The sequence below is a fragment of the Ranitomeya imitator genome, chromosome 1 (genome assembly GCF_032444005.1).
Source record: "Ranitomeya imitator isolate aRanImi1 chromosome 1, aRanImi1.pri, whole genome shotgun sequence".
Taxonomy (NCBI): Eukaryota; Metazoa; Chordata; class Amphibia; order Anura; family Dendrobatidae; genus Ranitomeya; species Ranitomeya imitator.
Window position 1 is genome coordinate 769,390,674 of NC_091282.1, and position 72,089 is coordinate 769,462,762.

The 72,089-nt window shown below is 46.6% G+C and overlaps 1 protein-coding gene across 1 annotated transcript; it reads left to right on the forward strand.

The window, feature by feature from the left end:
• Positions 1 to 1,920: 1,920 nt before the first annotated feature.
• LOC138658098 (zinc phosphodiesterase ELAC protein 2-like) lies at positions 1,921 to 59,203 on the forward strand. Its single transcript, XM_069745645.1, has 5 exons — positions 1,921 to 2,233; positions 2,509 to 3,199; positions 3,282 to 3,360; positions 56,304 to 56,337; positions 58,096 to 59,203. The coding sequence occupies exons 2-4, from the start codon at positions 3,028 to 3,030 to the stop codon at positions 56,311 to 56,313; spliced, it is 261 nt and encodes an 86-aa protein (XP_069601746.1). The 5' UTR covers positions 1,921 to 2,233; positions 2,509 to 3,027; the 3' UTR covers positions 56,314 to 56,337; positions 58,096 to 59,203.
• The last annotated feature ends 12,886 nt before the right edge of the window (positions 59,204 to 72,089 follow it).

The window sequence follows — 72,089 nt, forward strand, 5'->3', positions numbered from 1 at the left end:
TGACCCCCGCACCCGATCACCGCGGCGCTCAGCGCGAGACCGCTGTGATCGGTGCGCCGTACTAGTACTGCTGCTGGCACTAATGCAATGCCGGCAGCGCAGTACTAGTACGGCGCATGTCGCGAAGGGGTTAAGAAATGAAGGTGAGTCAGTCTGAAAAATTGGGAAAACTTTGAAAGTCTCCCCAAGTGCAGTGGCAAAAACCATCAAGTGCTACAAAGAAACTGGCTCACATGAGGACCGCCCCAGGAAAGGAAGACCAAGAGTCACCTCTGCTTCTGAGGATAAGTTTATCCGAGTAACCAGTCTCAGAAATCGCAGGTTAACAGCAGCTCAGATTAGAGACCAGGTCAATGCCACACAGCGTTCTAGCAGCAGACACATCTCTACAACAACTGTTAAGAGGAGACTTTGTGCAGCAGGCCTTCATGGTAAAATAGCTGCTAGGAAACCACTGCTAAAGACAGGTAACAAGCAAAAGAGACTTGTTTGGGCTAAAGAACACAAGGAATGGACATTAGACCAGTGGAAATCTGTGCTTTGGTCTGATGAGTCCAAATTTGAGATCTTTGGTTCCAACCACCATGTCTTTCTGCGATGCAGAACAGGTGAACGGATGGATTCTACATGCCTGGTTCCCACCGTGAAGCATGGAGGAGGAGGTGTGATGGTGTGGGGGTGCTTTGCTGGTGACACTGTTGGGGATTTATTCAAAATTGAAGGCATACTGAACCAGCATGGCTACCACAGCATCTTGTAGCGACATGCTATTCCATCCGGTTTGCGTTTATTTGGACCATCATTCATTTTTCAACAGGACAATGACCCCAAACACACTTCCAGGCTGTGTAAGGGCTATTTGACCTAGAAGGAGAGTGATGGGGTGGTACGCCAGATCAGATGACCTGGCCTCCACAGTCACCAGACCTGAACCCAATCGAGATGGTTTGGGGTGAGCTGGACCGCAGAGTGAAGGCAAAAGGGCCAACAAGTGCTAAGCATCTCTGGGAACTCCTTCAAGATTGTTGGAAGACCATTACCGGTGACTACCTCTTGAAGCTCATCAAGAGAATGCCAAGAGTGTGCAAAGCAGTCATCAAAGCAAAAGGTGGCTACTTTGAAGAACCTAAAATATAAGACATAATTTCAGTTGTTTCACACTTTTTTGTTAAGTATATAATTCCACATATGTTAATTCATAGTTTTGATGCCTTCAGTGTGAATGTACAATTTTCATAGTCATGAAAATACAGAAAAATCTTTTGTGTCCAAACTTTTGGTCTGTACTGTATGTTGTTGACTTGTTCTCCTCAACTCTTGAGTTGTTTGACCGACATACACCTTTGGGCAATCACAGATGATCGCATAGACCAAGTTCTTCTATCTACAATTGAAATAAAATTTAGGTTGCATAGGGAAAGATGATGAAGCAATAGGCATTCCATCCTGTGCGATCATAAATTGGCATACATGGCACCCCCCACAAGGATAGGTGCCAAAGATCTTATTGCCAGACTTAAAGGGAACCTGTCACCCCCACCCTGGCGTTTTTAACTAAAAGAGCAACCTTGTGCAGCACTAATGCTGCATTTTGTGAAGATGGCTCTTCTTTTTGGGGTCCCTTCCAACGCTGCAATAATACTTTAAAATTTGCGCGCCATACCTGTAGTCTGTCTGGGGGGCACATCTTTTCCCCCGGACACAACCGCCTCCCATCACTCAGCCCCTCCGTGCGCCGCCTCCTCTGCCTTCAGTAACGTATCGGGTACCTGCGCTGTGCTTTCCTTTTTCGGGCAAACGGCGCATGAAAAGACTTGAGCGATCCACCTCCTTGGCTTGTTGGAATGCCTTTGAAATGATCCTGCGTGGATATTGTCTTTTGATAAAGCGATTTGTTAAATCTTTGGCCAATACCTGGAATTCGTCTTGTGAACTGCAATTCCTACGTAATCTAAGGAACTGACCTTTCGCTATCCCGTTCTTCAGATGTGCTGGATGGAAGCTGGAATAGTGTAGCAAGCTGTTAGTCGCTGTAGATTTCCAGTAGAGGCAGGATGAAATACGATTCTCCTTGACAGACAGTTTGATGTCCAGAAATTCAATAGATGTCTCAGAGATGGTTGAAGTGAGCCTGATGTTAAGAGAGTTCTGACTGAGGCCTTCAATAAATCTTCTGCATTCTTCCAGAGAGCCTGTCCGAAGCAACAGGACGTCATCTATATAGTGTCGCCAGGTGAGTACTTTAGTTGGACACATATCATATTTATACATTTGCATTGCATTTGTATAACATGGTACTTTGACCCTTTCATGAGGTGGCAGGTAGCAGCCCGTGCCCGTGCCCCCTATGGGCGCAATGTTTTGTATTTGTGTGTTTTTAAATGCTTTTAATTTTTGTGTGGTTAACGGACATTAATAAAAATTGGTGGTTTTTGCATGTTGATCCCTGCTGTTATGCGTGTCTCTTTGCTCTCCCCTTTATTAGTATCGTTTTTTCACATGCTGCAGGTTGAACACATGAACTATTGAGTTGGATGGTGCCCGCCTTCCCCAGTTTTTTCAGTCACTGTACAAGGCTATCAGCCCGGAGCAGAGAACAACTGTGAGCGCAGCTCTGGGTGTAACCGGAGGATAAGAAGAACTGCGAGTGCAGCTCTGGGTGTGTCTGGAGGATAAGAAGAACTGCGAGTGCAGCTCTGGGTGTGAATGGAGGATAAGAAGAACTGCGAGTGCAGCTCTGAGTGTAACTGGAGGATAAGAAGAACTGGGAGTGCAGCTCTGGGTGTGACTGGAGGATAAGAATTGCGAGCGCAGCTCTGGGTGTGACTGGAGGTAAGAATGGTGAGCGCTGCTCTGGGTGTGACTGGAGGATAAGAATAACTGAGAGTGCAGCTCTGGGTGTGACTGGAGGCTAAGAACGGTGAGCGCAGCTGTTGATGTGACTGGAGGTAAGAATGGTGAGCGCTGCTCTGGGTGTGACTGGAGGATAAGAATAACTGGGAGTGCAGCTCTGGGTGTGACTGGAGGATGACTGGGTGTGACTGGAGGATGACACATGACCTCCTCTCGCCCGTCCACTTTCAGACCTGCTTTGTCTGTCACTGTAAGAACGCCTTCGGCTGCGCCATCGTCCACCAGTCCGGCTGGAAGTTGGTGTTTTCCGGGGACACCATGCTGTGCGATGCTCTGGTCAGGATGGGTAAGATGGTGGCAGCGCGGGCGGCCATGTGCGAGGCAGTCGCCTAAATAGCAATTCCATAATGTGACGCATATTTTATCAGGGAAGGACACCAGCCTGCTGATCCACGAGGCCATGCTGGATGACAAGCTGGAGCAGGACGCCATCGACAAGGTGCACAGGTACAGTGCTGGCACAGCAGGAGGACGCACACCCGGCTCTGCTGTAACCTGTGCTTCACGGGGACGCACGCCCGCCTCTTCTGTAACCGGTGCTCCAGGAGGGCTGCATGCCTGGCTCTGCTGTAAACCGTGCTTCAGCGAGGACGAACACCCAGCTCTGCTATAACCCTTGCTCCAGGGAGGACGCACACCCGGCTCTGCTGTAACCTGTGCTTCAGGGGCCCGCACGCCTGGCTCTGCTATAACCCCTGCTCCAGGAGGGCTGCATGCCTGGCTCTGCTATAACCCGTGCTCCAGGGGGGCCCCGGCTCTGCTATAACCCGTGCTCCAGGGGGGGCTGCATGCCCGGCTCTGCTATAACTCATGCTCCAGGGGAGCTGCACACTCGGCTCTGCAATAACCAGTGCTCCAGTGTGGCTGCATGCCCGCCTCTGCTGTAACTCGTGCTCCGCAGCTCGGCTCTGCCCCCAATATCTGTCCCTAAATGGCCACGCCTCGCCTCGCCCCCAATATCTGTCCCTTCAAGGCCACGTCTGGCCCCCGATATCTGTCCCTACAAGGCCACGCCTCGCCCCTAATATATTTCCCCTTACAAGGCCATTCCTAGCCCCACAATATCTGTCCCTACTAGGCCATGCCTAGCCCCCATGGAATCAGACCTTACAAGGCAACACCAAGCCCCCGATATCGGTCTCTACAAGGCCACGCATAGCTCCTGGTATCAGTCCCTACAAGGCCATGCCTCGCCCCCGGTATCAGTCCCTACAAGGCCATGTGTCGCCCCCGGTATCTGTCCCTACAAGGTCACAACTCGCCCCCAATATCTCCCTACAAGGCCACGCCTCACCCCCAATGTATTTCCCCTTACATGCCTAGCCCCCCCAATATCTGTCCCTACTAGGCCATGCCTAGCCCTCCTCGGAATCAGTCCCTACAAGGCAACACCTAGCACCCGATATCTGTCCCAACAAGGCCACGCCTGGCCCCCAGTATCTGTCCCTACAAGGCCACACATGGCCCCGGTATCTGTCCTGTTATGATCCGGTGACCTTGGAGCAGCATGAAAACTTTCACTGGAGTAGGTGGTAACTATACTGACCGCAAATCCTGATCTAAACACCGGAGGACTAAATACCCCTATAGATGGAAATAGGAATTCTACCTTGCCTCAGAGCAGAACCCCAAAGGATAGGCAGCCCCCCACAAATATTGGCTGTGAGTAGGAGAGGAAAGACACACACAGGCAGAAAACAGGATTTAGCACAAGAGGCCACTCTAGCTAAAATAGGAAAGGATAGGACAGAGTACTGTGCGGTCAGTATTAAAACCCTTCCAAAAATATCCACAGCAGATTATACAAAAATTCCTCCATCTAACTAAAGACGTGGAACGTATATCTGCAACTCCAGAGAATCCTACACTCAGAGCAGAAATACAATCAAAAAACAAGCACACAGGTTGTGTGCCATAGAAAAAGAAACAGACACTTATCTTTGCTGAATTGGCAGCTAAGCAGGAGAAGCCAGACAGAGGTCCAACACTTCCCAAGAAACATTGACAACTGGCAAGGACTAATGAGTCCTGCAAACTTAAATACCCCAGTCAGAATTGCAATCAGCAGATACACCTGTCCAGGACTGCAGCCCAGGGACAACTGCATTACCACCTACAACCACCGGAGGGAGCCCAAAAGCAGAATTCACAACAGTACCCCCCTTTCCTTGAGGAGGGGTCACCGAACCCTCACCAGAGCTCACAGGCCGATCAGGATGAGCCAGATGAAAGGCACGAACCAAATCAGCGGCATGGACATCAGAGGCAAAAACCCAAGAATTATCCTCCCGGCCATAACCCTTCCATTTGACAAGGTACTGAAGCTTCCGCCTCGAAAAATGGGAATCCAAAATCTTCTCAACAACATATTCCAACTCCCCATCAACCAACACAGGGGCCGGAGGATCAACAGAGGGAACAACGGGCTCCACATATTTCCGCAATAAAGATCTATGGAAGACATTATGGATCGCAAAAGAGGCCGGAAGCGCCAGTCGAAAAGACACCGGATTAATAATCTCAGAAATCCTATAAGGACCAATAAACCGAGGCTTAAACTTAGGAGAAGAAACCTTCATAGGAACATGACGGGAAGACAACCAGACCAGATCCCCAACCTAAAGCCGGGAACCAACACACCGACGACGGTTAGCAAAACGTTGAGCCTCCTGAGACAACACCAAATTGTCCACCACATGAGCCCAAATCTGCTGCAACCTGTCAACCACAGAATCCACACCAGGACAGTCAGAAGGCTCAACCTGCCCAGAAGAAAAACGAGGATGAAAACCAAAATTACAAAAGAAAGGCGAAACCAAAGTAGCCGAACTAGCCCGATTATTAAGGGCAAACTCGGCCAATGGCAAGAAAGCCACCCAATCATCCTGATCAGTAGACACAAAGCATCTCAAATAAGTCTCCAAAGTCTGATTAGTTCGCTTGGTCTGACCATTTGTCTGAGGATGAAACGCAGAAGAAAAAGACAAATCAATTCCCAGCCTAGCACAAAAGGCCCGCCAAAACCTAGAAACAAACTGGGAACCTCTGTCGGACACAATATTCTCCGGAATACCATGCAAACGGACCACATGCTGAAAAAACAACGGAACCAAATCCGAAGAGGAAGGCAATTTAGGCAAAGGCACCAAATGAACCATCTTAGAGAACCGGTCACAAACAACCCAGATAACCGACATCCTCTGGGAAACCGGAAGATCAGAAATAAAATCCATAGAAATATGCGTCCAGGGCCTCTCAGGGAACGGCAATGGCAAAAGCAACACACTAGCACGGGAACAACAAGGCTTGGCCCGCGCACAAATCCCACAGGACTGCACAAAAGAACGCACATCACGCGACAAAGAAGGCCACCAAAAGGACCTACCAACCAAGTCTCTGGTACCAAAAATGCCAGGATGACCAGCCAACATGGAACAGTGAACCTCAGAAATCACTCTACTAGTCCATCTGTCAGGAACAAACAGTTTCCCCACAGGACAGCGGTCAGGTTTGTCAGCCTGAAATTCCTGAAGAACCCGTCGTAAATCAGGGGAAATGGCAGAAAGGAGTACCCCTTCTTTCAGAATACCGACCAGTTCTAAGACCTCAGGAGAATCAGGCAAAAAACTCCTAGAGAGGGCATCAGCCTTAATGTTTTTAGAACCCGGAAGGTACGAGACCACGAAATCAAAACGGGAAAAAAACAAGGACCATCGAGCCTGTCTAGGATTCAGCCGTTTGGCAGACTCGAGGTAAATCAAATTCTTATGATCGGTCAAGACCACAATACGGTGCTTATCTCCCTCAAGCCAATGTCGCCACTCCTCAAACGCCCACTTCATAGCCAACAACTCCCGATTGCCGACATCATAATTGCGTTCAGCAGGCGAAAACTTACGGGAAAAGAAGGCACACGGTTTCATTAAGGAACCAACAGGATCCCCCTGAGACAAAACGGCCCCTGCCCCAATCTCAGAAGCATCAACCTCAACCTGAAACGGAAGAGAAACATCCGGTTGGCGCAACACCGGAGCAGAAGTAAATCGACGTTTAAGCTCCTGAAAGGCAGAGAGCTGCAGAGGACCAATTCGCCACATCAGCGCCTTTCTTCGTCAAATCGGTCAAGGGTTTAACCACGCTGGAAAAATTAGCAATGAAACGGCGATAAAAATTTGCAAAACCCAAAAAATTCTGAAGGCTCTTCACGGATGTGGGCTGAATCCAATCATGAATGGCCTGAACCTTAACCGGATCCATCTCTATAGACGAGGGAGAAAAAATAAAGCCCAAAAAAGAAACCTTCTGCACCCCAAAGAGACACTTAGACCCTTTCACAAACAGGGCATTGTCACGAAGGATCTGAAATACCATCCTGACCTGTTCCACATGAGACTCCCAATCATCGGAAAAAATCAAAATATCGTCCAAATATACAATCAAGAACTTATCAATATAAGTCCGGAAAATATCATGCATGAAAGACTGAAAAACAGATGGAGCATTAGTGAGCCCGAATGGCATCACAAGGTATTCAAAATGGCCTTCGGGCGTGTTAAATGCAGTTTTCCATTCATCACCCTGCTTAATACGAACAAGATTATATGCCCCCCGAAGGTCAATCTTCGTAAACCAACTAGCTCCCTTAATCCTAGCAAACAAATCGGTAAGCAAAGGTAAAGGGTATTGAAACTTGACCGTGATTTTATTCAAGAGGCGATAATCAATACAGGGTCTCAAGGAACCATCTTTTTTAGCAACAAAAAAGAACCCCGCTCCCAACGATGAAGAAGATGGCCGAATATGCCCTTTCTCCAAAGACTCCTTAATATAGCTCCGCATGGCGGTATGTTCAGGCACAGACAGGTTGAAAAGTCGACCCTTAGGAAACTTACAGCCTGGAATCAAGTCAATAGCACAATCGCAGTCCCTGTGCGGTGGGAGGAAGCTGGACTTGGGCTCATCGAATACATCCTGAAAATCAGACAAAAACTCTGGAATTTCAGAATAGGAAGAAGAGGAGATTGACATCAAAGGAACATCATTATGAACCCCCTGACAACCCCAACTAGTCACAGACATGGACTTCCAATCCAACACAGGATTATGTACCTGCAACCACGGAAAACCCAGCACGATAGCATCATGCAAATTATGCAACACCAGAAATCGACAATCTTCCTGATGGGCTGGCGCCATGCGCATGGTCACCTGTGTCCAAAACTGGGGCTTATTTTTAGCCAAGGGTGTAGCATCAATGCCCCTTAAAGGAATAGGGTTCTGCAAAGACTGCAAGGGAAAACCACAACGCCTGGCAAACTCAAAGTCCATTAAGTTCAAGACGGCGCCTGGATCCACAAACGCCATGACAGAAAATGATGACAATGAGCAGATCAAGGACACAGATAACAGAAATTTAGGTTGTACAGTACTGATGGTAAATGAATTAGCGATCCTCTTTGTCCGCTTAGGGCAGACTGGACTGAAATGACATGAGAAGCGTCGCCACAATAGCACAACCTATTCTGATGTCTGAATCCTTGTCGTTCCGTTCTAGACAGAATCCTATCACACTGCATTGACTCAGGAATCTGCTCTGAGGACAACGCCACAGCGCGCACAGTTCTGCGCTCCCGCAAGCGCCGGTCAATCTGAATGGCCAGAGACATAGAATCACTCAGACCGGAAGGCGTGGGAAACCCCACCATAACATCTTTAACGGATTCAGAAAGACCCTTTCTGAAAATTGCCGCCAAAGCATCATTATTCCATTTAGTCAACACAGACCATTTTCTGAATTTCTGACAATACAATTCTGCCGCCTCTTGACCCTGAGACAGGGCCAACAAGGTCTTCTCAGCTTGATCCACAGAATTAGGTTCATCATATAATAATCCTAAAGCCTGAAAAAAGGAGTCTACATTAAGCAAAGCCGGATTCCCAGATTCCAGGGAAAACGCCCAATCCTGCAGGTCGCCACGCTGCAGGGAGGTGACGATTTTAACCCGCTGAATGGAATCACCGGAGGATCGAGGTCTCAAAGCAAAAAACAGTTTACAGTTGTTTTTAAAACTCAAAAATTTGGACGTGTCACCAAAAAACAAATCAGGAGTAGGAATCTTTGGTTCTAAAACAGGAGTCTGAACAATATAATCAGAAATACCCTGTACCCTAGCAGCAAGCTGGTCTACACGAGAAGCTAATTCCTGAACATTCATGCTAGCACAAGGCTCCTCAGCCACCCAGAGATAAAGAGGGAAGAGAAGATAAAGCAGACTGAAGAAAAAAAATGGCTCAACACCTTTCTTCCCTTCTTTTGAGATGCATTTAACTCATTATGGGCCAGTTGTACTGTTATGATCCGGTGACCTTGGAGCAGCATGAAAACTTTCACTGGAGTAGGTGGTAACTATACTGACCGCAAATCCTGATCTTAACACGGCAACTAGAAGTAGCCGTGGGGTGTACCTAACAAACCCTAGACACCTCGTCACAGCCGGAGGACTAAATACCCCTATAGATGGAAATAGGAATTCTACCTTGCCTCAGAGCAGAACCCCAAAGGATAGGCAGCCCCCCACAAATATTGGCTGTGAGTAGGAGAGGAAAGACACACAGGCAGAAAACAGGATTTAGCACAAGAGGCCATTCTAGCTAAAATAGGAAAGGATAGGACAGAGTACTGTGCGGTCAGTATTAAAACCCTTCCAAAAATATCCACAGCAGATTATACAAAAATTCCTCCATCTAAAGACGTGGAACGTATATCTGCAACTCCAGAGAATCCTACACTCAGAGCAGAAATACAATCAAAAAACAAGCACACAGCTTGTGTGCCATAGAAAAAGAAACAGACACTTATCTTTGCTGAATTGCCAGCTAAGCAGGAGAAGCCAGACAGAGGTCCAACACTTCCCAAGAAACATTGACAACTGGCAAAGATTAATGAGTCCTGCAAACCTAAATACCCCAGTCAGAATTGCAATCAGTAGATACACCTGTCCAGGACTGCAGCCCAGGGACAACTGCATTACCACCTACAACCACCGGAGGGAGCCCAAAAGCAGAATTCACAACGCTGTCCCTACAAGGCCACGTCTCTCCCCTGATATGTCCTTACAAGGCAACATCTGGACCCCGATTTCTGTCCCTACAAGGCCACACCTCGCCCCCGGTATCAGTCCCTACAAGGCCACGCCTGGCCTCTGATATCTCCCTACAAGGCCACACGCCCAATATCTGTTCCTACACGGCCATGCCTCGTCCCCGGTATCATTCCCTCAAGTCCACGCCTGGTCCCCGATATCTGTCATAAGAAGGCCACATCTCCAATATCTGTCCCTGCAAGGTCACGCCTGGCCCCCCGCTATCTGTCCCTCCAAGGCCACACCTCCAATATCTGTCCCTACAAGGCCACGCCTAGCCTCGATATCTGTCCCTTCAAGGCCACAACTTGCCCCAATATCTATCCCTACAAGGCCACGCCTCACATTCAATGTATTTCCCCTTAGAAGGCCATGCCTAGCCCCCCGCAGTATCTGTCCCTACTAGGCCATGCCTAGCCCCCCCCGAATCAGTCCCTACAAGGCAACACCTAGCACCCAATATCTGTCCCAACAAGGCCACGCCTGACCCCGATATCTGTCCCAACAAGGCCATGCCTGGCCCCCCCGGTATCATTCCCTACAAGGCCACGCTTCGTCCCCCTGTATCAGTCCCTACGAGGCCATGTGTCAGTATAGTGAAACATGATGGTCACGCTTCGCCCCCAATATCTGTCCCTACAAGGCCACACCTTGCCACCAATATTTGTCCCTACAAGGCTACGCCTTGCCCCCGATTTCTGACCCTACAAGACCATAGCTAGCCCCCCCAATATCTGTCCCTACTAGGCCATGCCTATCCCCCCTGGAATCAGTCCCTACTAGGCAACACCTAGCCCCCAATATCTGTCCGAACAAGGTCATGCCTGACCCCCATATCTGTGCCAACAAGGCCACGCCTGGCCCCCTATATCTGTCCCTACAAGGCAATACCTGGCCCCGGTATAATTCCCTACAAGGCAACACCTCGCCCCCTGGTATCAGTCCCTAGAAGGCCATGCCTGGCCCCCGGTATCAGTCCTTACAAGACCATGACTCGCCCCATGGTATCAGTCCCTACAAGGCCATGTGTCGCCCCCCCCTCCAATATCTGTTCCTACAAGGCCACGCCTCGTCTTCGATAGTCCCTACAAGGCCATGCCTGGCCCCCGATATCTGTTGCAGGAAGGTCACACATCCAATATCTGTCCTTACAAGGCCAAGTCACACTCTCAGTATCAGTCCCTGCAAGGTCATGCCTGGCCCCCCGCTATCTGTCACTCCAAGGCCACACCTCCAATATCTGCCCTACAAGGCCACGCCTCACCCCGGTATCGGTCCCTACAAGGCCACGCCTGGCCCCCGATATCTGTCGCAGGAAGGCCACACATCCAATATCTGTCCCTACATGGCCACGTCACACCCTCAGTATCAGTCCCTACAAGGTCACGCCTGGTCCCCCACTATCTGTCCCTCCAAGGCCACACCTCCAATATCTGCCCTACAAGGCCACACCTCACCCCAATATCAGTCCCTACAAGGCCTCGCCTAGCCCCCAATCTAACCCTACAAGGACACGCCTCACCCCTGATATCTGTCCCTACAAAGCCATGTGTCGGCCCCGATATCTGTCTCCTTACAAGGTCATGCCTAGCCCCCAATATCTTTCCCCTTACAAGGCCACGCCTCGCCCCCGATATCTGTCACTACATGGCCATGCCTAGCCCACGATATCTCTCCCCTTACAAGGCCATGCCTTGCCCCCGATATCTTTCCCCTTACAAAGCCATGCCTCGCCCCGATATCTCTCCCCTTACAAAGCCATGCCTCGCCCCGATATCTCTCCCCTTACAAGGCCACTCCTAGCCCCGATATCTGTCCCCTTACAAGACTATGCCTTGCCCCGATATCTGTCCCCTTACAAGGCTACGCCTCGCCTCGTTATCTCTCCCCTTACAAGGCCATGCCTCGCCCCGATATCTGTCCCGTTACAAGGTCACGCCTTGCCCCCAATATCTGTCCCCTTACAAGGCCATGCCTTTCACAGCTGTGAAGTAACTGATGTGTGTAAGGGGGTAAATGATTGTGGCCACATCTGTGTATCCTCAGTGGCCACAGTCATTTCTCTCTTCGGGGCCACTCTGAGGCCATTCTGGGGCTGGTCCTATCGTTGTAGCTGTTTGTGTCTTCCTCCCTGCAGTGGATGTGGTCAGTGTGATGATGTCAGCACAGCTCAGGTTCTCTCACAGTCCTGCACAGTGGGGGCAGCCAGGATGATGCCGGATTACTGGGAAGAGCTCCACACCTCACCACAAGATGTGCACGGCGGGACACAGGAATCACGGGAGATGGCCCCGCCCAGCGAATTTCCCGGTAACGGGAACCGCTTCTTCTCGTCGGTGTTTACTATCACTGATTCCGGCGTTACCCGCACTTGACAACCCAAGCTTCACTCCGGAAGCGACAAACAGGGAACACCAGGAAATGTAGTCCCGTGACTCTGTCAGCACCACGTGACGGCAGGAGGCGGGGCCTCTGGGTGGCTGCTCAGTGGGGGGCAGCACACTGGCTGGTGGGAGCCAGAGCTGCCGACCGGCACAGTGCAGTCAGGACACGGCAGGGATCTGTGTCCTCATGGGAGAGCCTAGACTATTGCCGCTGCCTGCCCTGACTGCAGCCAAACATGTCTAATGGCGGCTTCTCTCCCTGCCTGTACTAAGTCAGAACACCCCCCAGTATGACCACCCCGGAAATGACGTCACACCTGGAAGGAGCCCACACAGTCTAGTATTTAGGTTGTGGCTAAATCCAAGTCGGCTAAAGGACCTGGTCCCTCTGCCAACTGGGATTTAGCTTTCTCACACAGAGTCGGCTATTTCCTAGTTGGCAGAGGGACCAGGTCCTTTAGCCGACTTGGATTTAGCCTGCTCTATATAAGAATGCTAAATCCCAGTACACAGAAGGACACTTATTGTATACTAGATTGTGGCTCGATTCTAATGCATCGGGTATTCTAGAATATGCATGTCCCCGTAGTATATGGACAATGATGATTCCAGAATTCGCGGCAGACTGTGCCCGTCGCTGATTGGTCGAGGCAACCTTTATGACATCATCGTCGCCATGGCAACCATTATGACATCTACGTCGATACTGTGCCCGTCGCTGAATCAGAAACGTGAGATGTCTACGTCCTTTATGACATCATCGTCGCTGTGCCCGTTGCTGATTGGTCGAGGCCTGGCGGCCTGGACCAAGCAGCATCGTCGCTGTGCCCATTGCTGATTGGTTGAGGCCTGGCGGCCTCGACCAATCAGAGACGCGGGATGTCTACGTCCTTTATGACATCATCGTCGCTGTGCCCGTTGCTGATTGGTCGAGGCCGCCAGGCCTCGACCAATCAGAGACGCGGGATTTCTACGTCGATGCTGTGCCGGTCTCTGATTGGTCGAGGCCTGGCGGCCTCGACCAATCAGAGACGCGGGATTTCCAGGACAGACAGACAGACAGAAAGACAGACAGACGGAAAAACCCTTAGACAATTATATATATAGACTAGATTGTGGCCCGATTCTAACGCATCGGGTATTCTAGAATATGCATGTCCCCGTAGTATATGGACAATGATGATTCCAGAATTCGCGGCAGACTGTGCCCGTCGCTGGTTGGTCGAGGCAACCTTTATGACATCATCGTCGCCATGGCAACCATTATGACATCATCGTCGCTGTGCCCGTCTCTGATTGGTCGAGGCCTGGCGGCCTCGACCAATCAGAGGCGCGGGATTTCTACGTCGATACTGTGCCCGTCGCTGATTGGTCGAGGCCGTCAGAGACGTGGGATTTCCAGGACAGACAGACAGAAAGACAGACAGACAGAAAGACAGACAGACGGAAAAAACCCTTAGACAATTATATATATAGATAGATATATATGAATCCTGTCATGTGATTTTTTGCAGTAATATTGAGCCGCAGACTAGATATGACATCTGATTACACATTTATTTATATGTGACATTTATACACAAGAATTTTCCCCTTAATCCCAGTGTGTACAATATTCTGCCCCAATCTCATCCGCGTCCCGTTTTATTTACTGGTGATCATTTTTGTAGATCACACAACCACAGATTTTTTTCGATGCATGCACCTAGGAGTGTTTTAGCCCTCGGGCGATTTTCCGGTTTTTTTTTTTTTTTTCATTTTTTTTCCTTCCCATAACTTTTTTATTTTTCCATCCACATCGCAGTTGGGATTTTTATTTTTATCTTGGCGGGACGTTCTTATTGATACCTTTTTGGCACGGATACCATGTTTTGATCACCTCTTATTTCATTTTATTGCAATGTTGCAGCGACCAAAAAAAAAAGTAATTATGGCATTTCGAGTTTTTTTCTCGTTATGCCGTTTACCGATCAGATTATTTTAGATTTTGATTGGTCAGACCTTTCTGAACACATCAATTCCAAATTTGTGTATTTTTTTTAATGGAGCAAAAGCGATTTTTTCATTTTATTGCAATGTTGCAGCGACCAAAAAAAAAGTAATTATGGCATTTCGAGTTTTTTCTCGTTATGCCGTTTACCGATCAGATTATTTTAGATTTTGATTGGTCAGACCTTTCTGAACACATCAATTCCAAATTTGTGTATTTTTTTTTAATGGAGCAAAAGCGTTTTTTTTTTTTCTTATATTTTTATGATATATGACGTAACTGCATCATGCGTTGTGAAGGGGTTACTATTGGCCAAATGGAGCAGGTCCTTCTTTCAAGTTGGATTTAGCCTGCTCTGTGTGAGAAAGCTAAATCCCAGTTGGCTAAAGGACCAGGTCCCTGTGAGTGTTTTAATACTAGATCTAGCAGGCTAAAAGACCAGGTCCTTCTGCCAACTTGGATTTAGCCTGCTGTCTGTGAGAAAGCTAAATCCCAGTCACCTATAGGACCAGGTCCCTGTGAGTTTTTTAATACTAGATTTAGCAGGCTAAAGGACCAGGTCCTTCTGCCAACTTGGAAATAGCCTGCTCGCTGCGAGAAAGCTAAATCCCAGTTGGCTAAAGGACCAGGTCCCTGTGAGTTTTTTAATACTAGATTTAGCAGGCTAAAAGACCAGGTCCTTCTGCCAACTTGGATTTAGCCTGCTGTCTGTGAGAAAGCTAAATCCCAGTCACCTATAGGACCAGGTCCCTGTGAGTTTTTTAATACTAGATTTAGCAGGCTAAAGGACCAGGTCCTTCTGCCAACTTGGATATAGCCTGCTCGCTGCGAGAAAGCTAAATCCAAGTGGGATAAAGGACCAGGTCCCTTGGAGTGGTTTAATACCAGACTTAGTAAGCTAAAAGACCAGGTCCTTCTGCCCACTTAGATTTAGCTTGCTTTATATAACAAATTCTAGTAGGCAACGCAGTCCAACAGTGATTCACCAATCTGATGCACTGTAATGATTCCACTGGTTCACTGTCGGACTTCCGTAATGTGGTGCCGCTGTGTCACGCAGGGGGCAGTCCGGCAATCCAACCTGCTACAATGATTCCGCCAGGTTATGCATATTGCCATTCACTGTGCTCCTTGAGTTCACCTCAAGTGACAGTTGGCTCACACAGAGGGTACTGTGATAGCCGCAAACTGTAATCTCTGATGATCTCATAGGTAACATAGTAACATAGTAACATAGTAACATAGTTAGTAAGGCCGAAAAAAGACATTTGTCCATCCAGTTCAGCCTATATTCCATCATAATAAATACCCAGATCTACGTCCTTCTACAGAACCTAATAATTGTATGATACAATATTGTTCTGCTCCAGGAAGACATCCAGGCCTCTCTTGAACCCCTCGACTGAGTTCGCCATCACCACCTCCTCAGGCAAGCAATTCCAGATTCTCACTGCCCTAACAGTAAAGAATCCTCTTCTATGTTGGTGGAAAAACCTTCTCTCCTCCAGACGCAAAGAATGCCCCCTTGTGCCCGTCACCTTCCTTGGTATAAACAGATCCTCAGCGAGATATTTGTATTGTCCCCTTATATACTTATACATGGTTATTAGATCGCCCCTCAGTCGTCTTTTTTCTAGACTAAATAATCCTAATTTCGCTAATCTATCTGGGTATTGTAGTTCTCCCATCCCCTTTATTAATTTTGTTGCCCTCCTTTGTACTCTCTCTAGTTCCATTATATCCTTCCTGAGCACCGGTGCCCAAAACTGGACACAGTACTCCATGTGCGGTCTAACTAGGGATTTGTACAGAGGCAGTATAATGCTCTCATCATGTGTATCCAGACCTCTTTTAATGCACCCCATGATCCTGTTTGCCTTGGCAGCTGCTGCCTGGCACTGGCTGCTCCAGGTAAGTTTATCATTAACTAGGATCCCCAAGTCCTTCTCCCTGTCAGATTTACCCAGTGGTTTCCCGTTCAGTGTGTAATGGTGATATTGATTCCCTCTTCCCATGTGTATAACCTTACATTTATCATTGTTAAACCTCATCTGCCACCTTTCAGCCCAAGTTTCCAACTTATCCAGATCCATCTGTAGCAGAATACTATCTTCTCTTGTATTAACTGCTTTACATAGTTTTGTATCATCTGCAAATATCGATATTTTACTGTGTAAACCTTCTACCAGATCATTAATGAATATGTTGAAGAGAACAGGTCCCAATACCGACCCCTGCGGTACCCCACTGGTCACAGCGACCCAGTTAGAGACTATACCATTTATAACCACCCTCTGCTTTCTATCACTAAGCCAGTTACTAACCCATTTACACACATTTTCCCCCAGACCAAGCATTCTCATTTTGTGTACCAACCTCTTGTGCGGCACGGTATCAAACGCTTTGGAAAAATCGAGATATACCACGTCCAATGACTCACCGTGGTCCAGCCTATAGCTTACCTCTTCATAAAAACTGATTAGATTGGTTTGACAGGAGCGATTTCTCATAAACCCATGCTGATATGGAGTTAAACAGTTATTCTCATTGAGATAATCCAGAATAACATCCCTCAGAAACCCTTCAAATATTTTACCAACAATAGAGGTTAGACTTACTGGCCTATAATTTCCAGGTTCACTTTTAGAGCCCTTTTTGAATATTGGCACCACATTTGCTATGCGCCAGTCCTGCGGAACAGACCCTGTCGCTATAGAGTCACTAAAAATAAGAAATAATGGTTTATCTATTACATTACTTAGTTCTCTTAGTACTCGTGGGTGTATGCCATCCGGACCCGGAGATTTATCTATTTTAATCTTATTTAGCCGGTTTCGCACCTCTTCTTGGGTTAGATTGGTGACCCTTAATATAGGGTTTCCATTGTTTCTTGGGATTTCACCTAGCATTTCATTTTCCACCGTGAATACCGTGGAGAAGAAGGTGTTTAATATGTTAGCTTTTTCCTCGTCATCTACAACCATTCTTTCCTCACTATTTTTTAAGGGGCCTACATTTTCAGTTTTTATTCTTTTACTATTGATATAGTTGAAGAACAGTTTGGGATTAGTTTTACTCTCCTTAGCAATGTGCTTCTCTGTTTCCTTTTTGGCAGCTTTAATTAGTTTTTTAGATAAAGTATTTTTCTCCCTATAGTTTTTTAGAGCTTCAATGGTGCCATCTTGCTTTAGTAGTGCAAATGCTTTCTTTTTACTGTTAATTGCCTGTCTTACTTCTTTGTTTAGCCACATTGGGTTTTTCCTATTTCTAGTCCGTTTATTCCCACAAGGTATAAACCGCTTACACTGCCTATTTAGGATGTTCTTAAACATTTCCCATTTATTATCTGTATTCTTATTTCTGAGGATATTGTCCCAGTCTACCAGATTAAGGGCATCTCTAAGCTGGTCAAACTTTGCCTTCCTAAAGTTCAATGTTTTTGTGACTCCCTGACAAGTCCCCCTAGTGAAAGACAGGTGAAACTGCACAATATTGTGGTCGCTATTTCCTAAATGCCCAACCACCTGAAGATTTGTTATTCTGTCAGGTCTATTAGATAGTATTAGGTCTAAAAGTGCTGCTCCTCTGGTTGGATTCTGCACCAATTGTGAAAGATAATTTTTCTTGGTTATTAGCAGAAACCTGTTGCCTTTATGGGTTTCACAGGTTTCTGTTTCCCAGTTAATATCCGGGTAGTTAAAGTCCCCCATAACCAGGACCTCATTATGGGTTGCAGCTTCATCTATCTGCTTTAGAAGTAGACTTTCCATGGTTTCTGTTATATTTGGGGGTTTGTAACAGACCCCAATGAGAATTTTGTTACCATTTTTCCCTCCATGAATTTCAACCCATATGGACTCGACATCCTCATTCCCTTCGCTAATATCCTCCCTTAAAGTGGACTTTAGACAAGACTTTACATAGAGACAAACCCCTCCTCCTCTCCGATTTTTACGATCCTTTCTAAACAGACTGTAACCCTGTAAGTTAACTGCCCAGTCATAGCTTTCATCTAACCAAGTCTCGGTTATTCCCACTATGTCAAAGTTACCTGTAGATATTTCTGCTTCTAGTTCTTCCATCTTGTTTGTCAGGCTTCTGGCGTTTGCGAGCATGCAGTTTAGAGGATTTTGTTTTGTTCCAATCTCCTCACTGTGGATTGTTTTAGAAATGTTCTTACCTCCCTTCTGAGTATGTTTTCCTGGGTCGTCTTTGTTCGAGTCTAATGTTTTTCTTCCCGTCCCCTCTTCTTCTAGTTTAACGCCCTCCTGATGAGTGTAGCGAGTCTTCTGGCGAATGTGTGCTTCCCAGGTTTGTTGAGGTGTAGTCCGTCTCTGGCGAGGAGTCCATCATACCAGTAATTCACACCGTGGTCCAGGAATCCAAATCCTTGTTGTCTGCACCATCGTCTTAGCCAGTTGTTTGCATCAAGGATCCTGTTCCATCTCCTGGTGCCATGCCCGTCTACTGGAAGGATAGAAGAAAAAACTACCTGTGCATCCAGTTCCTTTACTTTCTTCCCCAACTCTTCAAAGTCCTTGCAGATTGTCGGTAGGTCCTTCCTTGCCGTGTCATTGGTGCCAACATGTATCAGAAGAAATGGGTGGACGTCCTTGGAGCTGAAGAGCTTTGGTATCCTATCGGTCACATCCTTGATCATCGCACCTGGAAGGCAGCATACTTCTCTTGCAGTTATGTCCGGTCTGCAGATGGCTGCTTCTGTGCCTCTCAGTAGGTGGCGGCTTCCATGCCACTTTCAGTGTGTGTACAGCGGACATGGGGAGGGGTCACGTTTTATGATGTCACTGTGGCTTCTGTGTGTATTGGAGCCGGGGATCATCTTGGGACCTCGATGTGGATTACGCGGGTCCTTGTGGATCTCATTGGACCTGCAGGTGGTTTTTTTTGGTAACTAAATGGGTGAAAGAGGGTGTCTGTTTTTATATTTTAATTACATGTTTTTAATCTGTGTGTTATTTTTACTTACAGTGTTAGAGAGGTGTCTATGAAACACCCCGTTTACTATTACTAACCCTGGGCTTGATGTCAGCTATGATTTTTTACAAATCACAATTGTAATTATACTTACAGCTCTGGCAAAAATTAAGAGACCACTGCAAAATGTCCAGTTTGTCTGATTTTTCTCTTTATATGTATAATTTTTGAGTAAAATGTAAATTGTTCTTTTATTCTATAAACTTCTGACATGTCTCAGAATTTTAAAGCAATAAATTTAGTATTTTTTTCTGACAAAGAAAAATGGTCAAAATAAAAAAAAAACAGTGCTTTCAGACCTCAAATAATGTAAAGAAAACAAGTTCATAATCACTTAAAAACAAGTTCATAATCACTTAGAAACAACAATAATGTTTTAACTCAGGAAAAGTTCAGAAATTAATATTTGTGTAATAACCATTATTTTTAATCACAGCTTTCACACGTCTTGGCATGCTTTCCACCAGTCTTTCCCACTGCTTCTGGCGCAAAAATGTAAGCAGTTCTTTGTTTGATGGCTTGTGACTATCCATCATCCTCTTGATTACATTCCAGAGGTGTCCAATGGGGTTCACGTCTGGAGAATGGGCTGCCCCTGACAGGGTTTTGATGTGGTGGTTTCTTACTTTTTGCCAGAGCTGTACATATTACCCCAATTGCCACTGCACAAAAGCAATCAGGAAGAGCTGAGGCGATGCACAAGAATTAGCGCTTCTAATAGATGCTCCATTTCTCGTGTAGCTGAGGACTAGTCTTATTAGTGTTGGAAGGGGCCAATATCCATGGACAGTCACAGCTTTTTAATAACAGCCTTTAGCTGTCTGTTTTGCCTTAGCTGGTTATTAAAATGGAGGTGGCCCCAATTAATTTTTTGGATAATTCTACCCATTTTTTAATAACCAGCAAACAAAAAGCAGACAGCTGTTGACTGATTAATAGGCTGAAAAGGTTAATGTTTATTGGGCCCTACCCAGCATAACGAGACCAGATCATAGCCAATGTGGTCTCGAACTTTCGTGCTGTAAAATGAGGGTAGTAAGGGGTAAAGGTGAAAAATGGAACAAAAAGGGGTAAGCAGGACAATATCCCTGAAAACAAATGTGGATAGTAAGATCACTTAAAATAACAGAATAAGGGGGGCATGGCCTGGACCGGGAGCCGAGCAGACGCGCTTTGGAGGAGCTCGGTCCCTTACAGAATTCCAAGTGGAAATCCACCCTTACATCCCGTGGACCCCGGACTAAGAGGCCCTCAACATCCCTCACCTACCCGGGACGACATACCTGCGGGCACCCGGTTCTGATGAGAGCCGGAACGCTCCCACTGCGGACCGCCATTCTCGCCTGTCGGCTGGAGCCAGGAGGTGCGAGTGCCGGCACAAAGGAGCTCGCCAGGGATCGTGGCGCAGCTCCGTGAAGCTTCGGTGAGTGGGGGAGCCAGTAGCACGGGGGGACAGTAACCCCCAGAAGACGTGGCGGACATCTTGTTTTCGGAGCACCGTACTGCAGAGCAGCAGGACCGTGGCTCCGTTCACCAGCGGTAAGGCCCCGCTTGACCCCCTTAGTGGTCACTCACCTGCCAGCTCACTACCCGTGGGGGGGCGTCCAGTTGCGGTGCCAGCAGGTCCTCAGAGGCGCCATTCAAGCTCCCCATCTCACTGGTCCCTCTTTTGGAGCCAAAAGCCGCTATGTTATTGAAAGGAAGAGACACAGTCTGAGGCCCAGCTTTCCCCCTGGGTCAGCGCTGCAGTGCGCAATCTGCTGGACTATTGAGGGTCCCTAGGCCATCTCTCCACATAGGGAGGAGGTCATACTGGAGGAGGGGAGTGTGCTGATGGAGGTTCAGGCTGCGTGATGTAGCCGTCCTGGCTCCGTGTGCCCCCCCCCCGTGGCCAGATGTGACCAGCCATAACCCGCTGTTATTTATGGGCGGAACCAAAAACGTGTCGGACAGTCTCTAGATCCTTTAGCTCAGGGGTGTCAAACCGCATTCCTCGAGGGCTGCAACCAGGTCATGTTTTCAGGATTTCCTTGTACTGCACAGGTGATAATTTAATCACCTACACACATAATGATTGCAGCACCTTGTGCAATGCTAAGGAAATCTTGAAAACACGCATGGTTTGCGGCCCTCGAGGAATGCAGTTTGACACCCCTGCTTTTGCTCACTCAGAGGACATGGATCGCTACGTTACCACCAAAAATCAACAGAGGAATACCAGATCCCAGTCCTCTTCCAAAATCCCTGGGGATTGTTCCTCATCACTGGACTCCCTAGCCTCTCACAGCTCTGTTGTGAATTCTGTGGCAGAGCTCCCTCCTGTGGTCACAAGTGGTACTTCGGCTGATTCTCTCTGTGAGCTTCCGTTGGTGGAGGAGAGTGGTACTGCGGCTTCTGAGTTTCCTTCCTCAGGTGATGTGGTGAAGTCGTTAGGTGCTGCTCTATTTAACTCCACCTAGTGCTTTGATCCTGGCCTCCAGTCAATGTTCTAGTATTGGACCTGTTTCCTCCTGGATCATTCCTGTGGCCTGCTGCTCTGCATAGCTAAGTTCCGCTTTTACTCTTTGTTTGCTGTTTTTTTCTGTCCAGCTTGCTTTTTGTTTTTTTCTTGCTTGCTGGAAGCTCTGGGACGCAGAGGGTGTACCTCCGTGCCGTTAGTTCGGTACGAAGGGTCTTTTTGCCCCCTTTGCGTGGTTGTTTGTAGGGTTTTGTGTTGACCGCAAAGTTACCTTTACTATCCTCGCTCTGTTCAGAAAGTCGGGGCCTCACTTTGCTAAATCTATTTCATCTCTACGTTTGTCTTTTCATCTTAACTCACAGTCATTATATGTGGGGGCTGCCTTTTCCTTTGGGGTATTTCTCTGAGGCAAGGTAGGCTTATTTTCTATCTTCAGGCTAGCTAGTTTCTCAGGCTGTGCCGAGTTGCATAGGGAGCGTTAGGCGCAATCCACGGCTGCCTCTAGTGTGGTTGGAGAGGATTAGGGATTGCGGTCAGCAGAGTTCCCACGTCTCAGAGCTCGTTCTATGTTTTTGGGTTATTGTCAGGTCACTGTATGTGCTCTTACTTCTATGTCCATTGTGGTACTGAATTACCAGATCATAACAGTACTGGAGGCCCAAAGTACTAATGATTCTCAATAGAGGGAAAAAAGAAGTTCTGAGACCATTTTTTTTTCTCTGCACTGTGTTTTGCCTTTTTTTTCCCCTAGACATTTGGGTGGTTCAGGACACAGGTGTAGCGATGGACATTAAAGGTCTGTCTTCATGTGTGGATCAGCTCACGGCAAGAGTACAAAATATTCAAGACTTTGTGGTTCAGAATTCTATGTTAGAACCAAGAATTCCTATTCCTGATTTGTTTTTTGGAGATAGAACTAAATTTCTGAGTTTCAAAAATAATTGTAAACTATTTCTGGCTTTGAAACCTCGCTCCGATGGTGACCCAGTTCAACAAGTTAGGATCATTATTTCTTTTTTACGTGGCGACCCTCAGGACTGGGCATTTTCTCTTGCGTCAGGAGATCCTGCATTAAGTAATATCGATGCGTTTTTCCTGGCGCTCGGATTGCTGTACAATGAACCTAATTCAGTGGATCAGGCAGAGAAAAATTTGCTGGCTCTGTGTCAGGGTCAGGATGAGATAGAGGTATATTGTCAGAAATTTAGAAAGTGGTCCGTACTCACTCAATGGAATGAAGGTGCGCTCGCAGCTATTTTCAGAAAGGGTCTCTCTGAAGCCCTTAAAGATGTCATGGTGGGATTTCCTATGCCTGCTGGTCTGAATGAGTCTATGTCTTTGGCCATTCAGATCGGTCGACGCTTGCGTGAGCGTAAATCTGTGCACCATTTGGCGGTATTATCTGAGCATAAACCTGAGCCTATGCAGTGCGATAGGACTTTGACCAGAGTTGAACGGCAAGAACACAGACGTCTGAATGGGCTGTGTTTCTACTGTGGTGATTCCACTCATGCTATCTCTGATTGTCCTAAGCGCACTAAGCGGTTCGCTAGGTCTGCCACCATTGGTACGGTACAGTCAAAATTTCTTTTGTCCGTTACCTTGATCTGCTCTTTGTCATCTTATTCTGTCATGGCATTTGTGGATTCAGGCGCTGCCCTGAATTTGATGGACTTGGAGTATGCTAGGCGTTGTGGGTTTTTCTTGGAGCCCTTGCAGTGTCCTATTCCATTGAGAGGAATTGATGCTACGCCTTTGGCCAAGAATAAGCCTCAGTACTGGACCCAGCTGACCATGTGCATGGCTCCTGCACATCAGGAGGTTATTCGCTTTCTGGTGTTGCATAATCTGCATGATGTGGTCGTGTTGGGGTTGCCATGGCTACAAGTCCATAATCCAGTATTAGATTGGAAATCCATGTCTGTGTCCAGCTGGGGTTGTCAGGGGATACATGGTGATGTCCCATTTCTGTCTATTTCGTCATCCACCCCTTCTGAGGTTCTAGAGTTCTTGTCTGATTACCGGGATGTATTTGATGAGCCCAAGTCCGATACCCTACCTCCGCATAGGGATTGTGATTGTGCTATCGATTTGATTCCTGGTAGTAAATTCCCAAAGGGTCGACTGTTTAATTTATCTGTGCCTGAGCACGCCGCTATGCGGAGTTACGTGAAGGAGTCCTTGGAGAAGGGGCATATTCGCCCATCATCGTCGCCATTAGGAGTTGGGTTCTTTTTTGTGGCCAAGAAGGATGGTTCGCTGAGACCTTGTATAGATTACGCCTTCTAAATAAGATCACGGTTAAATTTCAGTACCCTTTGCTGTTGTTATCTGATTTGTTTGCTCGGATTAAGGGGGCTAGTTGGTTCACCAAGATAGATCTTCGTGGTGCGTATAATCTTGTGCGTATTAAGCGAGGCGATGAATGGAAAACTGCATTTAATATGCCCGAGGGCCATTTTGAGTATCTATTAATGCCATTCGGACTTGCCAATGCTCCATCAGTGTTTCAGTCCTTTATGCATGACATCTTCCGAAAGTACCTGGATAAATTCCTGATTGTGTACTTGGATGACATTTTGATCTTCTCGGATGATTGGGAGTCTCATGTGAAGCAGGTCAGAACGGTGTTTCAGGTCCTGCGTGCTAATTCTTTGTTTGTGAAGGGATCAAAGTGTCTCTTTGGTGTTCAGAAGGTTTCATTTTTGGGGTTCATCTTTTCCCCTTCTACTATCGAGATGGACCCTGTTAAGGTCCAAGCCATCCATGATTGGACTCAGCCGACATCTCTGAAAAGTCTGCAAAAGTTCCTGGGCTTTGCTAATTTTTATCGTCGCTTCATCTGCAATTTTTCTAGTATTGCTAAACCATTGACCGATTTGACCAAGAAGGGTGCTGATGTGGTCAATTGGTCTTCTGCTGCTGTGGAAGCTTTTCAAGAGTTGATGCGTCGTTTTTCTTCTGCCCCTGTGTTGTGTCAACCAGATGTTTTGCTTCCATTCCAGGTCGAGGTTGATGCTTCTGAGATTGGAGCAGGGGCTGTTTTGTCGCAGAGAAGTTCTGATTGCTCGGTGATGAAACCATGCGCCTTCTTTTCCAGGAAGTTTTCGCCTGCTGAGCGAAATTATGATGTGGGCAATCGAGAGTTGCTGGCCATGAAGTGGGCATTCGAGGAGTGGCGTCATTGGCTTGAAGGAGCTAAGCATCGCGTGGTGGTCTTGACTGATCATAAGAACTTGACTTATCTCGAGTCTGCCAAGCGGTTGAATCCTAGACAGGCTCGTTGGTCGCTGTTTTTTGCCCGTTTTGATTTTGTGATTTCGTACCTTCCGGGCTCTAAAAATGTGAATGCGGATGCTGTGTCTAGGAGTTTTGTGCCCGACTCTCCGGGTATCTGAGCCGGCGGGTATTCTCAAAGAGGGAGTAATTGTGTCTGCCATCTCCCCTGATTTGCGGCGGGTGCTGCAAAAATTTCAGGCTAATAAACCTGATCGTTGCCCAGCGGAGAAACTGTTTGTCCCTGATAGGTGGACGAATAAAGTTATCTCTGAGGTTCATTTTCGGTGTTGGCTGGTCATCCTGGAATCTTTGGTACCAGAGAGTTAGTGGCTAGATCCTTTTGGTGGCCATCTCTGTCGCGGGATGTGCGTTCTTTTGTGCAGTCCTGTGGGATTTGTGCTCGGGCTAAGCCCTGCTGTTCTCATGCCAGTGGGTTGCTTTTGCCCTTACCGGTCCCGAAGAGGCCTTGGACACATATCTCTATGGATTTTATTTCAGATCTTCCCGTCTCTCAAAAAATGTCAGTCATTTGGGTGGTTTGTGATCGCTTCTCTAAGATGGTCCATTTGGTACCCTTGTCTAAATTACCTTCCTCCTCTGATTTGGTGCCATTGTTCTTCCAGCATGTGGTTCGTTTACATGTCATTCCAGAGAATATCGTTTCTGACAGAGGTTCCCAGTTTGTTTCGAGGTTTTGGCGAGCCTTTTGTGCTAGGATGGGCATTGACTTGTCTTTTTCCTCGGCTTTCCATCCTCAGACTAATGGCCAGACCGAACGAACCAATCAGACCTTGGAAACATATCTGAGATGCTTTGTTTCTGCTGATCAGGATGACTGGGTGTCCTTTTTGCCTTTGGCTGAGTTCGCCCTTAATAATCGGGCCAGCTCGGCTACCTTGGTTTCACCGTTTTTCTGCAACTCTGGGTTTCATCCTCGTTTCTCTTCAGGGCAGGTTGAGTCTTCGGACTGTCCTGGTGTGGATACTGTGGTGGACAGGTTGCAGCAGATTTGGACTCATGTAGTGGACAATTTGACCTTGTCCCAGGAGAAGGCTCAACGTTTCGCTAATCGCAGACGCTGTGTGGGTCCCCGACTTCGTGTTGGGGATTTGTTTTTGTTATCTTCTCGTCATATTCCTATGAAGGTTTCCTCTCCTAAGTTTAAACCTCGTTTCATTGGTCCGTATAGGATTTCTGAGGTTCTTAATCCTGTGTCTTTTCGTCTGACCCTTCCAGATTCTTTTTCCATTCATAACGTATTCCATAGGTCATTGTTGCGGAGATACGTGGCACCTATGGTTCCATCTGTTGCTCCTCCTGCCCCGGTTTTGGTGGAGGGGGAGTTGGAGTATATTGTGGAGAAGATTTTGGATTCTCGTGTTTCAAGACGGAAACTCCAGTATCTGGTTAAGTGGAAGGGTTATGCTCAGGAAGATAATTCCTGGGTCTTTGCCTCTGATGTCCATGCTCCCGATCTTGTTCGTGCCTTTCATATGGCTCATCCTGGTCGTCCTGGGGGCTCTGGTGAGGGTTCGGTGACCCCTCCTCAAGGGGGGGTACTGTTGTGAATTCTGTGGCAGAGCTCCCTCCTGTGGTCACAAGTGGTACTTCGGCTGATTCTCTCTGTGAGCTTCCGTTGGTGGAGGAGAGTGGTACTGCGGCTTCTGAGTTTCCTTCCTCAGGTGATGTGGTGAAGTCGTTAGGTGCTGCTCTATTTAACTCCACCTAGTGCTTTGATCCTGGCCTCCAGTCAATGTTCTAGTATTGGACCTGTTTCCTCCTGGATCGTTCCTGTGGCCTGCTGCTCTGCATAGCTAAGTTCCGCTTTTGCTATTTGTTTGCTGTTTTTTTCTGTCCAGCTTGCTTTTTGTTTTTTTCTTGCTTGCTGGAAGCTCTGGGACGCAGAGGGTGTACCTCAGTGCCGTTAGTTCGGTACGGAGGGTCTTTTTGCCCCCTTTGCGTGGTTGTTTGTAGGGTTTTGTGTTGACCGCAAAGTTACCTTTACTATCCTCGCTCTGTTCAGAAAGTCGGGCCTCACTTTGCTAAATCTATTTCATCTCTACGTTTGTCTTTTCATCTTAACTCACAGTCATTATATGTGGGGGCTGCCTTTTCCTTTGGGGTATTTCTCTGAGGCAAGGTAGGCTTATTTTCTATCTTCAGGCTAGCTAGTTTCTCAGGCTGTGCCGAGTTGCATAGGGAGCGTTAGGCGCAATCCACGGCTGCCTCTAGTGTGGTTGGAGAGGATTAGGGATTGCGGTCAGCAGAGTTCCCACGTCTCAGAGCTCGTTCTATGTTTTTGGGTTATTGTCAGGTCACTGTATGTGCTCTTACTTCTATGTCCATTGTGGTACTGAATTACCAGATCATAACACAGCTCCCCTGATAGAGCTACATATGAGGGGGATGACAACTCTGAATTCACTGAGGATATGACTATCCAGGACCTAAGTAAATTTATTAGATCTCTTCCCACTAAAAATGACTTAGAGGCATTTGCCTGTAGAATTGAAAGCTCCTACAAGAAGAAACTGCAGGTCCTTAAATCAGAATTCACATCTAGAGTGGAAGACGTTGAGAAATCCCAGGAAATTATCTTACAGGAACTTCAAACCCATAGAGAGATTCTAGTAAATCATACTATGAGACTGGAGGACATGGCAACAGGGCTGGAGGACTTAGAGAACCGCAATAGACACAACAACATTAGAATACGTGGTCTCCCCGAGTCTATCAGCCCAACTGAACTAGATAGTACAGTTCAGAAACTGTTCCTTGAGATCTTGAACGACAAAGGTGCAAGCTCCATAGAATTTGATCGGATCCATAGATCCCTTGGACCCAAACCGCAATCAGACTCTAGACCCAAAGATGTTATATGCAGAATACATTATTATAGAGTCAAAGAAACCATCATGCTGGCCGCTAGACAGAAAGGCTCCATTACCTTTTGTGGGGCTCAGATCTTAATATTATCAGATTTGTCTAGGCGGACCCTACAATTAAGAAGAGCTCTGTGTCCACTTTTATCTCTCTTAAAAGAAAAAAACATTCTATACAAATGGGGATTTCCGTTTCAATTGATCGCTTTTAAAGACGGGAAATCAGCAATCTTCCGCAATCTGGGAGACCTGGCCACCTTCCTGGGAACTTTTGAATTACCGCTGACTGAGCTTCCTGACTGGCCAAGGCTTATTCAGCTCCCGGATATTCCACCCAGATGGCTGAAATCCCCTCACTCTAAGCAACCTAAAAACAATAGTTCAGTTCCCTATCAAACCTGAGGGGGCATCCATGTTCCTCATCTTATTCAAAGTTTTTCGTCCGACATACTGGTGTTCCAACAGGATTTTCGGACTTTGGTCCGATGTATACTTGGTTTGCCCGTGCTTAGTTGTACGGTTGGTTGTCATCTTTGTAGACACTCCAGTTTCTTATTTATGATGCTGCAAAAGGTCTTACTATCCTTCAAACAGTTATCTTTAAGTAGTTAAGAGTTTAAAACTTGGATTAAGAAGTTTTAGAGGTTGGGCACTATGCCCTCCCCTTTCCTTTCCTGTTTGTTGGCCTGCAACTGATTATTGCCTGTTTTTGGGGTGTCTGGGCCTTGGGGCGGCGGGTGGAGAACGGTTCCGACAATCGGCTTTTCCTCACTCAAATGGACGCGCTCGGTGACATGGGACACGCCACCGCGTCACGACCTCTTCCTGTAGGTGTGTATACGCCTTACTTTGTATTTTTCTGTCTCTCTATCTGTTTGTCTTTATTTCTTCCCCCTCCTCTCGTTTTCCCAACTCTCAACCCCCCAGTCTACTTCCAGCTCTGGGTTTACTTATGAATGCCCAGGGGACCCGGCTTTTGCGCCCATATTACCAATTCCCTAAAAAATACCTTGACTATGGCTGAGATCAAGTTTTGTTCATACAATGTTAAGGGGCTCAACGTTCCAGAAAAGGGAAAACAGATTTTATATTCCAGCCATAAGCAACGTGTCTCAATTTTGTTACTGCAGGAGACTCACTTTAAGACCGGGGTGACTCCCGACTGCACATCCCCTTACTACCCGAAATGGTTTCATGGTACGAACCCCCATGCTAAGTCCAAGGGTGTATCCATAGGGTGTATCCAGAGGGGAGATTTATTTTCTTAAAATTGACTTGGGGATCTCGTGAGCTCACTTTGGCGAATGTCTATTTTCCTAACCAGGACCAGCAGAAATTCGGTTACTCATGCAAAAGGCTTCTGGAGAATTTTGCGGGCGACTCGCCGATTGTTTTGGGAGGTGACTTCAATCTTCCACTTAACCCCTCAGTTGACGTGTCATCGGGTAAGTCCTCCTATCCCCTGTCTACTATTAAAAAGGTAAGAAAGCAGATGAGTGATCTACGTCTGGTTGATGTCTGGAGGGCTCTCCACCCGGACACGAGGGACTATAGCTTCTACTTACAGGCACATTCCATCTATAGCAGAATCGATTATTTTTTTGTATCCCATTCCCTGCTGGATTCGGGGGTGGGGGCAGAGGTGGGGTCGATGTTGAGATCCGACCACGCGCCTATTTATTTTTCAGCAAAATTGGACACCTCAGTGAGGCCTGGATTCTCATGGCGCTTAAATGAGAACTTATTGCGAGATCCGTTATGTGCCTCAGAGGTGAAACGATCCATAGAAGGTTTTGTGGCGGATCATGCATCGGACCCCACGTCTCCTGTGATAAAATGGGAGGCTCTGAAGAGTGTCTTGAGGGGGGTCTCTATCTCTCATGGCGCCCGCCTCAAGAGGAACCGTATAGCAAGAAATAGCTGATCTCTCTTCTAAAATCTCTAAACTCGAGTCACAACATAAACAAGACCTTTCTCCAGTTACCCTGTCAGATTTATCTACAGCCAGACAAAAATTACTAACAATTTTGGATCAGAGGTCCCGGTGTCTTGGGGAGAAAATTAGGAGCCGTTTTTATCATTTGGGAAACAAGAGCGGCAAATTCTTAGCAAGGGCCTTATGCCCAAGAGGTCCGCAGACTTTCATCCCATTTATAAAAACTGCCAAGGGCAAGACAGCACATAGTACATGGGATATATTATCCAGCTTTCATGACTACTACAACTCCCTATACAATATAAAAGGTCACTTTGGGGATCTCCCAACTCACTTGCTCCGTGACAAAATAAAATCTTACATTCAATCAAATAGGTTGCCCACGGTCTTGGAGGAGTGCCTGACGGGTCTAGAGGAGGACTTCTCTTTAGAGGAGGTCATCTCGGTAATTGGAGATCTGAAATCAGGGAAAAGCCCTGGCCCTGACGGCTATTCGGCAGGGTTTTATAGGCAATTCTCGGATCTCCTGGGCCCTCGATTCCTGGCCGCGTGTAATTTTGTCGCCTCGGGGGGGTCTTTCCCCCTCAGGCTCTAACTGCCCATATTACAATTATTCCAAAACCAGACAAGGATCCCTCCCTGTGTAGCAGTTATCGTCCCATTTCACTCATCAACATAGATGTCAAGATATATGCCAAAATGATCGCTAAAAGATTGAGCTGTCTCTTGCCTCATCTGATTAATCAGGATCAGGTAGGATTCGTCCGGGGAAGAGAGGCTAGAGATAACACTATCAGATCCATTTCGTTGATAGACAGAGCAAACAGAACAGGGGACCCTATCTGCCTATTATCAATTGATGCCGAAAAGGCATTCGACAGGGTGGGTTGGGATTTTATGTATCAAACACTAGAGGGTATTGGATTAAAGCAGAAAATGCTGAGGAGCATTATGGCTCTCTACGAGTCCCCTTCTGCACAAATTAAAGTTAATGGCTCCCTGTCAGATCACCTCCACATCCGAAACGGTACAAGACGGGTGTCCTCTTTCACCCCTGTTGTATATACTAACCATGGAGCATTTGGCCAATGCGATTTGCAATAATATTTCTATCAAGGGGGTACAGATCTCCTCAGAAGAACAAAAGTTGGCTCTATTCGCTGATAATGTGCTTATGTATATCACCTCGCCTTTAACCACTATACCCAATGTCTTGATAGAGCTGCATCGCTTTGGCCAATTGAGCAATTTTAAAATTAACTCACACAAATCGGAAATGCTAAATATCTCCCTATCCCCTGCATTAGTCTCTCAACTACGATCCTTCCCTTTTAAATGGCGTCCGTGTCCCTCAGATACCTGGGTATAGCTCTGACTGCCAAGTCATCACAGTTGTACGAAAATAACCATAAAATGGCCCTCTGTAAAGCTGAGCTTGATCTGGAGCGTTGGAATAAATTGCACTTGTCCTGGCTTGGTAGGATCAATACAATTAAAATGGATCTATTGCCACGTCTTCTCTATTTCTTTCAGACCATCCCTATGGTTCTGCCTGCTTCCTTCTTCTCCAGACTCAAATCAGCTATCACAAGATATATCTGGTCAGGCAGGCGCCCTCGCCTATCATACCAATTACTGAGCAGACCTAAACAAGAGGGAGGTTTGAGCTTGCCTAACTTCCTGCTCTATAACCATGCCTCCATTGGATCCTGCTTACTAGATTTATATCATAATACATTTTTTAAAAAAAGTGGGTGGACTTGGAAGCGAAGATCTTAGGGGTCAATCCCAGAGTTAATATCTGGCAGGGGTTCAGGGGGGAAGCCTTCCCTTTCTTACTAGAAATCTGACTCTTTTTGTCAACCGCAATTATCTGAAGCTTAATTTATCATCTATACCAGGTCCCTTGACCCCGATCTCTGACAATTCGGATTTCCCTGCGGGTCTGTTTAAATCATACTCCTTCATAAACATAGGGATAGCCATCCAATAGTCTATGATTATATTACCCCTTCATCTGTAAAACCCTTGCACTCCCTCTTTGAGGGATCAGAGATCCCGCCTGGGGTATGGTTACTCTATGAGGAAATCAAAAGTTATGTTCTCAAGGTATCCAAGCAGGTCGACCTATTCCGGCCGCTCACCTCTTTCGAGTCGGTGTGTCTGGGTGGGGACCCTCCATCGCACACAGTATCGCTCCTGTATAAAATGTTACAGGGGCACCAGATATCTACACTAGATCCTCCTGCTTTCTTTCAGAAATGGGAAATCGACTTGAATAAGTCATTAGTACCAGACGACAGGAATAGGAGTCTTCTCTATACACTTAGATCCTCACTGTGTGCGGACTACCAGGAGAGAGGTTATAGACTTTTGGCTCGATGGTATAGATGCCCAGACAGCATTCACTCTATGTTTCCAAATACCCCAGATATGTGTTGGAGGGAGAAGGGATCATACACACACATTTGGTGGTCTTGCCCATGCATTAAAGGTTTCTGGGAGGATGTTTTTAACCTTCATACATATATGCTAGCCACCTTAGGGAGAGACCCAAGTTGGGCTAAATGTAGCGGGACGAAAGAGACCGAAAAGCCCTCTACTTAAAGGAAATACATAGTGGATGCTTTCCTGAAACGGAAAGTACTTGCAAGCAGCATAATACAAAGAATAGCAATTAGGAATTGGTTGGCTGTGTAAATTTAGAAACTAATCCGCAGCATTGCACGCTTGGCGGTTCCAAGCGCTGTGGATTAGACTGGGGTGGAAAGAGATTATTTGCATAGCTCCGCCTACTGCAAAGGATTCTGGGTAAACCTGCTATTCTTTGTATTATGCTGCTTACAAGTACTTTCCGTTTCAGGAAAGCATCCACTATGTATTTCCTTTAAGTAGAGGGCTTTTCGGTCTCTTTCGTCCCGCTACATTTAGCCCAACTTGGGTCTCTCCCTAAGGTGGCTAGCATATATGTATCGCTTGCTCACCGAGCCCCACTCCATATAGCCAACCAATTCCAGCCCTGTGCTGATGAGGGCCTAAAGCCCGAAACACGTGTCCACAGGTAGGAATTGGTTGGCTGTGTAAACTTAGAAACTAATCCGCAGCATTGCACGCTTGGCGGTTCCAAGCGCTGTGGATTAGACTGGGGTGGAAAGAGATGATTTGCATAGCTTCGCCTACTGCAAAGGATTCTGGGTAAACCTGCTATTCTTTGTATTATGCTGCTTACAAGTACTTTCCGTTTCAGGAAAGCATCCACTATGTTTAACCTTCATAATAAGTTATCTATGCACAAAGCCCGACCCATAATAGAGGTGGCTCTGTGAGCTTTCCATAGCTAAATTTAAGAAGGGCCTCCTCAGACATTTCTTGACAGCTGCGCGTAACTTAATACCTCGCTACTGGAAGCAGACGAATACCCCTTCAAGATCCGAGCTTATGGTGGAGCTGAACCACCTCTTTAGAATGGAGCAACTGGTTGGTCAGGACACCGGGACCTTGGACAAGGTCCTAAACATATGGGCCCCTTGGATAATGTTTAGGGAGACCGCGGGTCTGATTGCATGGCTCGGCAAAGTCTCTGACTCAAATCATTAGTTTTATTTTTTCAGATTTGACCCCTTGGGTTGTGAATTAATATGCACTGATATTGATTTCAGGCGGAGCTGGATGGGACAGCGGAGACCGGTCCCTCTCCCCCCACCGTCCCCCCTCTTGTTTCTTCTTTTCTGTCTGTCTGTCTCTCCCCACTTTTTTCTCTTTGTCTGTTAATTGTTATATTGATTACAAAGGTGCTATGACTATGATTGGGAATTAATTTGGATAGTCTCCCTGGTGATATATCTGAGCCTAGCAGTTCAACTGAGTTCCGGAGATGAAGATCCACACTGTGACTGTGACTATAGGCATATTCCGTCACCATTGGTTACAGCAAGAAGACAACGGAGTCATGGTGTGGGATTATAGAATATTGTTTATTATATTTTCTCTTGGCTACAGGGTCAGTGACTCGAATGTTATTTCAAGTTGTATCATTTTGCTATTAACTTTAATGGTTTTTGTAAAAGTGACTTTATTCAATAAACTTGATTTACACAAAATAACAGAGAATAAAAAGTAATAACAATAATCTTGAAAAAAGAGGCCCAAATGTAGGAGGAGGTGTAGTAGGTGGATGAGCTTGAGGCGGATGTGGCGATGAAGGTGGAAGAGGCAGGGGATGAGGTATCCAACAGTTTTTGTGGGGGGGTTTTAATGTATTTTTTTTTTAGGGACAGCACTTAAAAGAACATAGTATAAAATTATAAAGAACAATGTAGATACAGTAGTTGGATGTCCTAGTGGAGGAGGAGGTGGTGTAGGTGGACTAGCAGTAGGTGGACATTGCGGTGTAGGTGGAAGAGGCAGGGCTGATGGTATCCAACATTATTTTTGTGGATTTTATTTCTATTCCTTTTTGGTGAGACCCCAAAATAAAACGAATGGCAAATAGAATATGCCAATGTCTGGGTGTAGATGGTACATTTGTCTGGTCAGCCAAAGGTACAGACAAGTCCTGTGGACTCCACTCCTGGTTTCTTTTAATGAATGCGAGAGTGCCCACGTTGGCTTTGGACAGGTGGATGCTCCTATGTGTGATTACATCCCCTGCTGTGATAAACACACGTTCCAACATTACACTTGCCACGGGGCATGCCAGCACTTCCAAGTCAAAAAGTACAAGCCTAGGCCATGTGTCCAGTTTGGAAACCAAAAAGTAAAATGGGCAGACCAATCACTCAGTACATGCAGACCTGTGGACATGGACACGTACTCTTCCACCATGTTGTTATAACGCTGGCACCTGGTTGTATAGACCGTATCAGATGGTGGTGCTGGATGTTGTGGCGTGCTGATTAATTTTTTTTCACATTTTAGGCATGCTAACCCTCCCTTCCGAGGTGGTGCCCCAGCTGCGTTGGCAACTTCCTCCTCTGCCTTGTTTTTTCTGTCAGGTGGGAATGCCGTCAGTAGTGCCCCTACCAGCATGTGCTTGTATTCATACATTTTGCAATCCCGCTCCAGTGACTGAAGTAATAATGGTACTTTGTCTTTTCAGCAGGGATCCAGCAGGGTGGCCACCCAGTAATCAGAGGTATGATCTGGGCAACTCTGCGGTCGTTGCGCAGTCACAGCAGACTGTATTGGCTCATCCCGCCCTCTCCGTTGGAGTTCCTCAAGGCTCTGCCCTGGGGCCCTACTTTTTTCCATCTATATCCTTGGCCTAGGACAACTCATAAAGTCCCATGGCTTCCAGTAGCACCTGTATGCTGATGACTCACAGATCTACCTCTCTCGCCCAGATGTCACCTCTCTGCTGTCCATAATCCCGAAGTGTCTATCAGCTATATCCACCTTCTTCACCTCTAGGCTCCTAAAACTCAATGTAGACAATACTGAACTCATCATCTTTCCTCTATCTTACTTATCCCCCCTACCTGATCTATCTATTATGGTAAACGGCATCATGCTCTCTCCCGCACCTGAAATCCGGGTAACTTTCGACTCTGCCCTGCCTTTCAAACCGCACGTCCAACCTCTTGCCACCTCCTGTCACCTCCAACTCAATCATATTGCCAGAATCCGTCCCTTCCTCTGCCCTCGATCTACTAAAAAGCTTGTGCATGCCCTCATCATCTCCCGCCTCGACTACTGCAACATCCTCCTCTGTGGCCTCCCCGCTAACTCTCTTGCTCCACTCCAGTCTGTCGTCAACTCTGCTGCCCGGCTAATCCACCTCTCTCCTCGCTACTCCCCTGTTTCTCCCCTCTGCAAATCCCTCCACTGGCTCCCAATTCCCCAACGAATCCAGTTCAAACTACTAACACTGATCTACAAAGCCATCCACAACCTGTCCCCTCCCTATATCTCTGAACTAATCTCCCGATATCTTCCCTCACGTAATCTTCGATCCTCCCAAGACCTCCTGCTCTCCTCCACACTTATTCGTTCCTCACACAACCGCCTCCAAGATTTCTCCCCAATATCCCTCATCCTCTGGAATTCCACGCCTCAACACTTCCGATTATCCACCACCCTTGGATCCTTCAGACGGAACCTGAAAACCCATCTCTTCAGGAAAGCCTACAGCCTGCAATAACCATTCTGCCGCCTCATCACTACCCAAGCTGCCGCCTCACCACCACCAGAGCTGCTGCACCCCCGACCTTCTGTCTCTTCCCCATTATCCCATAGAGTGTAAGTCCGCAAGGACAGGGTCCTCTCCCCTCTGTACCAGTCTGTCATTGTAAATTTGTTCACTGTAAACGATATCTATAACTCTGTACGTAACGCCTTTCTCACCATGGACTTAATGGTGCTATATAAATAATAATAATTCATGCCAGGCTGCCCAGAGGCAAAGACAAACTGTCTTCTGTGGGAGGTGTATGGTCTATGTCCTATATCCTTCCTGCCATGCTCCAGTGATGCTCGTGAGCTACTTTGAGTGCCACCCTGTTGTGTTCACGACATGGTGAAGTGTTGTTCCACAGAGTGACTCGCCCGTGCGTGCTGCAGCTGAAACTTCAGTATTGCTTCTGCTCTCACAGCCTTTACAGCGTATTCAACTTTTGAGTTCCACCTTGTTGATATGTCACATATGGGGCGCTGAGCGAGAAGGCAGAAGAGCAGCTGCAGGGTGTGAAAGCCATAAGTGTGCACAGACGACCTCTCACATATGGGTAATTTTTAAGAAAGCTTTGCACCACTAAATTTAGGCAAGGCAAGGGATGTGGTCAAACCGGCTAGGCCTAGAGCTGCTACCAGATTTCGCCCATTATCGCACACCACCAGGCCGGGATTTAGGTTCAGCAGTGCCAACCACTCATCAGTCTCTTGTTTAATCCCTGTCCACAGCTCTTGCGCAGTATGGAACTTGTCCCCCAAAATGATCAGTTTGAGAACAGCCTACTGTCTTTTCCCCCTGACTGTGTTGAAGTTGCTGTTGCAAGTCTTACTGCTAGGTGATGGAGTAAGCGGAGTAGGTGGCCACATGGGCAGAGCAATGTCCAGCAATAGATGTAGGACATGTGCTAGAACTCCTTCCTCCTCTGTCCCAGCTGCCACATTTACCCAGTGTGCAGATAGGGAGATGTAACATCCCTGCCCGTGCTTACTGGTCCACGTATCGGTAGTTATCTGGTCCGTGCCACTGATGGCGTTGCGCAGTGCACACCTGATTTTGGTTGCAACGTGTGTGCTGGGCAGGGATGGCCAACTTAAAACATTAGTGGTGGATGGGAACCACATACTTCGCAACAGCCACCACCATCAGTTTTTTAAACGGTTTTACTCCATCAGCTGGAATGGCAGCGTTTCAAAGGCCATGAATTGGTAAATGCTGTTATTCAGGACCAGGGCCTGTGGGCGGTTTGTGGGGTATTTCCTCTTTCTCTATGGGGTTTGGGTGATGGAGAGATGAACACTTCTATGGGACAGGGTGGAGATGCTTGGTGACACTGCTGGTGGTGCTGTCACATCCTGTCTTTGCGAGTAGGCTGTTGTTCGTGAGCTGGATGAAGAGGTCAAGACCGCAGCAGAAGAGGGAGCAGGAGGAAAGCTCACATCATTGTTTTATTAACGTGTCTACTCTACTGCAGCTTGTAACTGGAACTCAGATGCTCAAGTAAAGAAAATGTAAAAAAAAAAAAAATCAGAAGAGACTGCTTCAGGACTTTGGGCTGATACTGCTTGGTGGATTTGCAAGGGGGTGAGGTGGAAGAAAAATGCCCAAGGTCCTCAGGTGAAAATTCTGCGCTTTCAGCAGTGGACCCAGTGGAAGGAACTGGAGGCGCTCTCAGCCATCCAATCTAACACCATCTCCACATGTTCTTGCCTCACTATCCATCCAGCGGTGCTCGTGCCTAGGATATGGTGCACAACATCCTGTGGACTGCATGCACCTGAGGAACGCGTTTCATGTAGACACGTAACGGGCACAGATCAACTATGTTATCTCCTTGAAGCAGGTACACCTCCACCACGACCACGTCCTTCATTTGATGCTCTCCTCATGCCCCCACCCCAACAATAATTCACAGTAGAGAAGAGGCTGAATTAGGGCACACTGAACCATGCTTTATTACCGGCAGTGTGCATCAGGTTGTTACGGCATGCTGCATCAGGGTGGTAAATTAACAGTATTCGGTAATTGTCTAAATTTTTCTTTAAAAAAAAAAAAAATTACTGTAGTAAAATATTAAAATTTGAGAATCATCAGTGGTTGATACCCTTTTAAATGAGAAGTGTAACAATGATTGTAGCCAGCATCTTGGGAGTCTCCTCCGGTCTCTTTCAGGCTCAGTATAGGAGGAGGCTTACAGCAGTGGATACAGAAAGCGCTCCCACTCTCATCCAGGAGAACGGGATGATTTGTTCTCACTTCTCATTGCTGTGCTCGCCCAGTTTTTATTCATCATACAGGACCATTTTCAGTACTCCATATTACAGAATTGTATCTTTATAAATGTGGCACTGATGGGCTGTATGGCAGCCAATGTTTTCTGTTCACACCCATCTGATTTCAGTCACATTGCAGCTGAATACAGATCTGCCCGGCCTGATAGAAGAACATTGCTCCGAGTGCAGGCCGATATTTACAGGACTGCACTCATCTGATTTTTATGCTAACATACGTGAGACACAAAATGTGAAGCGTCCCATATTCTACAGAACTGTCCATAAATAAGACGAGTGAATCAGAACTATCAATATGGGAGGGGGAAACAGTTGTGGTCATAAATATTGCAGCAGCTCATAGATAAGAAGTGTGAGGTTTTATTGTCCTGTGATTTAGGTCAGATCCAGGGATGTGAATTCTCCAGGAGGTCTGAGGAGCACATTCCTTAATTGATGTAGCAAGACAAATACATACGACATAATAATCTATATAATCGTCTAAGGGGTACTTCCGTCTGTTTGTCTCTGTCTGTAATAGAAATCCCGCGTCGCTTCCGGCCGAGACCAATCAGCGACAGGCTTAGTCCGGCCGTGAATTGGCCCCTCCCTACTCCTCTAGTCAGTGCCCCCTCCCTACTCTTCTCCAGTCAGCGCCAGTGTGTCGCCCCATCCCGGACCAACTTTTTACTATTGATGCTACATCTCACTTTTTACTATTGATGCTGCCGATGCCGATGGGACAGCCGGAGGGTGAGTATATAACTATTTTTTATTTTAATTTTTTTTTAACAGGGATATGGTGCCAACACTACTATATACTATGTGGGCTGTGTTATATATTGCGTGGCCTGTGTTATATACTACGTGGGCTGTGCTATATACTATGTGGCTGCTATATACTACGTGGCTGGCTGTGCTATATACTACGTGTCTGTCTGTGTTATATACTACGTGGCTGTGCTAAGCGCGTCGTACATACACCCATATTGTAGAATACCTGATGCGCTAGAATCGGGCCACCATCTAGTAATAATAATCTTTATATAGCGCTAACATATTCTGCAGCGCTTTACAGACATTATCATCGCTGTGCCCAATGGAGCTCACAATCTAAATTCCCTATCAGTATGTCTTTGGAATGTGGGAGGAAACCGGAGTACCCGGAGGAAACCCACACAAACACAGAGAGAACATACAAACTCTTTGTAGATGTTGTCCTTGGTGGGATTTGAACTCAGGACTCCAGCGCTGCAAGGCTGCAGTGCTATCCACTGAGCCACCGTGCTGCCCGACACATTCATCCCAGCTGTCACAGGTTGTCAGAATTTTGTAAACTATTAGTACAAAAAAATAAAAATGTGAATATTGCCTAACATTACAAAAATACATTTTTCCTCTGGAAAATATGTCATAGCCTGTCCCATCAGTGGTGGCAGCAGCAGTCAAACCCTCAGTGAAAAGCAACTAACGTCGTTAAGAAAAAACAATTATGGATTTTAAAAAAAAAAACCATACAGCTAGTACAGCTGTATGGGCTACATGGAAGTGCGGGTCTGGTCTACTGGTGAGGACTTCCCTGCAGATCATTTCCCCAATAAACCGCAATGTGTAAACTCAGCCTGATAGAGATCCAACTGCAGTTACTCTCCACTAATGTCACCCTGAGCTTTAGAACTATAGAAATGAAAATTCAACTCATAGCTGTCAAACAATTTTATTACAAGTCAAATAGAAAAAAAAGAGAAATATATAAATATATGCATACATACAAATGAATAAAAAAGAGTTTTAGAAATCAAAACAATGAATTAAGCATTAAAGACATTAGAGAGTAATGACAAAAAAAGCAAATCACATTTTGTACCAAAGTCCCCTGTGCTTTAGCTGCAAAGGTTGTATTGTGGTGCTTAGGGTACGTTCACATTAGCGTTTTGCGAAGCTGCGTCGGGCGCAGCCACGGCGACGCATGCGTCATGCGCCCCTATATTTAACATGGGGGCGCATGGACATGCGTTGTCTTAAGTTTTGTGACGCATGCGTCTTTTGGCGCAAGCGTCAGGGCGCAGAGGACGCAGCAAGTTGCATTTTTTTTGCATCCAAAATCATGCCAAAAAAGGACGCATGCGTCACAAAACAATGCGTTTTGCATGCGTTTTTGTTTGCGTTGTGCGTTGCGTCGCCGACGCAGCCCCACACAACGCAAATCTGAACGTAGCCTTTACGCAAAATTCCTCTCATTGAATACACTATAAGACACGAGCGTGGGTAAAGGAAAGAGGGACAGGACAGAGGGACGGGAAAGAGGACAGGACTGGACGGGGGGTGTTATGACCTGGTGGTCAGGACAATAATGGACCTGGTGGTTAAGAGCACACGGAATGACCTGATAGTAACTGATAATAAAGGACGAGCTCTGGGACGTGGGAACTCTGCTGACCGCAATCCCTAATCCTATCAAACACACTAGAAATAGCCGTGGATTGCGCCTAACACTCCCTATGCAACTCGGCACAGCCTAAGGAACTAGCTAGCCCTAAAGATAGAAAAATAAAGCCTACCTTGCCTCAGAGAAATTCCCCAAAGGAAAAGGCAGCCCCCCACATATAATGACTGTGAGTAAAGATGAAAATACAAACACAGAGATGAAATAGATTTAGCAAAGTGAGGCCCGACTTACTGAACAGACCGAGGATAGAAAAGGTTACTTTGCGGTCAGCACAAAAACCTACAAAAAGACCACGCAGAGGGCGCAAAAAGACCCTCCGCACCGACTCACGGTGCGGAGGCGCTCCCTCTGCGTCCCAGAGCTTCCAGCAAGCAAGACAACAATAAAAATAGCAAGCTGGACAGAAAAATAGCAAACCAAAGAAATACAAGCTGGAACTTAGCTTCTGCTGGGAAGACAGGTCACAAGAACGATCCAGGAGTGAACTAGACCAATACTGGAACATTGACAGGTGGCATGAAGCAAAGATCTAAGTGGAGTTAAATAGAGCAGCCAGCTAACGAATTAACCTCGTCACCTGTGGAAGGAAACTCAGAAACACCCACCAGAGGAAGTCCATGGACAGAACCAGCCGAAGTACCATTCATGACCACAGGAGGGAGCCCGACAACAGAATTCACAACAGTACCCCCCCCCTTGAGGAGGGGTCACCGAACACTCACCAGAGCCCCCAGGCCGACCAGGATGAGCCAAATGAAAGGCACGAACTAGATCGGCAGCATGAACATCAGAGGCAAAAACCCAGGAATTATCTTCCTGACCATAACCCTTCCACTTGACCAGGTACTGGAGTTTCCGTCTCGAAAAACGAGAATCCAAGATCTTCTCCACCACATACTCCAACTCCCCCTCGACCAACACCGGGGCAGGAGGATCAACGGAGGGAACCATAGGTGCCACGTATCTCCACAATAACGACCTATGGAACACATTATGGATGGCAAAAGAAGCTGGAAGGGCCAAACGAAATGACACAGGATTGAGAACTTCAGAAATCTTATACGGACCAATGAAACGAGGCTTAAACTTAGGAGAGGAAACCTTCATAGGAACATGACGAGATGACAACCAAACCAAATCCCCAACATGAAGTCGGGGACCAACACGGCGCCGGCGGTTAGCGAAACGTTGAGCTTTCTCCTGGGACAATGTCAAATTGTCCACATGAGTCCAAATCTGCTGCAACCTGTCCACCACCGTATCCACACCAGGACAGTCCGAAGGCTCAACCTGCCCTGAAGAGAAACGAAGATGGAAACCAGAATTACAGAAAAAAGGCGAAACCAAAGTAGCCGAGCTGGCCCGATTATTAAGGGCGAACTCAGCCAAAGGCAAGAAGGACACCCAATCATCCTGATCAGCAGAAACAAAGCATCTCAGATATGTCTCCAAAGTCTGATTAGTTCGTTCGGTTTGGCCATTTGAGGATGGAAAGCCGAAGAAAAAGACAAATCAATGCCCATCTTAGCACAAAAGGACCGCCAAAACCTTGAAACAAACTGGGAACCTCTGTCCGAGACGATGTTCTCCGGAATGCCATGCAAACGAACCACATGCTGGAAAAACAATGGCACCAAATCAGAGGAGGAAGGCAATTTAGACAAGGGTACCAAATGGACCATCTTAGAGAAGCGATCACAAACCACCCAAATGACCGACATCCTTTGAGAGACAGGGAGATCTGAAATAAAATCCATGGAAATATGCGTCCAGGGCCTCTTCGGCAGCATGAACATCAGAGGCAAAAACCCAGGAATTCTCTTCCTGACCATAACCCTTCCACTTGACCAGGTACTGGAGTTTCCGTCTCGAAACACGAGAATCCAAAATCTTCTCCACCACATACTCCAACTCCCCCTCAACCAACACCGGGGCAGGAGGATCAACGGATGGAACCACAGGTGCCACGTATCTCCGCAATAACGACCTATGGAACACATGGATGGCAAAAGAAGCAGGAAGGGCCAAACGAAATGACACAGGATTGATAACCTCAGAAATCTTATACGGACCAATGAAACGAGGCTTAAACTTAGGAGAGGAAACCTTCATAGGAACAAAACGAGACGACAACCAAACCAAATCCCCAACACGAAGTCGGGGACCCACACAGAGCCGGCAGTTAGCGAAACGTTGAGCCTTCTCCTGGGACAATGTCAAATTGTCCACCACATGAGTCCAAATCTGCTGCAACCTATCCACCACAGTATCTACACCAGGACAGTTCGGAGACTCAACCTGCCCTGAAGAGAAACGAGGATGGAAACCAGAATTGCAGAAAAACGGCGAAACCAAAGTAGCCGAGCTGGCCCGAGTATTAAGGGCGAACTCAGCCAACGGCAAAAAGGACACCCAATGATCCTGATCAGCAGAAACAAAGCATCTCAGATATGTTTCCAAAGTTTGATTAGTTCGTTCGGTTTGGCCATTTGTCTGAGGATGGAAAGCCGTGGAAAAAGACAAATCAATGCCCATCCTAGCACAAAAGGATCGCCAAAACCTCGAAACAAACTGGGAACCTCTGTCAGAAACGATGTTCTCCGGGATACCATGTAAACGAACCACATGCTGGAAAAATAATGGCACCAAATCAGAGGAGGAAGGCAATTTAGACAAAGGTACCAAATGGACCATCTTAGAAAAGCGATCACAAATCACCCAAATGACCGACATCTTTTGAGAGACGGGGAGATCCGAAATAAAATCCATAGAAATATGTGTCCAGGGCCTCTTCGGGACCGGCAAGGGCAAAAGCAACCCACTGGCACTAGAACAGCAGGGCTTAGCCCGAGCACAAGTCCCACAGGACTTCACAAAAGAACGCACATCCCGTGACAAAGACGGCCACCAAAAGGATCTAGCCAACAAATCTCTGGTACCAAAGATTCCAGGATGCCCAGCCAACACTGAACAATGAATCTCAGAGATAACTCTATTAGTCCATTTATCAGGGACAAACAGTTTCTCCGCTGGGCAACGGTCAGGTCTATCAGCCTGAAATTTTTGCAGCACCCGCCGCAAATCAGGGGAGATGGCAGACAAAATTACCCCCTCTTTGAGAATACCCGCCGGCTCAGGAACACCCGGAGAGTCAGATACAAAACTCCTTGACAGGGCATCAGCCTTCACATTCTTAGAGCCCGGAAGGTACGAAACCACAAAATCAAAACGGGAGAAAAATAACGACCATCGAGCCTGTCTCGGATTCAACTGTTTGGCAGACTCAAGATAAGTCAAATTCTTGTGATCTGTCAAGACCACCACGCGATGCTTGGCTCCTTCAAGCCAATGACGCCACTCCTCGAATGCCCACTTCATGGCCAACAACTCACGATTACCAACATCATAATTACGCTCAGCAGGCGAAAACTTTCTAGAAAAGAAAGCACATGGCTTCATCACCGAGCCATCAGAACTTCTTTGCGACAAAACAGCCCCTGCTCCAATCTCAGAAGCATCAACCTCAACCTGAAACGGGAGCGAAACATCTGGCTGGCACAACACAGGGGCAGAAGAAAAACGACGCTTCAACTCCTGAAAAGCCTCTACAGCTGCAGAAGACCAATTGACCACATCAGCACCCTTCTTGGTCAAATCAGTCAACGGTTTAGCAACAGTAGAAAAATTAGCGATGAAGCGCCGATAAAAATTAGCAAAGCCCAGGAACTTTTGCAGGCTCTTCACAGATGTCGGCTGAGTCCAATCGTAAATGGCCTGGACTTTAACAGGGTCCATCTCGATAGTAGAAGGGGAAAAAATGAACCCCAAAAATGAAACCTTCTGAACTCCAAAGAGAGACTTTGACCCCTTCACAAACAAGGAATTCGCACGAAGAACCTGGAACACCATTCTGACCTGCTTCACATGAGACTCCCAATCATCCGAAAAGACAAAAATATCATCCAAATACACAATCAGGAATTTATCCAGGTACTCTCGGAAGATGTCATGCATAAAGGACTGAAATACTGATGGAGCATTGGAAAGCCCGAATGGCATAACCAGGTACTCAAAATGGCCCTCGGGCGTATTAAATGCTGTTTTCCATTCATCGCCTTGTTTAATACGCACAAGATTATACGCCCCTCGAAGATCTATCTTGGTGAACCAACTAGCCCCTTTAATAAGAGCAAACAAATCAGACAGCAACGGCAAAGGATACTGAAATTTGACTGTAATTTTATTAAGAAGGCGGTAATCAATACAAGGTCTCAAAGAACCATCCTTCTTGGCCACAAAAAGGAACCCTACTCCTAACGGTGATGACGACGGGCGAATATGGCCTTTCTCCAAGGATTCCTTTATATAACTCCGCATAGCGGCGTGTTCTGGCACAGATAAATTGAACAATCGGCCCTTAGGAAACTTACTACCAGGAATCAAATTAATTGCACAATCGCAATCCCTATGAGGAGGTAGGGCACTGGCTTTGGGCTCATCAAATACATCCCGATAATCCGACAAAAACTCTGGAACTTCAGAAGCAGTGGAAGACGAAATACACAAAAATGGAACATCACCATGTACCCCCTGGCAACCCCAGCTGGACACAGACATAGATTTCCAGTCCAATACTGGATTATGAACCTGTAGCCATGGCAACCCCTAAACGACCACATCATGCAGATTATGCAATACCAGAAAGCGGATATCCTCCTGATGTGCAGGAGCCATGCACATGGTCAATTGGGTCCAGTACTGAGGCTTATTCTTGGCCAAAGGCGTAGCATCAATTCCTCTCAAAGGAATAGGATACTGCAAGGGCTCCAAGAAAAAACCACAGCGCCTAGCATACTCCAAGTCAATCAAATTCAGGGCAGCGCCTGAATCCACAAATGCCATAACAGAATAGGATGACAAAGAGCAAATCAGAGTAACGGACAATAGAAATTTAGACTGTACCGTACCAATGGTGGCAGACCTAGCAAACCGCTTAGTGCGCTTAGGACAATCGGAGATAGCATGAGTGGAATCACCACAGTAAAAACATAGCCCATTCCGACGTCTGTGTTCTTGCCGTTCAGCTCTGGTCAAAGTCCTATCACATTGCATAGGCTCAGGCCCATGCTCAGATAGTACCGCCAAATGGTGCACAGCTTTACGCTCACGCAAGCGTCGATCGATTTGAATGGCCAAGGACATAGACTCATTCAGACCAGCAGGCATGGGAAATCCCACTATGACATCCTTAAGGGCTTCAGAGAGACCCTTTCTGAAGATTGCTGCCAGGGCACATTCATTCCACTGAGTGAGCACAGACCACTTTCTAAACTTCTGACAATATATCTCCGCTTCATCCTGACCCTGACACAGAGCCAGCAAGATTTTCTCTGCCTGATCCACTGAATTAGGTTCGTCATAAAGCAATCCAAGCGCCAGGAAAAACGCATCAACATCTCGCAATGCCGGATCTCCTGGCGCAAGGGAAAATGCCCAGTCTTGAGGGTCACCACGTAACAAAGAAATAATGGTCTTTACTTGTTGAACAGGGTCACCTGAGGAGCGAGGTTTCAAGGCAAGAAACAATTTACAATTATTTTTGAAATTCAAGAACTTAGATCTATCACCAAAAAACAAATCAGGAATTGGAATCCTAGGCTCTGACATCGGATTCTGAACCACAAAATCTTGAATGCTCTGTACCCTTGTAGTGAGATTATCCATCCAAGAGGACAGACCTTGAATGTCCATGTTTACACCTGTGTCCTGAACCACCCAGAGGTAAAGGGGAAAAGAGAGACAAAACACACTGCAAAGAAAAAAAAATGGTCTCAGAACTTCTCTTATCCCTCTATTGAGATGCATTAGTACTTTGGGCCACCTGTACTGTTATGACCTGGTGGTCAGGACAATAATGGACCTGGTGGTTAAGAGCACAAGGAATGACCTGATAGTAACTGATAATAAAGGACGAGCTCTGGGACGTGGGAACTTTGCTGACCGCAATCCCTGTTATGATAAGGTAATTCAGAACCACAATGGACCTAGTGGTTAAGAGCACACAAAGTGACCTGATAGTTACTAACATGGGACGAGCTCTGAGACGTGGAAACTCTGTTGACCGCAATCCCTAATCCTAACCAACCACACTAGAGGTAGCCGTGGATTGCGCCTAACGCTCCCTATGCAACTCGGCACAGCCTGAGAAACTAACTAGCCCTGAAGATAGAAAAACAAGCCTACCTTGCCTCAGAGAAATTCCCCAAAGAAAAAAGCCCCCCCACATATAATGACTGTGAGTTAAGATGAAAAAACAAACACAGAGATGAAACCGATTTAGCAAAGTGAGGCCCGACTTACTGAATAGACCGAGGAAAGGAAAGATAGCTTTGCGGTCAACACAAAACCCTACAAACAACCACGCAGAGGGGCAAAAAGACCCTCCGCACCGACTAACGGTACGGAGGTGCTCCCTCTGCGTCTCAGAGCTTCCAGCAAGCAAGAAAAACCAATACAGCAAGCTGGACAGAAAAAATAGCAAAACAAAAGTAACACAAGCAGAACTTAGCTTATGCAGGAAAGATAGGCCACAGGAACGATCCAGGAGGAAGCAAGACCAATACTAGAACATTGACTGGAGGCCAGGATCAAAGCACTAGGTGGAGTTAAATAGAGCAGCAACTAACGACTTAAGCTCAACACCTGAGGAAGGAAACTCAGAAGCCGCAGTACCACTTGTGACCACAGGAGGGAGCTCGACCACAGAATTCACAACAGTACCCCCCCCTTGAGGAGGGGTCACCAAACCCTCACCAGAGCCCCCAGGCCGACCAGGATGAGCCATATGAAAGGCACGAACAAGATCGGCAGCATGGACATCAGAAGCAAAGACCCAGGAATTATCTTCCTGACCATAACCCTTCCACTTAACCAGATACTGGAGTTTCCGTCTCGAAACACGAGAATCCAAAATCTTCTCCACTATATACTCCAACTCCCCCTCCACCAAAACCGGGGCAGGAGGATCAACAGATGGAACCATAGGTGGCACGTATCTCCGCAACAATGACCTATGGAATACGTTATGGATGGAAAAAGAATCTGGAAGGGTCAAACGAAAAGACACAGGATTAAGAACCTCAGAAATCCTATACGGACCAATAAAACGAGGCTTAAACTTAGGAGAGGAAACCTTCATAGGAATATAACGAGATGACAACCAAACCAAATCCCCAACACGAAGTCGGGGACCCACACAGCGTCTGCGATTAGCGAAACGTTGAACCTTCTCCTGGGACAAGGTCAAATTATCCACTACATGAGTCCAAATCTGCTGCAACCTGTCCACCACAGTATCCACACCAGGACAGTCCGAAGACTCAACCTGCCCTGAAGTGAAACGAGGATGGAACCCAGAATTACAGAAAAACGGCGAAACCAAGGTAGCCGAGCTGGCCCTATTATTAAGGGCGAACTCAGCCAACGGCAAAAAGGACACCCAATCATCCTGATCAGCAGAAACAAAGCATCTCAGATATGTTTCCAAGGTCTGATTGGTTCGTTCAGTCTGGCCATTTGTCTGAGGATGGAAAGCCGAGGAAAAAGACAAATCAATGCCCATCCTGGCACAAAAGGCTCGCCTAAACCTCGAAACAAACTGGGAACCTCTGTCAGAAACGATGTTCTCTGGAATGCCATGTAAACGAACCACATGCTGGAAGAACAATGGCACGAAATCAGAGGAGGAAGGCAATTTAGACAAGGGTACCAAATGGATCATCTTAGAGAAGCGATCACAAACCACCCAAATGACCGACATTTTTTGAGAAACGGGGAGATCCGAAATAAAATCCATAGAGATATGTGTCCAAGGCCTCTTCGGGACCGGCAAGGGCAAAAGCAACCCACTGGCACGAGAACAGCAGGGCTTAGCCCGAGCACAAATCCCACAGGACTGCACAAAAGAACGCACATCCCGCGACAGAGACGGCCACGAAAAGGATCTAGCCACTAAATCTCTGGTACCAAAGATTCCAGGATGACCAGCCAACACCGAACAATGAACCTCAGAGATAACTTTATTCGTCCACCTATCAGGGACAAACAGTTTCTCCGCTGGGCAACGATCAGGTTTATTAGCCTGAAATTTTTGCAACACCTGCCGCAAATCAGGGGAGATGGCAGACACAATTACTCCCTCTTTGAGAATACCCGCCGGCTCAGACAAACTCGGAGAGTCGGGCACAAAACTCCTAGACAGGGCATCCGCCTTCACAATTTAGAGCCCGGAAGGTACGAGACCACCAAGTCAAAACGGGAGAAAAACAGCGACCAACGAGCCTGTCTAGGATTCAACCGTTTGGCAGACTCGAGATAAGTCAAGTTCTTGTGATCAGTCAAGACCACCACGCGATGCTTAGCTCCTTCAAGCCAATGACGCCACTCCTCAAATGCCCACTTCATGGCCAGCAACTCTCGATTGCCAACATCATAATTTCGCTCAGCAGGCGAAAACTTCCTGGAAAAGGTGCATGGCTTCATCACCGAGCAATCAGAACCTCTTTGCGACAAAACAGCCCCCGCACCAATTTCAGAAGCATCAACCTCGACCTGGAACGGAAGCGAAACATCTGGTTGACACAATACAGGGGCAGAAGAAAAACGACGCTTCAACTCTTGAAAAGCCTCCACAGCAGCAGAAGACCAATTGACCACATCAGCACCCTTCTTGGTCAAATCGGTCAATGGTTTGGCAATACTAGAAAAATTACAGATGAAGCGACGATAAAAATTAGCAAAGCCCAGGAACTTTTGCAGACTCTTCAGAGATGTCGGCTGAGTCCAATCATGAATGGCCTGGACCTTAGCAGGGTCCATCTCGATAGTATGAATGAACCCCAAAAATGAAACCTTCTGAACACCAAAGAGACACTTTGATCCCTTCACAAACAAAGAATTAGCACGCAGGACCTGGAACACCATTCTGACCTGCTTCACATGAGACTGCCAATCATCCGAAAAGACCAAAATATCATCCAAGTATACAATCAGGAATTTATCCAGGTACTCTCGGAAGATGTCATTCATAAAGGACTGAAATACTGATGGAGCATTGGCAAGTCCGAATGGCATAACTAGGTACTCAAAATGGCCCTCGGGCGTATTAAATGCAGTTTTCCATTCATCGCCCCGTTTAATACGCACAAGATTATATGCACCACGAAGATCTATCTTGGTGAACCAACTAGCCCCCTTAATCCGAGCAAACAAATCAGATAGCAGTGGCAAAGGATACTGAAATTTGACTGTGATTTTATTTAGAAGGCGGTAATCAATACAAGGTCTCAGCGAACCATCCTTCTTGGCCACAAAAAAAGAACCTTGCTCCCAATGGCGATGATGACGGGCGAATATGACCCTTCTCCAAGGATTCTTTAACGTAACTCCGCATAGCGGCGTGCTCAGGTACAGATAAATTAAACAGTCGACCCTTAGGAAACTTACTACCAGGAATCAAATCGATAGCACAATCACAATCCCTATGCGGAGGTAGGGCATTGGACTTGGGCTCATCGAATACATCCCGGTAATCAGATAAGAACTCTGGGACCTCAGAAGGGGTGGATGATGAGATAGACAAAAATGGAACATCACCATGTACCCCCTGACAACCCCAGCTGGACACAGACATTGATTTCCAATCTAATACTGGGTTATGGACTTGTAGCCATGGCAACCCCAACACGACCACATCATGCAGATTATGCAACACCAGAAAGCGAATATCCTCCTGGTGCGCAGGAGCCATGCACATGGTCAGCTGGGTCCAATACTGAGGCTTATTCTTGGCCAAAGGCGTAGCATCAATTCCTCTCAATGGAATAAGACACTGCAAGGGCTCCAAGACAAACCCACAGCGCCTAGCATACTCCAAGTCCATCAAATTCAGGGCAGCGCCTGAATCCACAAATGCCATGACAGAATAGGAAGACAAAGAGCAGATCAAAGTAACGGACAAAAGAAATTTCGACTGTACCGTACCAATGGTGGCAGACTTAGCGAACCGCTTAGTGCACTTAGGACAATCGGAGATAACATGAGTGGAATCACCACAGTAGAAACACAGCCCATTCTGACGTCTGTTTTCTTGCCTTTCAGCTCTGGTCAAAGTCCTATCGCACTGCATAGGCTCAGGTTTATGCTCAGATAATACCGCCAAATGGTGCACAGATTTACGCTCACGCAAGCGTCGACCGATCTGGATGGCCAAAGACATAGACTCATTCAGACCAGCAGGCATAGGAAATCCCACCATGACATCCTTCAGGGCTTCAGAGAGACCATTTCTGAACATAGCTGCCAGCGCACATTCATTCCATTGAGTGAGCACGGACCACTTTCTAAACTTCTGACAATAAATCTCTATCTCATCCTGACCCTGACACAGAGCCAGCAAATTTTTCTCTGCCTGATCCACTGAATTAGGTTCATCGTACAGTAATCCGAGCGCCAGAAAAAACGCATCAATATTACATAATGCAGGATCTCCTGGCGCAAGGGAAAATGCCCAATCTTGAGGGTCGCCACGTAATAACGAAATAATGATCTTAACTTGTTGAACTGGGTCACCAGAGGAGCGAGGTTTCAAAGCCAGAAACAGTTTGCAATTATTTTTGAAACTCAAAAATTTAGCTCTATCTCCAGAAAACAAATCAGGAATAGGAATTCTTGGTTCCAACATAGAATTCTGAGCCACAAAGTCTTGAATATTTTGTACTCTTGCAGTGAGATGATCCACACATGAAGACAGACCTTTAATGTCCATGACTACACCTGCGTCCTGAACCACCCAAATGTCTAGGGGAAAAAAAAGGCAAAACACAGTGCAAAGAAAAAAAAATGGTCTCAGAACTTCTTTTTTCCCTCTATTGAGAAGCATTAGTACTTTGGGCCTCCAGTACTGCTATGATAAGGTAATTCAGAACCACAATGTACCTAGTGGTTAAGAGCACACAAAGTGACCTGATAGTTACTAACATGGGACGAGCTCTGAGACGTGGAAACTCTGTTGACCGCAATCCCTAATCCTATCCAACCACACTAGAGGTAGCCGTGGATTACGCCTAACGCTCCCTATGCAACTCGGCACAGCCTGAGAAACTAACTAGCCCTGAATATAGAAAAACAAGCCTACCTTGCCTCAGAGAAATTCCCCAAAGGAAAAGGCAGCCCCCCACATATAATGACTGTGAGTTAAGATGAAAAAACAAACACAGAGATGAAACAGATTTAGCAAAGTGAGGCCCGACTTACTGAATAGACCGAGGAAAGGAAAGATAGCTTTGCGGTCAACACAAAACCCTACAAACAACCACGCAGAGGGGCAAAAAGACCCTCCGCACCGACTAACGGTACGGAGGTGCTCCCTCTGCGTCTCAGAGCTTCCAGCAAGCAAGAAAAACCAATAAAGCAAGCTGGACAGAAAAAATAGCAAAACAAAAGTAACACAAGCAGAACTTAGCTTATGCAGGATAGATAGGCCACAGGAACGATCCAGGAGGAAGCAAGACCAATACTAGAACATTGACTGGAGGCCAGGATCAAAGCACTAGGTGGAGTTAAATAGAGCAGCAACTAACGACTTAAGCTCATCACCTGAGGAAGGAAACTCAGAAGCCGCAGTACCACTTGTGACCACAGGAGGGAGCTCGACCACAGAATTCACAACAAATTCCTAATCCTATCAAAGACACTAGAAATAGCCGTGGATTGCGCCTAACGCTCCCTATGCAACTCGGCACAGCCTAAGGAACTAGCTAGCCCTAAAGATAGAAAAATAAAGCCTACCTTGCCTCAGAGAAATTCCCCAAAGGAAAAGGCAGCCCCCCACATATAATGACTGTGAGTAAAGATGAAAATACAAACACAGAGATGAAATAGATTTAGCAAAGTGAGGCCCGACTTACTGAACAGACCGAGGATAAGAAAGGTTACTTTGTGGTCAGCACAAAAACCTACAAAAAGACCACGCAGAGGGCGCAAAAAGACCCTCCGCACCGACTCACGGTGCGGAGGCGCTCCCTCTGTGTCCCAGAGCTTCCAGCAAGCAAGACAACAATAACAATAGCAAGCTGGACAGAAAAATAGCAAACCAAAGAAATACAAGCTGGAACTTAGCTTCTGCTGGGAAGACAGGTCACAAGAACGATCCAGGAGTGAACTAGACCAATACTGGAACATTGACAGGTGGCATGAAGCAAAGATCTAAGTGGAGTTAAATAGAGCAGCCAGCTAACGAATTAACCTCGTCACCTGTGGAAGGAAACTCAGAAACACCCACCAGAGGAAGTCCATGGACAGAACCAGCCGAAGTACCATTCATGACCACAGGAGGGAGCCCGACAACAGAATTCACAACAGGGGGGAGACAGGACGGGCTGGGGGGAGACAGAGGACGGGACAAGGCAGAGGGCCGACGGCCAGGGGGACAGAGGACGGGAGGGGGAGACGGGGGGAGACAGAGCATGGAACTGAACGGGGGAGACAGGACGGGACGGGGGGAGACAGAGGACGGGACGGGGGGAGACAGAGGACCGGACGGGGGAGGCAGAGGACTGGACAGGGGGACACAGAGGACCGGACGGGGGAGGCAGAGGACGGGACGGGGGAGACAGAAGACGGGACGGGGGAGACAGAAGACGGGACGGGGGAGACAGAAGACGGGACGGGGAGACAAGACGGGACGGGGGAGACAGAAGACGGGATGGGGGAGGCAGAGGACGGGACGGGGGAGGCAGAGGACGGGACGAGGCAGGGGACGGAACGAGGCAGAGGGCCGCCGGCCAGGGGGACAGATCCTAGCAAGACAATATAAATGGAGAGAAAGGGAGGGTTTGTTTTTTTTAGGAATTATACTCTATCTGACATTATCAGACGCCCACAGTGTCCTCACATGGATTGAGGGGGCACCAGCGTTCCACTTTGTGAAGAGAAGTCCAGTGATGAAGTGACATCTGCAGGGAGGTCACTGCTCTGGGGGACACAGGATGGGGAAAAGCCACAATACCTAGAATAAAAAAGAAAGAATCATGTATGAAACTCGATACAAGTAGTGGCTAATACCAGTGGCCACCAGGCCAGCACAGCACAGCATGCAAGTAGAGAATAAAGCCTGGGATCTGGAGACATTATTGTCACGCTATTTCGCTCCCAGAGGTCATAGGTCGGTCATCATGTGTCCACAATAATAATGAGAAAACGTTTTATGTAAAAAAAAAAAACAGGACCGACTCCTCACCATCAGGCAGAGATTCTCATGTTAAGCAATATCAATCCCTCAGATCTCCAACATCATTCATCCCCTCCCCTGTTCTCCCCCACACACTATAGCACTATACTTCCCTGCACACCCCCCACCGCAAGTGACATCACGCACAGCGCATGTAACATCAGCTCCCTACCCCACTCAGACCGAATATCATCAGCCCCATTCTGCAGGCAGACCCACCACGCATGCAACATGACCCCCTTCCCAACAGAGACCCCCAGCACACAGCCCCCCTTCCCGACAGACACCCAGCCCCGCTCGCAAGGAACATGACCCCCTTCCCCACAGAGACCCCCAGCATGCAGTCCCCCTTCCCCAGGCAGGCCCCTCCAGCACGCAGTCCCAGGCAAGCAACGTCACCCCCTTCCCCACTCAGGCCCTTCCAACACGCAGTCCCAAATAAGCAACGTCACCCCCTTCCCCAGGTAGACCCCTCCAGCACGCAGTCCCAGGCAAGCAACGTCACCCCCTTCCCCAGGAAGGCCCCTCCAGCACGCAGTCCCAGGCAAGCAACGTCACCCCCTTCCCCAGGCAGGCCCCTCCAGGATGCAGTCCCATACAAGCAACGTCACTCTCTTCCCCAGGCAGGCCCCTCCAGCATGCAGTCCCATGCAAGCATCACCCCCTTCCCCAGGCAGACCAAAGGTGCGCAGTCCCAAGCAACCTGCACCCTTTCCCAGGCAGACCCCAGCATGCAGTCCCATGCAAGCAACGTCACTCCCTTCTCCAGGCAGACCACCAGCACGCAGTCCCATGCAAGCATCACCCGCTTCCCCAGGCAGACCACCAGCACGCAGTCCCCTGCAAGCATCACCCCCTTCCCCAGGCAGACCATCAGCATGCAGTCCCATGCAAGCATCACCCACTTCCCCAGGCAGACCCCCAGCATGCAGTCCCACGCAAGCAACGTCACCCCCTTCTCCAGGCAGACCACCAGCATGCAGTCCCATGCAAGCATCACCTGCTTCCCCAGGCAGACCACCAGCACGCAGTCTCATGCAAGCATCACCCCCTTCCCCAGGGAGACCACCAGCACGCAGTCCCATGCAGGCATTACCCCCTTCCCCAGGCAGACCACCAGCATGCAGTCCCCTGCAAGCATCACCCCCTTCCCCAGGCAGACCACCAGCACGCAGTCCCCTGCAAGCATCACCCCCTTCCCCAGGCCCAGGCAGACCACCAGCACGCAGTCCCATGCAAGCATCACCCCCTTCCCCAGGCAGACCACCAGCATACAGTCCCATGCAAGCATCACCCCCTTCCCCATGCAGTCTCCCAGCACACAGTCCCATGCAAGCATCACCCCCTTCCCCATGCAGACTCCCAGCACGCAGTCCCATGCAAGCATCACCCCCTTCCCTATGCAGACTCCAAGCACGCAGTCCCATGCAAGCAACATATCCCCCTTCTCCCCAGGCAGACCCCCTCCAGCATGCACATGCAGCCCCATGCAAGCATCACCCCCTTCTCTCCAGGCACACCCCCCTCCAGCATGCACAGGCCTTGTAATACTTTTTAGTGGTTTCCAAGAAATGTAGTTATGGCAAGTGTTTTGGCGGGACCTGTCAATATTAGTAAATGGCTCAATGATGTAAGGGAAGTTTTTTCCAAACAGAATCTGGGGAAGATGACCTTATTCTAACTATATCTCTGGCGATGATGCCTTCACACTTCTACATAGTTTCATCTGATAGATGATCTGATGATTCCTTCTGATAATTATCCTTTACATTTGCATATGGTCACATCTAACATGTGAAATTTCATTATCTGCTCTATATTTTTTGTTCCTTCTGGCGATGATGCCCACATAGGTTTGGCGATACTGTTCAGTTATACATAAGGTTTATATTTATGCCCGAGTTCACTTTGCTATGCGAGTACATGCAAACGTAAGCTGAATGATTTATTGAATCTGGTGCGGATGCCCATATGATTGCGTCTGGCGACGATGCCGTTATGTGTATGTCTCAGCATATGACACTACATTTATATCTGGCGGTGATGCCCTTTTTGTACTTTATTATATGATGTACAGAATATCGCACAGTATCATAGACTAGCTATATCCGCCACTGCTTCAGTCCTAAACTACTTTGCTCTATTTTACAGCTTTATGTGACCATAAGGAATCAATAGGAAATAGGTAATTATCAGACAATTGATATCTTTTCATGATGATCTGTAGTATTTACTCTCCTTCTATACACCACCACGAGTTATTATTATTATTAGGAGGTATTTAATTTAATTTTGTATTATAGAGTCTTTAATGGCTCATAGATATCTATATTAATTAACTATACACAGATCAACACTATTCAACAGCTAAAGCACTTGTTTTTGTTTTTTTGTAGTGTCTAGTTTTGGTGTTTATGGTGGTGGCTTTTAGGTAGGGATACCTTTATAGGGTCTGAGGGCCAGCCGTCAGTGAGCGGGGGCACCATATTGTATCCCAGGGTGCCAACCTCCGCTGTTAGGAAGGGACTTTATTAGGGTAAGGCACCTCTATCTTCCTTATAGTTAAAATAAATACATATAATATTTGGTATTTTTATCATAAAAGTAGCCAGGTGGCTTCATATTCATAAAACTACTTTTTTTGACCCATCTATTAGGTACCCTGCCAATTTTTAATGTGTGTTTTTTCTTAATGTTGAGTAAATAGAAGGAGTGGCTCACTGTTAGTATTCACAGGTGCTCTGGAAAAATATCCAATAGTCTCAAGAAAAAATCCGGCACACTGTTTTCAAGTCAAAAAATTAAGATCAATTTATTGGAGATATATACACATCTTCTCTTTCAAATTAGCAGTATCGCACAACATAAGGACCATTAAGGTATGTGACATTGGTATCAAAATTCAACGTTTCGGCTATATTATAAGCCTTTATCAATAGATACCTGAATATAAGACAATACAAAATAATATTTAGTCCACAACGTTTGAGCAAAACAAAGTATAAACATATTCACATAGCAAACTTAAATAACAAAATAATTGAAAAAATTGAAAACAGTAAAAAAGTAAAAAAGTGAAGAACTCCATCATACATGGAGATAACACAGAAAATTGATGCCAAAAGCAAACAGCCCTACTGGGTAAGTATAATATCATAGTCGTTCTATACCAAAAAATTACATGAATTTCACTACAGGAATAATTACTTTCGCTACAAAGATTATGAGTTCCGCTGTAAAGAAGGTGTATTTAAATGTATATATACATGCTCATCCCACAAAATATCACTGCAGCAGAGTGTGTCAGGTGCTGCCAAATATATAACACGATAGTACCACACTGAAAAAAAGGGGGGGAGCGGTGTATATTTGCTGCCCAAAAAATATATAACAAAAAATATAACCTGCTACCAGGTAAGTGTATAGCTCCCTATACGGCAACAAGGAAGTAGGACCGAAAAAACATGAAAAACATTAAAAAAACATGAAAAAAACATGAAAAAAACAAAGAGAGGAACTCCTGACAAGTCCATAAGGACATAACAGGAAAAGTAATCCCCACCGCAAAAACAGGAGTCCGGTGTGATGAAAAGTACCGTCTCCCATACTGGCAACCGCCAGATAACGTGATAGGAAAAAGGGTGACACGATCTTACCCGAAGCAGTGAGTCCGTTACTTGCTTGTCATTCTCGTAGACCTGATACTATCTATTTTCCCCCTTTTTCTTCTTTTTCAATTTCTTTCCCTAGTTTAGTCGGGATTCATGTATACATTCCATTATATATAATATATATATACAAATCATATTTTGTATCACTGGTATAATATAGCGTATAGGTATATAGGTTTTTACATTTCATATCCCCTTAATATTAATATTTTAACATTATGATAGTGCGCATTATTATATTTTCTCTAATTTTCTTTTCCTATTCTCTACAGACAGGCGCTGACCCACGCTGAGCTACTCTCAGGAAGAGTCATATGATCGGCCGGACTTTGTCGGCTTTTTCCGACTCCTTTCGGCTCCCCTCGGCTTGTGAGCCGCGCACGCGCACTTTACACTGCCACCCGGAAGTAGTTTCATACCGGGTTCACCTAGGCTGCTTAAGAGGACGCATGTTCTCAGCGTCCTGACATCGCACTTCGGACCTCAGCAAATAACGGACTCACTGCTTCGGGTAAGATCGTGTCACCCTTTTTCCTATCACGTTATCTGGCGGTTGCCAGTATGGGAGACGGTACTTTTCATCACACCGGACTCCTGTTTTTGCCGTGGGGATTACTTTTCCTGTTATGTCCTTATGGACTTGTCAGGAGTTCCTCTCTTTGTTTTTTCATGTTTTTTTCATGTTTTTTTATGTTTTTCATGTTTTTTCGGTCCTACTTCCTTGTTGCCGTATAGGGAGCTATACACTTACCTGGTATCAGGTTATATTTTTTGTTATATATTTTTTGGGCAGCAAATATACACCGCTCCCCCCCTTTTTTTCAGTGTGGTACTATCGTGTTATATATTTGGCAGCACCTGACACACTCTGCTGCAGTGATATTTTGTGGGATGAGCATGTATATATACATTTAAATACACCTTCTTTACAGCGGAACTCATAATCTTTGTAGCGAAAGTAATTATTCCTGTAGTGAAATTCATGTAATTTTTTGGTATAGAACGACTATGATATTATACTTACCCAGTAGGGCTGTTTGCTTTTGGCATCAATTTTCTGTGTTATCTCCATGTATGATGGAGTTCTTCACTTTTTTACTTTTTTACTGTTTTCAATTTTTTCAATTATTTTGTTATTTAAGTTTGCTATGTGAATATGCTTATACTTTGTTTTGCTCAAACGTTGTGGACTAAATATTATTTTGTATTGTCTTATATTCAGGTATCTCTTGATAAAGGCTTATAATATAGCCGAAACGTTGAATTTTGATACCAATGTCACGTACCTTAATGGTCCTTATGTTGTGCGATACTGCTAATTTGAAAGAGAAGATGTGTATATATCTCCAATAAATTAATCTTCATTTTTTGACTTGAAAACAGTGTGCCGGATTTTTTCTTAATGTTTTTAGTCATTACTATTAAAAACTATTGTTTTAGGTCTTTTTTTTTCTGGTTCTCATATTTGATATTAAGGCCTTATAATACTTTTTTGTGGTTTCCAAGAAATTTAGTTGTGACGTCACTGCCATGAGCATAAACATTACAAGCATAAAGCAGCTGCTGGCATTGGAGCAGAACTCTGTGAGGGAGCGCCGGGTAGGTAAGTGTAATGTTTTTTTGTTTTTTTTATGTTTTCTGATGGGGCCATGCAAGGATGGGGGTGGGGGGTGGGGGGGCAGTTATAAGGATTGAGCCCTGCATACCAGGACCAGGATGGGGGCCAGTCATACCAGAATAGGGATGGGGCCCTGCATACTACAATGAGATAGGAGCCCTGCATGATGAGGGCGATCATTCCTGCCAGGATAGGGATGAGGATCCATGCGTACCAGGCTAGGGATGAGGGATCCATGTGTATCAGGATGGGGATGAGGGGACCATATATACCAGGATAGAGGATATTAAGTACAGAGTTGACCACATTTTTTGCTTCAATTTTTTTCCTAATTATCTTTTCTAAAACCTAGGTGCGTCTTATACTCCAAAAAATACGGTATATATATTTTTGTCGCAATGAACTTATTCCTCATGTTTGGCCTCATTAAAGGGAACCTGTCACCCCATTTTTTCAGATTGAGATATAAATACAGTTAAATAGGGCCTGCGCTGTGCGTTACTATAGTGTATGTAGTGTACCCTGATTCCCCACCTACGCTGCGCAATACATTACCAAAGTCGCCGTTTTCGCCTGTCAATCAGGCTGGTCAGGTCGGGTGGGCGTGTTCACAGCGCTGTTTCTTCCTCAGCTTTACATTGGTGGCGTAGTGGTGTCCGCATGTTGAGGTGACTAATCCACTGTGGGCACGTGAACAAGGAGCGCGCGATCTGCGCTATCACCCCCTGTCATCGGTGGGGGCGGCCATCTTCCTGGGGCCGCGCGTGCGCAGATGGAGTGCTCTGCTGCACGGGGCTTCAGGAAAATGGCCGCGGGATGCCGCGCGTGCGCACAAGAGATCGCGGCGGCCATTTTCCCAAAGCCGAGATGCAAACTCGGCTTTGGGAAAATGGCCGCCGCGATCTCTTGTGCGCACGCGCGGCATCCCGCGGCCATTTTCCTGAAGCCCCGTGCAGCACAGCACTACATCTGCGCACGCGCGGCCCCAGGAAGATGGCCGCCCCCACCGATGACAGGGGGTGATAGCGCAGATCGCGCGCTCCTTGTTCACGTGCCCACAGTGGATTAGTCACCTCAACATGCGGACACCACTACGCCACCAACGTAAAGCTGAGGAAGAAACAGCGCTGTGAACACGCCCACCCGACCTGACCAGCCTGATTGACAGGCGAAAACGGCGACTTTGGTAATGTATTGCGCAGCTTAGGTGGGGAATCAGGATACACTACATACACTATAGTAACGCACAGCGCAGGCCCTATTTAACAGTATTTATATCTCAATCTGAAAAAACGGGGTGACAGGTTCCCTTTAAAATAAAAACACTCATACTCTGCTGGCGTGCCGGCTCCACTTCAGCGGTGTCGAGACTCACTGTCCAAGGGCTTATGTGAGGTTGTTACATCACACGAGCCCTGCACCCGATCAGCGGCAGCTTCACTGCTTCTTCCTTCGGATGTATTGAACATGATCACCCGTTATTGCATTTTAATGCAATGTTACGGTGACCAAAAAACTGTAATTCCGGTGCTTTGACTTTTTCTTGTTACGCCGTTTAGCGATCGTGTTAATTCTTTTTTTTATATTGATAGATCGGGTGATTCTGAACGTGGCAATACCAAATATGTGTATATTTGATTTTTTTTTTATTGGTTTATTTTAAATGGGGTGAAAGGGGGTCATTTGAACTTTTTATTTTTTTAAAATATTTTTAAAAACTTTTTTTTTTTTACTTTTGGCATTGTGAAGACATACAGCATTGTATCTTAAGGTACTGTCACACTAAACGATATCGCTAACGATCCGTGACGTTGCAGCGTCCTCGCTAACGATATCGTTCAGTTTGACACACAGCAGCGATCAGAATCCTGCTGTGATGTCGTTGGTCGCTACAGAAAGTCCAGAACTTTATTTCGTCGCTGGACTTCCTGCTGACATCGCTGAATCGGCGTGTGTGACGCCGATTCAGCGATGACTTCGCTGGTAACCAGGGTAAACATCGGGTTACTAAGCGCAGGGCCACGCTTAGTAACCCGATGTTTACCCTGGTTACCAGCGTAAAAGTAAAAAAAAAAACACTACATACTTACCTTCCGCTGTCTGTCCCTCGGCGCTCTGCTTCTCTGCCCTGTGTAAGCACAGCGGCCGGAAAGCAGAGCGGTGACGTCACCGCTGTGCTTTCCGGCCGCTGTGCTTACACAGGGCAGAGAAGCAGAGCGCCGAGGGACAGACAGCGGAATGTAAGTATGTAGTGTTTTTTTTTTTTTTTTTTTACTTTTACGCTGGTAACCAGGGTAAACATCGGGTTACTAAGCGCGGCCCTGCGCTTAGTAACCCGATGTTTACCCTGGTTACCGGCATAGTTGGTCGCTGGAGAGCTGTCTGTGTGACAGCTCTCCAGCGACCAAACAGCGACGCTGCAGCGATCCGGATCGTTGTCGGTATCGCTGCAGCGTCGCTTAGTGTGACGGTACCTTTAATCAACCAGATGACTATTTTTAGCAAACGAAGAATAATAGAATGTTATCTGTATGTTGGCTCTCAAATTTAAGTGTTGATTTCTGGTTGGTCAAGAAAACAGACTTTTGTTTGTGTAAGCCGGTAATATTGACTTTTATTGTGCGCTTATCCTTGATCACTAATGATGTTTGCTGATATGCTAATTATGCATTGTTTGTAGACTTATAAAGCAGAGAGGGAAAAACTATGCAAATCTTTTAAATCAAGTTAAGGCCCCGTCACACATAGCGACGCTGCAGCGATACCGACAACGATCCGGATCGCTGCAGCGTCGCTGTTTGGTTGCTGGAGAGCTGTCACACAGACAGCTCTCCAGCGACCAACGATCCCGAGGTCCCCGGTAACCAGGGTAAACATTGGGTAACTAAGCGCAGGGCCGCGCTTAGTAACCCGATGTTTACCCTGGTTACCATCGTTAAAGTAAAAAAAAAACAAACGCTACATACTTACCTATCGCTGTCTGTCCTCGGTGCTCTGCTTCTCTGGTCTGGCTGTGAGCACAGCGGCCGGAAAGCAGAGCGGTGACGTCACCGCTCTGCTTTCCGGCTGACCGGCGCTCACAGCCAGACCAGAGAAGCAGAGCGCCGAGGACAGACAGTGATAGGTAAGTATGTAGCGTTTGTTTTTTTTACTTTTAGGATGGTAACCAGGGTAAACATCGGGTTACTAAGCGCGGCCCTGCGCTTAGTTACCTGATGTTTACCCTGGTTACCAGCGAAGACATCGCTGAATCGGCGTCACACACGCCGATTCAGCGATGTCAGCGGGACCTCAACGATCAAAAAATGGCCCAGGCCATTCCGACACGACCAGCGATCTCACAGCAGGGGCCTGATCGCTGGTACGTGTCACACATAGCGAGATCGCTACTGAGATCGCTGTTGCATCACAAAACTTGTGACTCAGCAGCGATCTCGCTAGCGATCTCGCTATGTGTGACAGGGCCTTAAGGCTACTAGATCTAATCTCCATTCTTACCCTTTATGTAAATACTGAATGAGGGACACTTGTTAAGTATAAAAATAGTTTACATGCCTCTATATAAAGAGACTGACAGAGAGAAACAGCCAGAGAGATTCTGCCAAGACATCCATACATCCAAAGGACCAGAGACAGGACAACATCCATTTTACATCATGGCTCCATTACAAGGGACGCGGATCTATCATTCTATAGGAAACAACCTAGGGTGGTTTCGACCTTGGTTGGAAGAATACAGATCTGCTCCATTGGCCATCGCTGAACCATGGATACAATTGAAGAAGCCAGGTAGTGATCCTCAGATCAACTGGCCTTGTACCTTGTATGGACTAAATGGACTGTCATCTTCCTACACTAGTTGTTGCCTCCTCTCTGTGTGCGTGCTACAGGTGGGGTAACCGACCCTGGAATATGAAGCCAGGTTGTGATCCTCAGATCAACTGGCCTTGTATGGACTGGCATCTTCCTACGCTTGTCGTTACCTCCTCTCTGTGTGTGTGCCTCAGGTGGGGAAGCGACGCTGGAATATCTGATGTCACAGCTGCCATTATCTCGGCGAGTCAGCGGAAGGGTGAGATTCTGTAATGTGCACCATCTTGGGTATTTTGCTGGGACAGCTCTATGTGTTATCTGCCTGTTTTGTGGTTCAATAAATCATTGCCACACTGTTTTACCCTCACTCTGTGTTTTCTGAGTAGCGTTTTCCCCATATTAAAAGGATAGCGGACATGTGGCGGGACAATCCCGGAACCTGATCCTGCGGTTTCGGCTTGGCCCCTGACCCCCCGTGTGTCCAAAGGCATGCTTCAATAGTCTCCATTGGAGACTAGAAGCTGTCATAACATGATCGGCTCTGCTACATACCGGCGATGATCTAATCGCCTGTATGTAGCAGACTTGATCACTTGCTATGAGCGCCAACCACTGGGCGGCGCTCATAGCAATCCGGCAGTCACAGCCACAGAGATCTGATGTAGACCACTGGTTGCCATACCAACCCATCAGTGACCCATGCTGGAAAATATGTGGCTCAGCGCCGGACCCCACATCAAAGGGAGTCCGATATCGGCGTACATTTACACCCTATGTCAGAAAGACATTACAGGGGATTGTTTTAGCAGAGACAGAAGTGGTAATCAATCATTAATTACAAAATCACAGCTTATAATGATAAATAGTATATAGTTAAGACAATAAATTATAATCTGGGTAAACCATGTGTAGATATAAAAATTCAGTCAAATGTCAAATGTAGCTCCATCTATTGGCTATGTGCAAAAGTGCCATCATACAGTAAAATGTATCCTATGAGTGTGTCACAATCAAGGTTGAAATGAGATTAAGTGCACCATACAGTTGTGCTCAAAAGTTTACATACCTGTTATGACCTGGTGGTCAGGACAATAATGGACCTGGTGGTTAAGAGCACACGGAATGACCTGATAGTTACTAATAATATAGGACGAGCTCTGAGACGTGGGAACTCTGCTGACCGCAATCCCTAATCCAATCACACACACTAGAAATAGCCGTGGAGCGCTCCTGACGCTCCCTAGGCGCCTCGTCACAGCCTAAGGAACTAGCTAGCCCTAAAGATAGAAAAATAAAGCCTACCTTGCCTCAGAGAAATTCTCCAAAGGAACAGGCAGCCCCCCACATATAATGACTGTGAGTAAAGATGAAAATTACAAACACAGAGATGAAATAGATTTAGCAAAGTGAGGCCCGACTTACTGAACAGACAGAGGATAGGAAAGGTAGCTTTGCGGTCAGCACAAAAATCTACAAAAAGACCACGCAGAGGGCGCAAAAAGACCCTCCGCACCGACTCACGGTGCGGAGGCGCTCCCTCTGCGTCCCAGAGCTTCCAGCAAGCAAGATAACAATCAAAATAGCAAGCTGGACAGAAAAATAGCAAACCAGAGAAAAACAAGCAGGAACTTAGCTTCTGCTGGGAAGACAGGTCACAAGAACGATCCAGGAGAGAACTAGACCAGTACTGGAACATTGACAGGTGGCATGGAGCAAAGATCTAGGTGGAGTTAAATAGAGCAGCCAGCTAACGAATTAACCTCGTCACCTGTGGAAGGAACCTCAGAAGCCGCAGCCCCACTCACAACTACCAGAGGAAGCCCATGGACAGAACCAGCCGAAGTACCATTCATGACCACAGGAGGGAGCTTAACAACAGAATTCACAACACATACCCCGGCAGAATTTTTGCTTTCTTGGCCTTTTTTCAGAGAATATGAATAACAACAAACCTTTTTCTCCACTCATGGTTAGTGAATGGGTGAAGCCATTTATTGTCAAACTATTGTTATCTTTTTAACCCCTTCAAGACCCTGCCCTTTTTCATTTTTGCGTTTCAGTGTTTGCTCCCCTTCTTCTCAGAGCCATAACGTTTATAATTTTCCATCAATACGGCCATGTGAGGGCTTGGTTTTTGCAGGACGAGTTGTACTTTTGAATGACATCATTGGTTTTACCATGTTGTGTACCAGAAAAAATTTCCAAGTGCAGTGAAATTGCAAACATGCAATTCCCTAATGGTTTTTTGGATTTTTTTTTTACCATATTCACCAAATGCTAAAACTGAGCTGCCATTATGATTTTCCAGGTTATTATGAGTTCATAGACACCAAACATGTATAGGTTCTTTTTTATTTAAGTAGTGAAAAAAAAATCCAAAGTTTGCTAAAAAAAAATAAAAATTGCGCCATTTTCCGAGACCTCTATCGTCTCCATTTTTCATGATCTTGGGTTGGGCGAGGGCTTATTTTTTGTGTGCCGAGCTGCCAAAAAATGTAATTCTGGCATTTTGACTTTTTCTCGCTACGCTGTTTAGCGATCAGGTTAATTCTTTTTTTATTGTTAGGGTGATTCTGAACGCAGCGATACCAAATATGTGTATGTTTGATTGTTTTTTTTTTATTATTTTGAATGAGGCGAAAGGAGGGATAATTTAAACTTTTATATTTTTAAAAACTTTTTTTTTTTTTCCTTTTTGGCATGCTTCAATAGTCTCCATGGGAGATTAGAAGCTGCCATAGCCCGATAAGCTCTGCTATGTAGAGGCGATGATCAGATCACCTCTATGCAGTAGAATTACTTGCTATGATGCTATGGAATTACTTGCTATGGATTGCGATTCCACCCGTGTCTATTCCGGGCACATGTCAGCTGTTCAAAACAGCTGACATCTCCCTGGAAAGATGTGGGCTCAGCGCTGGAGCCCACATAAAAGGGAGGGAAGCGATCTCTGCAGTACAAATGACCCTGATCAAAAGTTCACATACCCCATTTCTCAATACCGTATATTGCCCCTCTAACATCAATGACAGCTTGAAGTCTTTTGTGGTAGTTGTGGATGAGGTTCTTCATTTTCTCAGATGGTAAAGCTGCCCACTTTTCTTGGCATAAAGCTTCCAGTTCCTGTAAATTTATTCCTGGGCTGTCTAGCATAAACTGTGCGCTTGAGATCTTCTCAGAGTGGCTCAATAATATTGAGGACAAGAGACTGAGATGGCCACTCCAGAATCTTCACTTTGATCTGCTGTAGCCAATGACAGGCCGACGTGGTCTTGGATGTTCCAACATGACAACGCTCCAAAACACAAGTCCCAATGCACAGCTTCTGGGCTGATGATTGCAAATTTGGCTCCAGTATTTGCTGATAACGTGCTGCATTCATATTTTTTTTAACTTTGACAAAGTTTCCTGTGCCTTTGTTGCTCACATATCCCCAAAACATCAGCGATACTCCATGCTATACAGTAGGAATGATATTCCTTTCACCATAGGCCTTGTTGACCTCTCTCCAAATGCAACGTTTTTGGTTGTGGCCAAAAAGTTCAATTTTGGTCTCATCATTCCAAATTGCCTTGTTCCAGAAGTTTTGTGGCTTATGTCTGTGCTGTTTTGTGTATTGTAGGTGAGATACTTTGTGGCAGTAATTACTTTCTTCTGGCGACTCGACCATGCAGACGATTTTTATTCAAGTGCCTCCTTACTGTGCATCTTGAAACACCTACACCGCTAGTTTTCAGAGAGTCCTATATTTCAGCTGATGTGATTTGTGGGCTTTTCTTTGTATCCCGAACAATTTTCCTGGCAGTTGTGGATGACATTTTTGTTGGTCTACCTGACCGTGGTTTTGTTTTTACAGAGCCCTTGATTTTCCATTTGTTAATCAGTTTGAACGATGCTGGCTGGCATTATCAATTCCTTGGATATCTTTTTGCATCCCTTTCCTGTTTTATACAATTCAACTACCTTTTCCCGTAGATCCTTTGACAATTCTTTTGCTTTCCCCATGATTCACAATCCAGAAAAGTCAGTGGCTGGATGAAAGATGCAAGAGTCTGTCTGGATCCCAGAAACTCACTCAGCTTTTATGCGCACACTCTGATTACAAGCAAACAGGTCAAAGATGAGGATGTTACCTTTAGTAGCCATTCAAACCCATTTGTGTCAACCTCTGTGCATGTTATCAGGCCAAAATCACCAGGGTATGTGAACTTCTGATCAGGGTCATTTGATGTTTTGGGTTGTTATTATGATTTAAAAAGAGAAAACATAGTGTGACAATAAATGGCTTCACCCAACCACTAACCATGTGTTAGGTGTCGAGTTCCCACCGCTGCACAAGGGGATTCTCGAGCCACCTCCACTGTGGTCTCCAATTCTTCTTCAGCCGCAGTGGAGCCTGCTCAGCGGAGACGTCGGTCCCAGCGTCTGGCTCAGGCAGATCCTGTGCACTTGGTTACTGCTGATCTTCCAGGCTCAGCCATTGTAACCAGCACTGTTCTGCGGCAAGCAGATGCTCCTGGGACTAAGTCCTGCTTTTCCGCTACTGAGCATGCCCAGGGGACGACCTCTCATTGGAGGTCGGGGGTCACATGCTCAGGTCCTGAAGTGGTTCCGATTGTACCACTAGGAAGGTCCTGGAGAGCTCTCTCTATAAAAGGTTTGCATGGCTGCACGGCCATGCGCTAGTATCAACCTATGTTTATGAGCTTAGCTACCTTGTAGTCTGTGTCTTTATATGTTCAGGATCGGCTGTATAGCCACTAGAATTCCGGCACCTCTGGAGAGGAGTTCTTTGTGTGCTATGCTGACTGTATGACCACTGTATGCTACCTGCTCTGTTAGTTAGCTGTGATCCTCTGTGAGGTTAACAGGGCACAGCGTTATCCTAATCCCAGCGACTCTGTGAAGCAACAGAGCTCACTCATATATAGACCAGGTGACTGAACCCGTGTCTATTCAAGCGTTGTACCGCCATATAGTGCCGCCATATACTAGCAGCAGGTTCCACTCCTGCAAATCTCAATATTTACTCGGTGCGTTCCGCCAGCCCTAACACCATGAGTGGAGAAAAAGTTTTGGTGTTATCATTCATATTCTCTAAAAAAAAGGCCAAGAAAACAAAAATTCGATATTCCATAGGGGTATGTACAATTTTGAGCACAACTGTATTTATTGAGTATAAGATAAAAACATATATAGATATATGTTAACAAATTGTAGATATATCACTTGATATCAGTTTATAAGGTCAATAGATACTGTGCACTTATAAATGAATAGCTTCTATAATGAGAGGACACAGAGCAAAGGGTATAAATAGTAAGAAAATAAAGCGCTAACAGTGCATTACATTCCTAGAATAAAACTAGGAGATATAAAGTGCAGCAAGTGCTATATGGAATATTCCAGGAATATAGTACAGCCCATATAGTGTAAAGGAGTAAACATCCTAATAAGAGATGGAGATTACAAATCCTATAGACGACATGCCAGTAGTATACAGATAAAGATGAAATATTTACCACTATTCCCTGTTACGCGCATTTCGCCACGTCAGCTTCCTCAGAGGGTATGGATAAGTGTTTCCAACAAACCAAGGTCCTGCACTAGTCCAGGCATGGTGAGTAACTCTGGGATAAAGTGGGAGTGTTTCTAAAGGAATTGGGTCTGTTCTCCAGTCACATCTATGGAACACATGAATGAGTCTGCCAATGTAAGACAATCACATTGGTGGTTATTGTTTATAGTAGCCCTTTCCTATCCAGGTTCATGTTATTGGCGTGACACCTAATAGTGGTTGGGACATAGCCCTGATGGCTTATTGGTGTAAACCGAACGACCTGGGGCAAATGCCATTCAGAACTCATGGGGAACGAGTATACCCCACGTGGGTAAATGCATCTTTGACGCTCCCGGGTGGTGTGTCACGTGCGGCATCCAAGAAACAGCATCACACGCCATCCCGGGTAACTCCGCCTCCGGGCACTTCCGATTGAATGGCTTCGCCAAGGGGGAGTGTCCGGAATGGCGCTGGATGGACTTGTTGCCATGGAGACCGGATGGGCCCACATCACGCGAGCTTTCAGCATCCCCAGTGAAGCAGGACGTCCAGGATGAAAACCTGTTGGTAAGACCAAGATGAATAATGCTGCATAGAGCCATCTGGTAGCGATCAATCAGGTAAAGTGATAGTGAGTGCTTTCCGGAATCAAAACAATGCATGTGAAAAGTGCCAAATGTGACACCACCAAGTGACCAGTGAAAGTGTAACGGGTGAGAAATGGAGAATAAAAAGTGATATGCTAAAGTTATAAAGATAAAAGCAGCTTAATAAAACAGTGATGAAATATAAGGAAAAGTGTTTGTTGGAAAGTGTATACACTCAAAAATGTTTTTCTTAAAATATAGAAATATAAATGAATCAGTAATACATAGTAACATAGTTATTAAAGGGACACTGTCACCTGAATTTGGAGGGAACAATCTTCAGCCATGGAGGCGGGGTTTTGGGGTTTTTGATTCACCCTTTCCTTACCCGCTGGCTGCATGCTGGCTGCAATATTGGATTGAAGTTCATTCTCTGTCCTACATAGTAAACGCCTGCGCTGTGCAAGATTGCCTTGTGCAGGCATGTACTACGGAGGACAGAGAATGAACTTCAATCCAATATTGCAGCCAGCATGCAGCCAGCGGGTAAGGAAAGGGTGAATCAAAAAACCCCAAAACCCCGCCTCCATGGCTGAAGATTGTTCCCTCCAAATTCAGGTGACAGTGTCCCTTTAAGGTTGAAGGACGACTTTTAAGTCCATCTAGTTCAGCAAATAACCTATCATGCCCTAACATGTTGATCCAGAGGAAGGCAAAAAAAAAACCATGTGGCAAATAGTAAGCTCCACTTTGGGGGAAAAAATTCCTTCCCGACTCCACATACGGCAATCAGACTAGTTCCCTGGATCAACGCCCTGTCAAGGAATCTAGTGTATATACCCTGTAACATTATACTTTTCAAGAAAGGCATCCAGTCCCCTCTTAAATTAAAGTAATGAATCACTCATTACAACATCATACGGCAGAGAGTTCCATAGTCTCACTGCTCTTACAGTAAAGAATCCGCGTCTGTTGTTATGCCTAAACCTTCTTTCCTCCAGACGTAGAGGATGCCCCCTTGTCCCTGTCTCAGGTCTATGATTAAAAAGATCACAGTAGAGGTTAAGCTTACTGGCCTATAATTTCCGAGTTCAGTTTTTGACCCCTTTTTGAATATTGGCACCACATTTGCTATACGCCAGTCCTGTGGTACAGACCCTGTTATTATGGAGTCTTTAAAGATGAAAAATAATGGTTTATCAATGACTGTACTTAATTCCTGCAGTACTCGGGGGTGGATCCCATCCGGGCCTGGAGATTTGCCTATTTTAGTGATTTTTATACGCCGCAGTACTTCCTGCTGGGTTAAGCAGGTGACATTTAATTGGGAATTTTTGTTATCACTGATCATATTGTCTGCCATGGAATTTTCTTGTGCAAATACTGATGAACAAAAGTCATTTAGCATATTGGCTTTTTCCTCATCCTCAGCCACCATTTCACCCAGACTATTTTTAAGGGGGCCAACACTATAATTTTTTAATTCCCGAACAAGTAGAAATGAGCGGCACCGGGCGTGTCCTAGCTGGCCATGTGAGTGGAAGCAGGGAAGAGTGCTCCTGCTGCCATAAGGACAAAAATCCTGCTTTAACCCCGATTTTCGGGTAAACTCACCTAAATCCGGCTGGCTGAAGGTCCGGAGAGTGCAGCAGTGCGGAGCAGCAGGTCCGGAGTCGGCAGCGATGACCAGGAGGCGGCAGAAAGACGCTGGCACCAGCGATGCAGGAGCCAGCCAAGATGGCTCCGATGCTAGGGAGGACGCCGAGAAGGAGAACGCCGCATGTCAGCGGCGCATGGAGGTGGCCGCAAAGCTGCAGCAGTATGCCAGAGTGGAGGCTGCTGAGGAGGCAGAACCAGGATCTGGAGCTGGAGCTGACCAGGAGGAGGAGGAAGCAAGCACAGTCGAGCAGCATGAGGTACAGAGGGGGAAGGAGAGAGGCAGCATGGCTGGGGCTAGTGGGGGACCTGAAGCCATATCACAGGGAGAGGAGCCGACTCTTAAGGTACCGTCACACTTAGCGACGCTGCAGCGATACCGACAACGATCCGGATCGCTGCAGCGTCGCTGTTTGGTCGCTGGAGAGCTGTCACACAGACAGCTCTCCAGCGACCAACGATCCCGAGGTCCCCGGTAACCAGGGTAAACATCGGGTAACTAAGCGCAGGGCCGCGCTTAGTAACCCGCTGTTTACCCTGGTTACCAGCGTAAAAAAACAAACAGTACATACTTACATTCAGCTGTCTGTCCCTTGCCGTCTGGTTCCTGCACTGACTGCTGGCCGTAAAGTGAAAGTGAAAGCACAGCACAGCGGTGAGTCACACAGCGGTGACTCACCGCTGTGGCTGTGCTCTGCTTTCACTTTACGGCCAGTAGTCAGTGCAGGAACCAGACGGCAAGGGACAGACAGCTGAATGTAAGTATGTACTGTTTGTTTTTTTACGCTGGTAACCAGGGTAAACAGCGGGTTACTAAGCGCGGCCCTGCGCTTAGTTACCCGATGTTTACCCTGGTTACCAGTGAAGACATCGCTGAATCGGTGTCACACACGCCGATTCAGCGATGTCTACGGGGAGTCCAGCGACGAAATAAAGTTCTGGACTTTCTTTCCCGACCAGCGATCTCCCAGCAGGGGCCTGATCGCTGCTGCCTGTCACACTGGACGATATCGCTAGCGAGGACGCTGCAAC

What these genes read in the sequence shown, in the direction of transcription:
- LOC138658098 (XM_069745645.1), top strand. Translation starts at nt 3,028, where the DNA reads ATGACTGGGTGTGACTGGAGGATGACACATGACCTCCTCTCGCCCGTC. An exon ending in CGATGCTCTGGTCAGGATGG is followed by an intron (nt 3,200 to 3,281) that starts GTAAGATGGTGG and finishes ATATTTTATCAG; the next exon opens with GGAAGGACACCAGCCTGCTG.